This window comes from Pinus tabuliformis, chromosome 8, assembly GCF_031772625.1.
Source record: "Pinus tabuliformis cultivar Carrire ecotype Pingquan chromosome 8, CPIR1, whole genome shotgun sequence".
NCBI classification, from domain to species: Eukaryota; Viridiplantae; Streptophyta; class Pinopsida; order Pinales; family Pinaceae; genus Pinus; species Pinus tabuliformis.
The window spans coordinates 1065904804-1065976892 of record NC_142294.1 but is presented as its reverse complement, the minus strand read 5'-3'; positions in this window follow the sequence as shown (position 1 = coordinate 1065976892).

Sequence of the window (72089 nt, the reverse complement as noted above, 5' to 3'; positions counted from 1 at the left end):
AATTCACTGGTGTCTCACCCACTGCAATACATTCACGCTTCATTCTTTCATGACCGCCACCCTGAACCTTATATCACCAGATCATTTTCACCTCCATTAAAATCATTTGCTTCGTTCTGTGTCATTGATGTGGGATTCCCTAAGGCCCTCCTGTGATGGATCTCTTCTTGTCGACATCAGCTCATTATCTAAGAAGTCGATCTAGGAACAACCCTTTCAGTACTTTGAAGCTTGCATGCCTCAATGGCAAGTTTCTCACTTCCGGCAACAGGTTTACATAAATGGCCTTCGACCGAAAGATTTTGCTTGGTGTTCGACGCCAAGTCCCTTATTCACACCACGTGAATTGTATTGTAGTACCTTGAGGGTCATCATCATTATCAGTGATTCCTCTCGCACCTGTTAATAGCTTACATCATTGGCTGGTAATCAGGTGATGTCTTTCCATGTTCGACTCCAAAACATCTCTCACATGGATCGACTTGTACTTTGAGTAAAGATCGAATGAGATTGAAGACCCCGGATCTAGTTTCATCCATCCACGCTACGATATATATTCAGGAAAATAAATACATCAAATGTATATCATTACTGCACAGATAATCATCCAACCTAAGGGATGATGGCTCTACCAGAATCATCAGTCTACACTCAGATGATTGTTTGTCTTATGTACATTAAAATGAATTTATAAAGCTGAGCATGGGAATTCCCGCCTCAGGTAGATCATGAAAATATTATGAAGATAATGTACTGTATTTTATCTTATTACAGGTCGCCTTCCATCTTGAAAAACTTCAGATCCTCATGATAAAGCATTTCACCCGACATCAACAAATTAACGACCTCATGCTTTAGGGGGAAACTGTTATAGACATTTTTGGGCAATGCAACCCCAATCATAAATGTCCATAAAACAAGGGCTCTTAAGTCCCTAAAATTTTTGTTCCAACCTCTAAAAGAACAAGGTCAACTGATTACATCTTCTCCCAGAAGTTCTCCATGAAAAACTGGTCAAAACTGGTCAAAACTGGACCATCTCACTTTCTCCATGGTCAAAGTGCGTTGCATCCCACCTAAATACTCATGGGAGGTGTGATGCATCTTGAAAAGGCCTTCTATGGGGTACGATGGGCGAGAGTGGACAAATGGCAGGGCCAATTTGCAAGGTGGAGGAGCAAGGAATCTTCTAGAAACTTCTCTTGTGACACTGGCCTCTCTGCATTCGCCCAGGGATGAGTAAGAGATCATCAATCTCCAAGTGGAATCAAGAACTATCAGAGAGGACACTAATCAACTCTCAAAATTTGACCCACCCCCCTTTCAAACATCTATATATGGATCCCTCATCCCAGAGATCCGGAGGCTGGAATTTTGTATCTTGTAAGGAGTTGCTGCTCGTTTCTTGGTGCAATATCATAGTGTTGGGTGATCTAAGCTTTTCATGAGGTGAAGAAGGGTTTTCTTGCTTAGAGGATGATGCTGGGTCATAACAATTGGTTGTAATCCTCTTTGCTTTCTTGATTTTCAATAAAGCTATTCAAGTTTTCCTCCACATTCTTGTATGATTGATGTTATGTGCATTTGTGTGGTCAATATATATCTGGGCCTATATTTTTTATGATAATATATCTATGTTCTTGGATAGTGTTGTGCTGCTTTGATTCTACAGGTGCTCTGTGAAGCTGGGTAGACAAGGAAGTGAGTAGCAAAGATCTATCAGAAGGGAGAGGAACCGAGCAAGGAACCAAGTGCAAGACAGAGGTTGGTCTCCTTATTCCCCTCTTATCTATTTCTCATAAAGGAAAATGAAAGTAGGTTTAGTTTGTTTGTTTCTAAGGTAGCTACCAGCATTAGTGGGACTAGCAGCTCTACATAGACACTAGTTTTCCCGATAACACACCTCCATGAAGTACTTTCAAGTTTGATATCCTACCAAGATCTAGTGGTATCTTACCACTCAATTAGTTATCAAATATAAGTAAATAGACCAAACTAGAGCAATTTCCAAGATTTGGAGGGAGGGTTCCTTCAAGTTCATTAGGGTTGATAATAAGGGTGTGGAAATTCTTGAGATTACCAATATCAAAGGTTATACTTCATGTTAGTCTAGTTCCACATAGATCTAACAACACTAAGTTGTTGTATTGTCTAATCTCTCTTGAAAGTGTACCAGTTAGATTAGCTGCAAACATTAAAAGTGATTGGAGAGATTTAAAAGTTGATAACTATGGAGGAAATTTACCAAAGAGTTCTTTGGAATCTAAAAATATACCAGTAACCAAGTATTGGGAATAACATGAGATCCCACTTTATTGGCAAGGATTTGTGTCTCTGGGATTTAGGATTCCACGTTCTTAGGGGTGATACTTTATTTCCCTTCAATCTCTACATCCATGAAAAGAGTACTTGGCCTTTTAGATTCAACCCCATTGTTGTTCGTTCTGAGAGTAGGATTACACAATTATCCCAACAAACCTCCACCATGAATCATAAGACTACCACATCTGTAGCAACATAATAGATAGACATGCAACTGCTATCCTAACTCTGTTCAGGTCCTAAGATGGAGGATATAAAAAAGCAATGATTAAAGAGATAAAACAATACTCAATGCCCAGTGTACTAAATATTGACAAAATTAGTGATGAATGCAGTAACACACAATATCTACTGCCCAGTGTTCATGTTTAAAACTCAAATGATCGATGAAGAGTTCATCCGTCAACACATTTTCAACCTTGTCTCCTCAATGTAAAGTCTACATTTATGGCCCATGCATATGTGAGTGTATTTCCTACCGAGTTCATTCCCCTATTCCGCAAATTATTCCAAGTTGCAAGCTTTATTATATTCAAGAATTTTACTGAGGGAGTTAGGGCCTGTATGCCAACCAATCATAAACAATCATATTGATTGGTTATGCTTTGTCAATTTTTAGGATCCAATAGATCACGTGGCACTGTCACTTTCCATATGAAAAACACTTCTCTAAATTTTATGTTTAACCCATGGAGATGGGCTACTCATTGCCCAATCTCAAACACAAAATATCTTGGATTTAAATTGGAGAAATCACCTTGGTTATATCATTCAATAATTAATGAATAATGTACATATTCACTTGCATAAGGTGAAGTGGGTGGAGTTGAAGCTACTAGAGAGGAAGGGGCTGAGCTCATATCCATGAATACAGAACCGATGTATGCACTAGTAATAGTAATGTTTTTCGTCATAGTCAAATCACGTTCCTTGGTAAAAACAAGACATTAACAAAAATCACCCACTTACATCATAATAATTTAGACTCTAAATTTCTTAAAAATTCATTATAAATTACTTCCATGAAAATAATGAAGCTTCAAGTTTGAAATAGAGCCTTAAGGCTCTTCCAAATCTTGATGATATGTACAATTTTCCAAAGGAGGGTAAGAAGACAATATTTTAAAATAGTGATACATTTGATAATTCATTTCTAGAGGAAAACCATGAGATTATGAAAGTCAATAGGTCATGATATGTTGGGAAATAAATTATGGAAGAGCATTTTTCAACCTATATTCCGAACCTATAGCAGCTTATGTTTGTTTCTAGCCATAAGATAGAATTCACATTCACTAGAGGTCATGAATGTGAGTGTTTGAATTTTGTTCATCATTGTGATAAAGATGGGGATGACCTTAATGAAAATTTGTTGTTTCCCGATGTAAGAAAAATGTGTGCCTTTGAATTTGCAAGTGATGAAACCCTTAGCCTGTCATTGGAAGATGAGAAGCATAAATATTATTTTGTGAATTCTGACTACCCTTTAGGGTAGAATACTGAAGGATATGATGAATATGGTAATGATAGTGTTGTTGACTTGTGAATTGAAGAGTACAATGTAAGGAATGAGGCTTGTAAAGAACAATAAAAGTAATCTAGAAATGAAACACTCATTTTTGAGCCCAATAAGGATAAATTACAAGTAAATGTTCTAAAGACACATATTAGGAGCTATTGGTATCCTATAGAACTGAAATATTCTTGGTCTACTTGAAGGTAACAAAGGAGAAATAATAATAGAGAATTCTAAAATTACAAACAAAATTTATGGAAAGGAGAATGATGCACCTGAAAGCTAAGGATCCAAGGATAATTAAGTAACAGGCATAGGAGTTCAAACATATTGCATGCATGTAGGAGGACTTGATGAGAAGTATAGCTAAAATTTAGGTCAGAATAATACTAAAGCTGGTCATGATATGAAAATGAAAATAGAATTACTTTCAGTGAAGCTAATGAAATGTTGGAAGCTAGTGTTACACATTATGATCATTGTACCTGGGCTAAAAATATGCAGTAATAAATTCTTGATAGATGTAGAAACAACCTGATGCAACCTGAGAGTATTCTTAACAAACAAGGAAGTCATATTCTACCAATTCTTTATGGACAAAAATTGGGTATAACAGAATTTTAGGTGTTCATGAGTTCCACTATATAGATGATAAAAAGTTTAAAGAAGGTAATGATGCTTGAGGCACAAATTATACCACTGATTCCTCAAGTTAGAAATAGAAACATGAGGCTTCTTAGATTTATACTTAAGATTAAGATAATGGATTTATTTCTTTGGAGGAAAATTAGGCCTAGAATTTGGATTGAGCCATGTTGTTCACTCCATGGATAAATATATCCTCTCCCTTCCTATTGGTAAAAAGAGTTCCAATAACATATCTCCATTCTTGATAACAGGAAAGAAAGGTGATGTGGATAGAGAGGAGGGGCAACAAACAAAGAGACAAATGATGATTTCCCCAAGGGCCTCAAAATTAATACCATTGAGGGAGATTTCTGTGAATTGTGAAGTGAAGAAAAATTGAATAGACATTGATGAAGATCGTTGTTATGATGTGGATGATGAGATTCATGGTGAAAATATTGATAGGAGGGCTAATGATGACTAGGGAAAACATGCATAACTAGAAGCTATGACATCCCCTGTCCTAGATTACACACAATATGCACAAGGAGTTGATTTTTGCATAAGTAAATAGTCTATTGGCCAAGAGGTTATAAATATTGTGACTTGAAATATATTGTTCGGAATCAGAAACATCTAGAGATAGGTGTTTTCTATTTGAAATTTGAGCCCAAAAGTACTATTGCAATGAAAATAGAGACTAGCCTGGTAAATTTCAAAAAAAGATATCAAGAACATAAAGTGGTTGCTATGGGAGGAGAACACCCAAAACATACAAGAAGCAAGGATAAGGAACAAGCCTGCAATTCGAAGGATCTTGGTGATTATTTCAAGACCAAGATAGAAAATGGTTATGTTGAAATTGATGGTGGGTTTGATAACATCTTTGGTTTTCTGGAATATGAATTTGGACAACTTTTAAATGTCCAACGAGAGGTGCCTTCTTTATTTCCCCTAAGATTCAAAATGCTGCAAAAATCAAAATGGGACAACCCTTTCAAGCAGAAAGGAAACAAAAATGAGACAACCCCATGCCAGAAAGGTGATGAAGGTACACAACAAATATGTGTCTCTGAATTCTTTGAGAAGATAGATGTTTTTGTTGAAAATAGTAGGGAGAAAGGTTCCTTGATTTATCGAAGGGACAAAGGGACCTCAATGAGTTCTTCCTTAGCATCATAGAATTCTTATAAGTTAGGAATCAATTGTTATGATTTAGGATCTAATTCATAAAAATTAGGATGTGTTCCTAAAATTTAGCGTGAATTCCTAAAATTTAGGAAGTGTTCATGAAGGAGTTAACTTATGTGTCAAAGTGGAAGGCCGAGTTATCAACATTTTAGTGTGAATTAATTAAGGAAAAGAACTTTTTATTTAGTCTCAAGAGATAGGATGAATTGCATGAGAATTTAACTCATGCTAACTCAATCAAACACAAAAGAAAATTCCTTAATTAGAAACTCACTAAACCTAGAAATTCGAATTTCTTTAAAAGGAGGAACGACGACACAATTCGATCATTGTCTTGTAAGCACGAGTTGGTGAGATAAGGTAGTAGAGAGCATAGGTTGGTGCTTGTGTGTTGAGGCTTGTGTGAGTTTCATAGAGAGAAGATAGGGATTAGAAATCTTGCAAGGGTTTCAAGCCTCTAATTCAAGGCAGGAAAACAAGTTTGTTTTCAGATTGAAACAAGTTGTATTTGTAAGAGATCTATTGCTCAAATTTCTTCAATAAAACTATCAAGCAAGGAGAGGGTTGCCTAGTTTGGTTCCCTAGGAAATTTTGTTCCTTGATTATTGTGATGGTGTGTTTATTTATGTTCCTATTCCACTACAAATTTTAGTGGAGAAATTTTGTGTCTATATGAAAATAATGTGTTTTTTAGATTGTTCATATCAGCAGTTGCAAATTTTTGTGAATTTGCGATAGTTTCATTGTTTAATTATGTGGTGACACCGAGCTTAGAATTCTCCACTAGAACCAAAATCGAAAATGAAAAGGAGAATGAGCATGAAGGGCTAAAGTAGACCCTGTGGTTGTTAACGACATTAAAAAGTTTTTGGATATTGTTGGGTTGTGTTATATTCTTTCCATGACTAACCCACGTAGTGAACCAGGGGGTTAGAGGGGGGGGGCAGAGCCCCCCCTTCGTTGCACTGATTTCGCAGCGAGGGGGTCATGGGGGGGCGACAGACCCCCTGTCCGGGGGGTTTGAGAGGGGCGGGTAGCCCCCCTCTATGGGGTCCGGGGCAGCGCCATGGGAAATTTTTTTTTGGACCCTATATTAGGTTGGGCGAACCTACCTATGGTTTTCGGTCCATGGTTTTGGACGTAATGGTTTTCGATCCATGGTATTGGATGCTTCGGCATGTATAAATATGTATTGTAACATTGAAAGGAATATAATGAAAAATCAAGCTGGTAGTCCCGGTTTTGGGATCCAGGGGAAAATCTCTGTGTATATGTGTTTTATGTGTTATGCTCTCGCATTGTTTATTTTTCTGTGATTTAGAATTCGTATGCAGGTAATTTCTGTATGGGGTTAAAACCTACATTTGGTATCAGAGATGTTTTGGCTTCAAGGGGATGCCTTTATTGCTGAGGGGTTTCGCTCGGGCCTGTGGTAGACCCTGTTCAGTGGGAGATTTGTGAGATCGATTCTGGTGGTGAAAGAAGATGGCGAGCAGCGGAAAGATAGAGATCGAGAAGTTCAATGGTCAGAGTTTTGAGTTGTGGAAACTCAAGATGGAGGATCTGTTGGTGGATAAAGATCAGTGGATCACAGTAGATCCAGGTACTAAACCAATGGGAGTGACCGATGAAGAATGGAAGAAGTTGGATCAGAAGGCAAAGAGCACAATACGATTGTGTGTCTCAGATTTAGTATTGTTGAATGTATCAGGGGAAGCTACGGTGAAGGCTTTGTGGGAAAAGCTGTATAACCTGAGGATGAAAGATGGAGACTCGGTGACAGAGCATTTGAACGCATTTAATACTGTGGTAAGTCAGTTAACGTCTGTTGATATTAAAATTTTAGATGAAGATAAGTGCATCAGTTTGTTGTGTTCTCTACTAGATTCGTGGGATAGTCTGGTTATTGCAATAGGTAGCAATGCAACTACTTTGTAGTTTGATGAAATAGTCTCAGCCTTACTGACGGAGGAGATGAAACGAAAAAATATGGAGAGCCAGAATGGTGATGCCTTGTCTGTACGAGGACGGTCCCAGAATAGAAACAAAAATAAGTCATCGAGTGGGAGATCTAAATCTAGAGGGAGATCTAAATTTCCAGGAAAACCTGTAAAGGTGCTGTGCTAGAAATGCGGAAAGGAAGGGCACTTCAAAAGGGACTGTAAATCTAAAGCTCCTAATAAAGGAAAGGGATCTGATGATGTTCCTTTTGCAGAGGCAAAAACCACCTCAGATGAAGGTGGGGATGTGTACTTGGCTTCTTCAAGTACACATGTAGATCATGAGGCATGGTTGATTGACTCAGGTGCATCCTTTCACTTCACTCCCCATAGAGAGTGGTTCTTCGAGTATGAGAAATACGATGGTGGTGATGTCTTCTTAGGAGATGATAGGAAGGCTATAGTCATTGGTCGTGGAAAAGTAAAGTTGAAGTTGCAAGGTGGAATGGTTAGAACACTTCCGGGTGTTTTGCATATCCCTGCATTGGCCAGAAATCTGATTTCTGTAAGCAAGTTGGATGATGCAGGTGTAAAAACATTGTTCAAGAAGGATACCTGCAAGATGGTTCGGGGAGCACTAGTATTGATGCGGGGAGTTCGGACTGGAACTCTGTACAAGCTGCAAGGTAGCACTATTGTTGATGCGTGCAACAGTTCTAAGGTTCCTGAAAGTGGAGCTGAAAATCTAGTGGTCTCTGGAGAGAAGACCATGCTGTGGCATCAAAGGCTTGGACATATTAGAGAGAAGGGTCTTCGAATACTTCATGGTAAAGGTATGGTAGAAGGTATGAGTAATAGCTCTATGGATTTTGATTTCTGTGAAAATTGTGTATATGGGAAGCAGAATCGAGTGAGTTTCCCCTTTGGTGCTAAGAGGGCGAAACAGATATTAGAGCTTGTGCACAGTGATGTGTTTGGACCTGTGAAATTTCCATCACTGGGTAAGTCTGTGTACTATGTATCATTTATAGATGACTTCTCAAGGAATATATGCATATATTTCCTTAAGAAGAAATCTGAAGTCTTTGACAGGTTTAAAGAATTTAAGGCTTTGGTGGAAAATCAGGCAGAGAAGAAGATAAAGGTGCTGAGGACAGATAATGGTGGAGCGTTTTGCAGCAAGGAATTTGAAGAATTCTGTAAAAAGTGTGGTATAGCACGGCAGAAGACTACTCCATATACACCTTAGAAAAATGGAGTCGCAGAAAGAATGAACAAGACGTTGATGGAAAGGGCAAGAAGCATGCTCAGTGGTTCTGGGTTAGGACAAGAGTTCTGGGCAGAGGTGGTGGATACTACATGTTACTTGGTCAATAGGTCACCTTCATCAGCGTTGGAGGATAAGATTTCACAAGAAGTATGGACTGGTAAGAAACCCTCTCTTTCACATATGAGGGTATTTGGATGTGATGCATATGTACATGTTCCAAAGGAGAAATGAACCAAGTTGGATAGTAAATCTGAAAAGTGCATCTTTATTGGGTATAAGGATGGTTTAAAAGGTTATAAGCTTTGGAACCCAGTCACACGGAAGGTTGTGTGCAACCGAGATGTGGTGTTCAGAGAGGTAAAATATGTTATTAAACATGAAGTCCAACCAAAGGAACCTGAGAAGATAGAGTTTGAGCTAAAGGAGGAAGAATCAGACTCTGCAGCAGAGGAGGAATCAGAAGATGAAGAGCCACAAACTCCAGCTATGAGAAGATCAGTTCGAGAAAGAAGGTAGCCAGAAAGGTATAGTCCTTCTGCTTTCTATTCAAATTTTGCTTTGTCTATTACTGATGCGATCCCAGAACTGTGAAGGAAGCAGTAGACTCAGAGGATGGAAGACTCTGGAAAGAGGCCATGGTTGATGAAATGGAATCTTTGCACAAAAATGAGGTTTGGGATCTGGTGGAGTTGCCGACTGGAAGGAAACCCATTGGCAGCAAATGGGTGTTCAAAAAGAAGACAAATGCAGAAGGGAAGGTGGAGAAATACAAAGCTCAGTTGGTACAAAAGGATATTCCCAAGTGCCGGGAATTGATTTTGGTGATATTTTTTCTCCTGTTGCCAAGGTAACTTCTATTAGATTACTTTTATCTGTTGCTGCTGCTTTTGATTTTGAGGTAGAACAGATGGATGTGAAGACATCATTTATCACGGGGATTTGGAAGAGGAAATCTACATGAAGCAACCTGAAGGCTTTGCGGTGAAGGGTAAGAAAGAACTGGTATGCAAGTTAAAGAAGTCTCTGTATGGGTTAAAACAATCACCAACGATGTGGTATCAGAAATTTGATACATTTATACGGGGACTTGGCTTCACCAGAAGCAAAGCAGATCACTGTGTGTATTTTAAATTGATTGGTGACCGTGTTATTTATCTGGTCTTATATGTGGATGATATGTTGCTGGTTGGAAATGACAAAGAAATTATCCAAGATTTGAAGACCCAATTGTCCTCCAAATTCGACATGAAAGATCTTGGTGCTACAAACTATATTTTGGGCATGGAAATTAAAAGAGATCGGGCAAAGAGGAAGCTCTGGTTAAACCAGAGGAAGTATGTCGAGATAATACTGCAGAGGTTTAATATGCAGGATAGTAAACCAGTGAAGGTTCCTATTCTTGTAGGTGTGAGGTTATCTATTGAACAGTGTCCCAAGACACAAGAAGAGGAAGAGGACATGTCCCGTGTTCCATATGCGAGTCCAGTCAGTATCCTGATGTATGCAATGGTCTGTACTAGACCAGACATTGCACATGCAGTGGGAGTATTGAGTAGGTTTATGTCAAAACCAAGGAAGGAGCACTGGACAACAGTGAAGCGGGTTTTCAGGTATTTGCGTGGCACTAGTAATTATGGTTTGAGTTACCAAGGAAGACCAGGATTGGACAGAGTGTTGGATATTTGTGGCTTTGTTGATGCAGACTGGGTTGGAGATCTGGATCAGAGAAGATCTACAAGTGGGTATGTGTTTAACCTATTTGGAGGTGCAGTCAGTTGGATGAGTAAGAAACAATCTGTAGTGGCACTATCAACTACAGAGGCAGAATACATGGCAGCCACTCATTTAAGCAAGGAAGCAGTTTGGTTACAGAGATTGTGTTGAAGTATGGGGTTAGTACAGGGAGCTATAAGAATAGACTGTGACAGCCAAAGTGTAATTTTCTTCGCAAAGAACCCTGCTTATCATTCAAAGATAAAGCACATTGATGTTCAGTATCACTTTGTGAGGGATATGATAGCAGACAAAAAGGTGTTGCTGGTAAAGGTGGACACTTTGAAGAATACTGCAGATGCATTGACAAAATCTGCGAGCTATGAGAAGTTCTCTTGGTGTAGAGAAACAATTGGCATTTCAGGGCTAGAAAAATGACTAAGCTCTCCTGTGGCCCCGTGTGGAAAGAAAACAACAAGTGGGAGATTGTTGGGTTGTGTTATATTCTTTCCACGACTAACCCACGTAGTGAACCGGGGTGTTAGAGGGGGGGCCAGAGCCCCCCCTTCATTGCACCGATTGCGCAGCGGGGGGGGCGGCAGCCCCCCCTATCCGGGGGGTTTGACGGGGGCGGGTAGCCCCCCTCTACAGGGTCTTGGACAGCGCCCCGGGAAATTTTTTTTTGGACCCTATATTAGGTTGGGTGAACCTACCTATGGTTTTCGGTCCATGGTTTTGGATGCAATGGTTTTCAGTCCATGGTATTGGATGCTTCGGCATGTATAAATATGTATTGTAACATTGAAAGGAATATAATGAAAAATCAAGCTGGTAGTCCCGGTTTTGGGATCCAGGGGAAATCTCTGTGTATATGTGTTTTATGTGTTATGCTCTCGCATTGTTTATTTTTCTGTGATTTAGAATTCATATGCAGGTAATTTCTGTACGGGGTTAAAACCTACGGATACTGTTAGAATACCTTTCTTCTAATTTGCTTTGTGGCCTTATGCCTCACAGTTGTTAGGACAACCAGTTCTTGAAGTATTTTCTCAACATCCTAATCAAACATGCCATCAAGGACATTTAAGGAAGCATATATGGTGTTCCTATTTGCGCAGTCTCAATAATAATTCTACCCCAAAAAAGAGGGATCCTACTCTACATCTATGTTTGAAGTTCATATCAATGAACTTGACATGAAGAAACATAGTTACTACTGTATACATAATTCTTGTATAGTCAACAAAAGATACACTATTTTGTGGGAAGATGTAGGTCTTATTTTATTCAATTCATCAAAATGAGTTAGCCATAAGTATATGTATAATGCAGAATACTTACTATTAGAAGGGTATGTAAGGCTTGCTAGAGAAAAGATATGTGGCAACTTAGGAAAATACAAACTTGAAAATATTTTTGGTGAAAAGGTGCTTTAATTAGTTTTTTAAGACAATATCAAACAATGTTACAGCCTACAAGCATGCAAACTTTGACATTTCCCTATTTTATATGATAATCTAACACAGGAAATGGATATTGCCTCCTTGAGAGCTTGAGGTGGCTACACTGGATCACAAATTTCACTTTAGAAATATTGTGGTAAGGATGAGATTTTGGGGTTCTCAAGTGCTCCCAAGAAGAACACTTGTCTCCAAGTTGGAGGTAGATGTTACCCACAATCTTGTGGGGTAACCTTGGGTGGTCCTAAAACTACTTCTTGAAGACAATTATTCTATTGATGTTTGTGGAGCTATATTTGGATTTGAATCATGTTGAAAGTGTGAGGATACTAAACCAGGTACATGACATACTAAAGTCATAAATGAGAAGTTACAAATAACAAAGGGAGCTTGTGTCTCCCATTATCTGGATGGAAAATGAATAAGAAGGTTGCCTGCCATAGGCCAAAGTACTAGGGTGATTAGGGTATGTTGGATGCAAAATGACCATAAGTTTTCAAGATTTTCTTTTAAGAAAAGGGATGGTGTGAGATAGTTTACTCCAAGTTAATCACATGTCTTTGGGTGAAGTTGTGCATCCAATGCTACTTGAATCAATTGTTTCAATGAAAATGGTATAAGGTAATGTTGAACCATGCCATGATCGGGTCTTAGAATAGTATACCTCTCCTCAATCCCTGAAAATCTCCATATATAGTCAAAATTACGAGGTCTGGCATTATTGATTAGCAATGAGTAGATAATATCCTTTTCCAAGGACTCACATGAGAGCTTCTGGTGTATTTTCATAACAAATACTTGCAATTATGTGCAGTCAATGAATGCAAGAATGCATAATTCACAAAGGACACCAATGATGAACCTCAAACTTGGTAATAATAAGATCCTTAAACATGGACACCATGATTACCCCTTTATAATACCCAATGAAATGGTAGGTAATAGGGCCAAACCTAGACAAATTTGAACTTTTCCTTGAGGTTCATCAACTTTCAACTTCAAGGTTCAATTTCAATGAACCCCATGACTTTGGTCCAACATAAGTGGTCATAGAGAGATTTGGCTTCACATCAAGCTAGATTTAGCATTTTATAATACTAAATAATATGCTTAATTTATTCCATGACACCACAAATAAATTAAGGGTGGGGACACAAAGATAGGATAAACAACTAAGTCCAAACCAATAAACTAGAGATCATGTAAACAATTTTTTTTGAATTTAATGGGGGGCTCCAGAAAACCTTAAGTTTGTAGTGCCAAGTCGAGAGCATAGATTTAAGGCTATAGGCTTTGTGAGCTTGACATCAATCTACAAAGTTCCCATCAACCATTGGTAAGAATTAGCAAGCTTATATTTCTAGAAGGGTTTGGAATGATTCCACTTCTAATCCTTCCATCAAAATAATTTTATCCACATTGCTTGCTTGAATTGGCCTTTAAGTTCTTTCCAAGACACCTCTATCCTATTCTCTTTGTTGCAAGGAGTATATAAGTCCTTGACTATCTTAATCCTCATTTTGATTGGGTTAGAACCGAAGGATGCATGCAAAAAATTTCAACCTTCCCTACAAGAATCAATGACCACAAAAGAGTGTGCTCATTCAAACAAAGCCATGCAATGAATTAATCACCGTTACAGCTTAAGTATGGCTTGAAAACTCCTCAATCTTTCTCAATTTTCTACACTATAAATGATTCCATTGTCCACACTTCAATCGATGTTCATGCAAGCATATCTTCATAAGAACTGAGGATTGTTTGACAACTTTTATCTCTTTATATATGATGATTTATTTATAAAAACGAGCTAAAATAGTCCTCTATAACTCCACCTATCTTCCCTCTATGATCTTTAGGATTGATAAATCCTAGAATCACCTCCATTGAATAGAAAGACCTATTCCAAACAACTCTATGAACAAACTTCTGCCCATCACCCATAAGAATAATGGCAGTAATTTTATAAGATTTTTATGAGCAACCGTTAGTTGAGGGGCAACATTACCAACAATGTGTGTTCACTAGCACTATGGTGCAAGTGTGGTCTTAATGGTGAAAGTCTGGTCTTAATGAACACATCTAGAAATGGTCCTAAAAGCATATAGAGGATAACAAGCCATGGCCTATCAGAAGGGGTTAGCTTAATTGGTTGTTATTGGGGATTTGTATAGTTCCATGACAACAAGTGCCTTGTTTGAATCCCCTTGGGTGAGGCACACATGTGGACTAGACCACAAGTTTTCCGGGGATACCATTAAAGATGGTGGAGAAGCATCACTTAGTGTTTCTAGGGATTCCATTAAAAAATGTGGAGAAGCATCACTTGGTTTTATCCACGATATTTTCCTTCGATAAAAAGGCTAAACCCAAACCCTATAGCATAAAGCATTGCAAATATAAAACACTACTTTGTATGCTCCCTTGCATCCTAGAACAATGATGCCTAGTAGAGTCTTGCATTAGTGCTTAAAAATGGTTGCATCTTACTAACTCGAAAAATAGATGTATACCTTTAAAATGGCATCCCTGTCCCAAACTCTCTCTAAACAATAGCTCGATGAAATTTCTCTTACTTATGTCCTTATTTCTGGCGATGCCTCTATTGCTACTTATGATGCTAATGCTAAAATTACTTTTTCCTAGGTGTATCGATATTTGACTTTCCTCCCTTATTAAATAGGTATAAGTGTGGACCCTTTTTTCCTTGGGGGAAGAAGCCTTAAACTTTTGGCCATGATAAATAGAAGCGTTTTAATTTATGCATGAACCCACATGTGGAATTTTGCTTAGATAGTTGAGATATAAAGTAATATTGCATCAATGTAAAGAACCTACATAAAAAAAATGTAATTATGTCTATCCTTCATAAATGAAAATAAAATTTATAAAGAAGTGAAAAGATGACTTGATAGGTTAATATGATGGTGGCCTTAGTCATTTTTAGTCAAATCAACATGTGTGGCAACTATGTCTAGTTACAATGGCTCTAGTCATGTTCAATCAGCTCATCATGTGGGCAGCTCTGTATAGTGACAATGGCCTTAGTCATGTTCAGTCATCTCACCAAACTACGTTTTTCGTATGATCTAATATATGCACAAATGGTACAGTAGCAGATTAGAAATTTGTTCTAGCATGCATAGAGTTTAGAAATTATACCAACCTTAATGTGATGCCATGAAATCAGGCCATCCTTAATGCAATTCATTGTATAATTACAAAATTCCATGAGAAGGGTCATTTCTCTGCCTAATTTAAAGTGGCCACTCTGCGATATAAAATGTACAAAACACTACATTACTACCAAAAATTTCAAATTCTACTCTAATTCTTCTAAAATAAAAATAAAAGAAAATTATTAATCATGAAAAAGATGAGATCAAATATCATACCCAGAAGCGTAGAGGAAGAAAACCTGTATAGAAGGGAACATGAACAGTACAAAATAGATGAGAAGAAAATGGATCTAAGAAATGGTGTTTCATGCTTTATAACACACATAAATCCAACATGACATTTCAATAAAAATAATAATGCCAAAGTCAAACACATTTTTGAAATTAGGAAAAAACTGTATGCACGGGGTTAGACTATAAAATTAGCACAATTACATAGATGAAGTTCATGAAGGTACAATTCATAACATAGATTCTTTAGGGTGCATGGGCATCTGATGTACACCAATTATTATATAAAAATATGTTAGGGCTTCCAATTAGAGAACACTATGCAAGAAGGGAGATGAACCAACCCCATATTATCTTTCTTCATACTCGAACAAATAGCCAATATTTTTGCTTCATAATTGATCTTCAAATTATCCATTATATTCACAATATTTGTAAGATTCTTCAATGGATTTCTATTTCCCCCAAGAAATGCATTCCTATTATAAATATTAAGAATCTCATTGTTTGACATAGTGGAAAATGCATTACCCTTAGGAGAAACGACCAAAGTTGAACTGCTAACATAACCCTCATCAACCCCCCATGAATGAATTTCCTCATTTGAAGATCTCAATGATATACTTGTACATCTTTCCACAATCTTAACAACTATCTTCCATCATCAACAAAATAAAGTGCACGAATGTTCCATTCATTTTCAAGGTCCCAATCAAATTTTTTGTCTGTCTTGAAAGAAACATTATATAGCCATCATTCCCAAGCAATGAAATCATGCTGGAATTTATTGGTTGTAGCACCCAGGTGGCGCCACAACTCTTCATCATGTTTATTGAATATACCCAGTTGTTATAGACATTTTTGTGCCTTACAGCTTTAAGCATGAAATGTCCATAATCCAAGGGATCCAAAGTCCCTAAAAGTGTTGTTCCTGCCCCTAAAGGAACAAGGTCAACCAATGATAGCTTCTCCCAGAAGTTCTCCACCAAAAACCACTCAGAATTAGTCAATTCAGGATCAATTCAGATGCTCTACTAGTTGCCTGCGTTGCAATGCACCCCAGTACACTAGCTAGGTGCATTGCAACGCACCTAAATGCACTACCAGGGTGCACTGAGCGAGAAATTCCAAATGGCAGTGTCATTCCGCGAGGTGTACAGACACTGGAAGCTTCCAGAATCTTCTCCAATGACACTTGCCTCAATGAATTCGACCAGTGATGAGTAAGAGGCTCTCAGCCTCCAAGTGGAAGCAAGAACTGACAGAGAGAAGCCACAAGTCAAAACATAAGCTGACTCATCCTCTCTGCTTACATCTATATATGGATCCCTCATCCCAGAGATACAGAGGTGGGAATTTTGTACTTTGCAGAGAATTGCTGTTGGTTTGAGATTGAGATTAGTATATTGGGTGATTTATGCTTTGTTGGAGGAGAGGAAGGGATTCCTTTGTTGGGAGGTAGATGCTGGATCGGAACTCACTTGGTTGTATCTCCTCTTGGACTTTCTTATTCTATCAATAAAATTATTTGAGTTTCTCCTACATGCTGTGCATCAATGATGTTTTGCTATATTTGCATGTTTAGCTTAATCTGATCTTAAGCTTTTTATGAATGTATATCTATATCTTCGTGTAGTTTCTCTCTCTTGTGATCTTGCAGGAATTCGGTGAAGCTGGGCCGGTAAGGGAGCAGGGAGCTGGAAGCTATTGAAGAGAGGAGTGATTGGATCAACAAACTAGCGAAAGACACAGGTTAGTTACATCCTTTCTCCTCATTTACATTTCATAAAGAAGAATACTCAAGTAGTTTTCCTTGTTTGTTGCTAAGGCACTATCACACCTTAGAGTGGGATAGGGGCGTTCTGAATAGATACTTTTCCCAACAACAAATTGGCGACTCCGTTGGGGATCGTATCTAGTTAGTTTATTTGTGTTTCTATTGTTATTCTTGTCATAAACTTAGGAGTGACGAATCGAACTGCATTTGCCATTTACAAATGAAAAGTAGAGATCTGCTACTCTAGTCCATTCACTGGGCCTGTTTATGATCTGAACAGCTGATCCACAAATGCTCTAATTGCCCTTTGTGATAGCTCTTAGTCCTCCTTTAAATCATCCTTCTAATTGTACCTTATTGATAGCTTTTATCCGGCCAAAAACCGTAGATTAAACTGCAAACCGTGACCCAGAACCCAGAGACAATTCTCGTTTCTGCTTCAGCACAGGCTCTGTGAAGAGGTTCTGCATTTCAACACAGGTCCCGAGAGGGCTACCTGCGCTGCAATTCAGTTTCTCTGTGAAAGGGGTGCGCTGATCAGCCTTTTGCCTTGTGCAGCTGTGGTTCTCTGCTTCTTTTTGCTCAATTTTATCTCTGTTTTTTGCAGCCTGTTATCAGTGTGTCTACCTATCTAAAAACCCCTTTTCTTTGCCTTAATTCCGCCTCAGTTGTATAAAAGAAACTATATTTGTTTTTGTGTATTTGTTACATGATTTGCAATTTCCCATTACAAAAGTAAACTAGTCATACTGTCGCCCTTAGATCTAGACCTGTCGTAAGTGTTGTTTTGATCTTAGGAGTGAGTTTGTTTCCTGTTGACAGTTGATTGTGCTTTTACTTTTGTCTTTTGGTTTGAATTGGTGAATTTCTAGTGTCGAAACAAGTGTTTACTTCAAAAGTGTCGTAATCGTCTTTTTGGTTTCAAAAAGAAACTTGTTTGTGTTTTCACTTGAAATCGAATTCAAATTTGTACAACAGCTTTCTTTCTAGGCATCAATATTAAGAAAGTGAAAACAAATACATGCATTTGTGCATTTGCATATTGATAGTTTGTATGGTTTGATTTAGGAAAAGTGCATTTACAGTGTGCTCTATGCTCTTTGAGAAAAGATTGTGTCTTTCTTTTCCCCTTATAGCTAGGATTTTCATTGTTGAAAAGAAATAAAAGCTTGCCTATCATCTTTAGACTGCATTTAGGAATTATATCTACATCTGGTGGTGATCCAAAAAGGCAAACTTCTAAGAAAGATCAACCTAAAATAAATTGAATGAACTTAACAACGCTTTGTAATTTAACGCACAACATAGAGGTCCAGGCTAGAGACGTGTTCCGGCGTCGTAAAACCTGGTAACTGTTGCCTCACCGATGGTTGGGTGATTCCTCCTGAGAGACAACAAGTGCCAGTACGGATTGTGCTCCCACGTACCATCGAGTATATATTGGGAGACCCCTATAGGCATAAAACCTTTATCCATAGGAAGTCGTGTCGGCAGCCCTACTGATCGCAATGCACTGAACACAGCATTCAGGAAGATTGACCGCCCGTACCTTAAAAAGTATTCTGTGGTTTTGCGAAAAGTTTGGCACACCCTCTAGCTAGAACTCCAGAGCAGTCCCTTTCGTTCCTTTTCAGACTCCTTAACGGAAAAGGTCCATCTGAGCACTTGTCACTTCAGGCTCATTAAAAATCGAAGGAGACTAGAGTCATCTTTTGCTTTTTCTCGACTCTTTAAAATTGAAAAAACAAGTTGTGTCCAAGCGTCGTTAAAATTTATTTTAAACGGAATATTCATCCCCTTTTCCTGCGTTGATCTTTAAGTTGAGAAAATGGAGCCTACCAACCAAAGGAATTCCCCTTGGTGGAAATCCTAGTCCCTTCTCCTCTTGGGGAGATGTTGGTGTGCCCCATATGGCCACATTGTCGCTTCCAGGACTGAAAATTGGCTTGCCGGTCTGGCTCTTCTCAACCAATGTCGTTCAGAACACCACTATTCCTGAACAGTCGAATCAGCAGTTAGACCAATCCAGAGTTACCCACCAGCCTTCTACTTCCTCTAACTCTTCCTCTCCTCCTTCCTCTTCGCTTGATGGGGCTGGCAAAGCCAAAAGTCAAGTTCCTAAGGAGAAGAAGGAAAAGAAGAAGAAAGAGAAGAAGAAGAAGGAGCCAAAAGCGACTGGGGGCAAACGAGTGTCGTCTAACGAAAATCCACACACTACACTGACCAGGCCTAAATCACCATGTGTCATTTGCAAGGGAGACCACTTTCACAGAGATTGTCCCTGCATCCCTCGGATACTAAGGGACTGGTCTCCCCGTTTGCACAATCCGGTGGCGTCAACCTCCGATAGCCATGTTGAAAGCACACCGTCGACTAGCGAAAGTGAAGTCCCAAGACAAAAAGGGATAGCTAGATCTCCCTGTAGACTGTGCGAAGGCAACCATGCCATCCACTGTTGTCCCTTCTTAGACGAAGCTAACAGAGTTTTGGATGATCGTCCGGTTTCACCGTTACGACTCCCTCCTGGATATAAAAAACTCTTGCCGAGTCCTTCGTTAGTTGAGAATCCAGCTGGCCCACCCAAGTGGTCAGCTGAAGCGTCGGTCATTGAAGATGAACCAGCTGAATCCATACCCGACGAAAGTCAAAAGGTCGAGGCGGCAGTTGACCCGGTCTTGCCTTCAGAGGTTTTATCTTCGAATGATACAGTCACTGAGGAGAATAAGGATGACATCGTCCATATTCCCTTCATCAACACAGACTCCGACGAACACGGGGGCAATCCACCCATTCCTTTATTGCAGGAAGGAAGTTTGTCAGAGCGATACCCGGCCGTCTACTGGAACCAACTAGGCAGACCCCGTTTGCCAGCGAGCATACCATTCCGAATTATCGTTCAAATATACAAAATGGTCATGGCTGGCACCATCATTGATGAGGGGGCGTCTGTGAATATCCTTTCCTCTATTGCTTGGAAAGTGCTTGGTTCACCATCGCTTTTGCCTGAGATGAGAAATCTGACAGGCTTCGATAAAGGAACCAGTCGATCTTTAGGGATCCTCCCCAATGTGCCCATAACATTGAAAGGGAAGACCGTTCAAATGAACGTGACGGTCGTTCAAGGACGCTTGGATTATAACCTACTCCTTGGACGAGACTATATTTATTGCATGGGAGCCATCGTCTCCTCACTCTTTAGAGTAATGTGTTTTCCGCACGAAGGAAGAGTGGTCAAGCTCGTGGACCAGCTTTCATTTCCCAGATCACGCATCGCAAATAGTCATATACCATCCCTAAATGGTCTCTTCATGCAAGAAATGTCTCAACCCACGGTCTGTCCTCCCGATGAGCGCGAGTAATTCGGAGGGATATGACTGGAACCCAGGGGGCATGCGTCCTGGTCTGCTTCGGCAGGAAAACTTTGGGTATAGGGTAGGTTTCCACGGGAGAATATGACTAGTCTGTACCCCGTCCGTGATTGAGATAGGGGTTATTCTAGAATAAGATTCTCTTGTCAAAGTTATGTGAGTTGGCGGGCATCGTCGCTCACCTTTGTTTATCTCGGTAGACATCGCCGAAGAAGTGTTTTGTTTGCTGTGTGAATAGGACAATCTTTGGGTAACCTGAAAGAGGTAGGCCTCTCTCGGTAAAACAAATGTTTTGGCGGAAGTGAAGTAGGGGTAACCTTGAAATCGTACTTTATACCTGGGGGCATGCAAACCTTTTGGAGTGCAAGCAAGGGGCGGCTATTTATTTTTTAAATTTTTAGGTCCTCCCTTTAAACCTGTAGGTCTAACCCTTTAAACTCGTAGGATTAGTCGTTTCCGAACTTGCATAACGAAAGGATCCGGAGCAAAGCTTTGTAAGGCGCAAGCTCCATAAAAAATGGAATCTTAAATGAGACATTCTTATCATATGACTGGAATCGAGCAGTTTTAGCACATAGTTCATGCTCGTTAAAAAATAAACATAAGATCGAGCAAGTGTTTCAACCCGCGTTTAAGCTCATTAAAAAATGAACTATCCTCTGGTAAATAACCACCGTGAATGTAATATTATCAGCCATTAAAGCCTTGGTCGTGTTTGCACCGTCACCTCCACTTTTCCATTGGCCGATCATTCACCTCCATTTGATTGTTTACCCATTTTGAGGAACAGCTGCGAAGAGTGATTTCACTAGCCATCCTTGTGACACTGCCGTGATTGGAAAATTCCAACCCTTACCTGGAATCAGCTGCTACCCGTTATATCACTCGTTGCTCAAAAGACGAGTCTTCTTTAAGCTCATTTCATCTGACTCTTAAAATATGAAAAGATTGCCGAGTTTTGGCCTTCCAGCTCGTTAAAGTGACCGGAAGTGCTATCCCTCCTCTAGATTTTAATCTTTTTGGACCTGAGGGATTATTGCACAAAAAGATCGAGCGCTTGTTTTGTTTGGCTCGTTAAAACTATCGAAAATTCATCCCTTCTGTATTGTTTTATACTTTTTCGGACTTAAGGGATTAGATGACGAAAAAGGAATTTCGGAGTTAACTTTACGTACCTTTTCAGACTCTCTAAAAATTAAAAGGACCGAGTTATCTTTGTCGTTAGACTCGTTAAAAAGATTAATAGTGACAAACTTGTCTTTAGACGAGAACGAGTTTCACTATCGCTAGGCTCGTTAAAACATAGCGATGGGTTTGCCCGAAGGGAAAATTATAGAACAAGCATATGTTATCCTCCTCAAGCTTGACAAAAATAAAGAGGTACTGGTCAGCAATGACTGGGGAAAAATTGGGAAGAAATTCAAAGAACCTTTATTGGTAGCAAGTCGCTCTTGAACATGACACTTCCACTCCGTGCCTGAGTCGGGTTGGGTTGTTTCATTCACCGATCACATCACCATGGTCTCGCCATACCGTCCATCTTCGTGGTAAATGCTACCAATCCATCATATAAGTGTCGCCGATATGTTCAAGAGAAGTCATCCAGAGAAGTCAACCGTGTCCCATCCACTACCATACATTATACTTCATTCTTTCATGACCACCACTCTGAACCATATATCATCAGATAGTTTTCACCTCCATCAAAATCATTTTCTCCGTTCCATGTCACTGATGTGGGATACATCAAGGCCCTCCTTTGACGGATCGCTTCTTGTCGACATCAGCTCATTATCCAAGAAGTTGATCTAGGAACACCCCCTTCAGTACTTTGAAGCTTGCATGCCTCAATGGCAAGTTTCTCACTTCCGGCGACAGGTACACATCAATGACCTTCGACCGAAAGATTTTGCGTGGTGTTCGACGCCAAGTCCTTTATTCACACCACGTGAATTGTACTGCAGTACCTTGAGGGTAATCATCATTATCGGTGATTCCTCTCGTGCTTGTTAACAGTTTACATCATTAACTGGTAATCAAGCGATGTCTTTCCATGTTCGACTTCAAAACATTTCTCACATGGATCGACTTGTACTTAGAGTGAAGATCGGACGAGATTGAAGACCCCGGATCTAGTTTCATCCATCCGGGCTGTGATATATATTCAGGAAAAATAAAGACATTGACATGTACAACATTGCAGCACAGACAATCATCCTACCAAAGGGATGATGATTTCAGCAGGATCATCAGTCTACCATCAGACGATTGTCTGTCCTATGTACATAAAAATGAATTTATAAAGCTGAGCATGGGAATGCCCGCCTCAGCTAGATCATGAAAAAAGTATGAAAAATAATGTATTGTATTGTATCTTATTACAGGTCTCCTCCCAACATTGAATGAACTTCGGATCTTCCTAATAAAGCATTTCACCCGATAAACGGCCTCATACTTTAGGGGGCAACTGTTATAGACATTTTTGTGCCTTACAACTTTAAGCATGAAATGTCCATAATCCAAGGGATCCAAAGTCCCTAAAAGTGTTGTTCCTGCCCCTAAAGGAACAAGGTCAACCAATGACAGCTTCTCCCAGAAGTTCTCCACCAAAAACCACTCAGAATCAGTCAATTCAGGATCAATTCAGATGCTCTACTAGCTGCCTACGTTGCAATGCACCCCAGTACACTAGCTAGGTGCGTTGCAACGCACCTAAATGCACTACCAGGGTGCGCTGAGCGAGAAATGCCAAATGGCAGTGTCATTCCGCGAGGTGTACAGACACTGGAAGCTTCCAGAATCTTCTCCAATGACACTTGCCTCAATGAATTCGACCAGTGATGAGTAAGAGGCTCTCAGCCTCCAAGTGGAAGCAAGAACTGACAGAGAGAAGCCACAAGTCAAAACATAAGCTGACTCATCCTCTCTGCTTACATCTATATATGGATCCCTCATCCCAGAGATCCAGAGGCGGGAATTTTGTACTTTGCAGAGAATTGCTGTTGGTTTGAGATTGAGATTAGTATATTGGGTGATTTATGCTTTGTTGGAGGAGAGGAAGGGATTCCTTTGCTTGGAGGTAGATGCTGGATCGGAACTCACTTGGTTGTATTTCCTCTTGGACTTTCTTATTCTATCAATAAAATTATTTGAGTTTCTCCTACATGCTGTGTATCAATGATGTTTTGCTATATTTGCATGTTTAGCTTAATCTGATCTTAAGCTTTTTATGAATGTATATCTATATCTTCGTGTAGTTTCTCTCTCTTGTGATGTTGCAGGAATTCGGTGAAGCTGGGCCGGTAAGGGAGCAGGGAGCTGGAAGCTATTGAAGAGAGGAGTGATTGGATCAACAAACTAGCGAAAGACACAGGTTAGTTACATCCTTTCTCCTCATTTACATTTCATAAAGAAGAATACTCAAGTAGTTTTCCTTGTTTGTTGCTAAGGCACTATCACACCTTAGAGTGGGATAGGGGCGTTCTGAATAGATACTTTTCCCAACAACACCAGTGTCATTTGTGCCATTTTAGAATGAATACATACAATTTTGTTGTCTAATTTATGACAAAAATGATCTAGAAAATTACTCAGTAACTCCACTAAACAAAAAAATGCATTTACTTCTACATTGACATGAAAAGAAGTAAGTCAGATGAGTGAGAAAATAGAATACAAGCTACTTAGAAATTATATCTTTTAAGAAATTTAATCCGTCGACTTGAAAAAGGTGTGGTTCTGTAGTGGATTTTGTGAAAGTTGCAACATGAAAGTAATATGTTATAACTTCAGAACCCTAAATGGAAAGCATTAACTAGTTGTGGCTAGTTATCATTTGCAAGTAAAAGGTGGAAACATATATTGGAATAATGGTATGAACATGAACATAATACTTGATTTTGCCTTGGGTTGAATGTAAAGAATCCTAACTTGACCTACTTGAGATTAAAAAGTTTTCACAAATGATTAGTGTGTTTTTCATGTGTTTCAAGATGTTCTTTTGATCTTGTTGATTGTTTCATACATGCATTAATAAAAATGAGAAGTCACTAATAACTGAAGATTTAGGTATTTCTAGTTATATAGGCCTTTTACACAAATGCCAACATTTGCACTTAAATAAATTATTCAAGGGAGCATAATTCTATCGTTATGCCCTCTTACAAATAGGGTGCAGGTTGCCTATAAACTACGTACAGAGAAATATGATAGTCATCTACTCACAAAATACAAATTGAAATGGATGTGCTATGATTCATATGTTATTAATTTCCTTCTTTTTATTGTTGGAAACCTAATCTTTATGGATTATGTAAAATTATATTATTAACTCGAAACAAAGAACATATTATTTGTATAATTGAGACAAATATTTTTTTCTATGTTTTGTTACAGTGTGAAGAGCCTTGAAACCTTTGTCGTTGCACACAAAAAACATGATTATGTCATATTTTTGTAAATTAGATGCAAAACATTGAACAAATAATTCTACCTCCAGAAGTGTTGATTTCTTTTTTGGGCTTAATATGGCTCAAATGTAGTCTTAGGAATTTTTATTGACAAAAAAAATATCAGTGTCAATTATACAAATCATTTGTTCTTTATTTCAAGTAAATAATATCCTTTGTTTTGTTACAGTGTGAAGAGCCTTGCAACCTTTGTCACTACACACAAAAAACATGATTGTGCCATATTTTTGTATATTAGATGCAAAATGTTGAATAAATAAACTTTCCTCCAGAAGTGATGATTTCTTTTTTGGGCTTAATATGGCTCAAATGTAATCTTAGGAAATTTTATTTACAAACATAATATAGTTGCACAAATGATTCTAATTTATCAATGTGTACCCAACATCTCACCATTACCTAGTTTATGAGATTAATTTTCAACTAAAACATTAGGAATACTTCTCTCAAAAGCTCACAAATGCTTTTGATAGAACGTATACCCTTCACCTATGGCTACTCTATTAACCAACACTTATTGGTTTTCTAACTTGTATCACGTTCACCAAAAGTAAAGACATTTCTCTACTCTAACATTTTAAAGTATGTAGGTGCAATTTTCTATTGACATGATTTGACCCAAAAATTGGCATAGTGAGTAGTGAACAATAAAAATTCAAGCTTTTGTGGTTATTATTCTCTCTATTTCTTGTTATCAAATGCATTCACTGGTGTCTGTGCATGCAAGATGTGTAATGCAGTGGGTCTAAATTCATAATATCACAGATAACTTATTAATGTTCCATCCATCAACCATGCTTTGGTTCATTGGGATTCAAAATACAAAAGGCCATATCATTAAATGAAGGTAACCAGTGACAATCTCCATTGCACTCAAGAATATGAAAATGATAGATTTGACCCATGGGTCTTTCTAAGGTGGATACTCACAACACTTGGGAGGACATTCAAAAATATGAAAGAAAATTATCTTTCAAAAAATGAATAATAACTAAAAAAAAATACTTTTCGGGATTTACTGCAACATGGCTTCTATGTTCTAAACTACATCATAGATTCCATGGAATCAAAGTTATAAAGATAATTTTGGGTGGGTAGGTTTAGCTGTGGTTCAAGTGAAATTATCTCTACAAGGATAAATACATGCTTGAAATTAGGAAAACAAACCCTAAATCAAGAAAATATTTGCAAGAAAGTAGTTTTCCTTTCAAAAATAGATCAATGGTGGACCCTTTATTAAAAGCAATCAAGTGAAGATGTTGTCAACACTGCATTGTCAAAGTATTTGAGATAACAATAAAGAATATACTTTTATAGTTTTTGAAACCCTTATGAATCATCATTGCTTATTTGTGAATTTTCCTTTTGAAATACTTTCCATAAGTTCTAACCAGACTATTTCCCAAAAACTAACAAGTGGAGTTTTAAGTGACACGAAGTTACCTAACCACCCTTGCTATAAACTGTGAAAGGATGTCCAAAAGTTGCTTCCACATAAAAATGGTTCAATGCAATCCCAAATACACTATCATAGTCCAACCTATTAATGAGTTCTTTATGTTCTGCAGTTTCTGGAGCTATGACTCCATAAACCACCCCTTGATTGTGGTTTGTAGCCCTTAGTCCCTGAGCCTTGCAAATAAAATATATGTTGTGAGATTCATGCACTTTTCTAAGATGATAAAAGGAATTTGCTTACTTTGGGTATGGAAGCATGTTGACCCTACCATTTTGAGTAATGGTAATTTACCTATGTTATGGGATTCGTTAGGCCGAAAGGCTGGATCCGCAGATCCCTGGATCGAAGACGGATACAGAGATGGATCCGCAGAGATACGCCCAACTTCTCTATGAGGCTAAAAAACTGTCAACTTCAATGCATAAATCTATAGTAAATGCTAGCAAAAAATTCCAAAACAGTGAATTCAACGGTTCAGTCGCAAGTCAATGAAAGAATTAGCATCCATGAAAATAATGAATCATCATACATGAATTAATGAATTAACGTCCACCAAAATAATCTAGGGAGTTGGCCGGGACAATTTATTATTTTTATTTTAGTTGACCACATTATAAGCTTTAATACAAGACAATATAAATTTTATAAACTTTAATGCAGTGATGTGATGATTATAATCTAGCCATTTTTATTTAGATATTTTGAAGTTTAAAAAGTAAGTTTTTATTTATACATTTTAAAGTTTAGAAAGTTTTCTTAAATAACTTTAATAAATTTTTTAATATAAATATTATAACTAATAATTAATGTTTAAATATTTATAAATGATACATTAATCCTATTATAATTAAATTAATAATTATTTTTAAAGTATTATATTGAATTTATATATTTAAAAGCTCATATATGTTTTTCATTTTTACATAATTTTAATTAATATTTAAAATTGATATATTAAGTTTGGAAATATTTATATGATAATTATTTATTGTATGTAAAAATGATATATTAAAAAATTAGCATATGTTATTATTTTTATATTTATATAAATTTAGTTTTTATTTTTAATTTATATAAATTTAAATTTTAAAAATTATAAAAGATATTATATTTGTGTGTACTTGCCATTTCCTTTCTATTTCTGGATCCTAGTTTTTCAAAAAACTGGTGGATCCATATCCAAATATAGCATATGACAAAGATAAAAAATATAACAACAACTTCAAGGGGTCTTAAAAAAAGTAACTACAAGGAACACATTTGGGATTAGTTACAACAAATTTCATATGCTTGGGAGGGAGATTGCCCTCCGATTCGTTGTTGAAAATCAAATATATTAATTAGATTGTTCATTTAGGGTGGAGATTTTGGCTAAACCCCATCTCACTCGTGAAGATGACATCTCTCAATGTTGGCAGCATCAGTATGGTAGTGTTCAATAGGCATCAAAGCATTAGCCATTGACTGTGTGGTTTTACCAAGAATAGGCAATGATACTCTAAGTTAATCTTTGTCAATCGATCAATAATATCAACCCTTTTCTTGGAGCATTCCTACTATGTCTTAGTAAAAGGTTTGATATTGTGTAAAGTGCCCTTGGGACAACTCTGAGTGAGATTAGATTGGAGTAAGTTATCACTGATTTCCTCAATGATATCGCTTGAAATGTACCAAGCCTTATAAACTATTTCTTTTTCTTTCTTTATGAAAATCTCCCATTCTCTGAAAATGATTTCTTTATGGGCCTCTCCAATTTTAGGAAGATTGGTTGATCTTCCTCCCTCACTTTCCTACCAGGTTAGGAAACCAGAAATTTTCTCCTTAATTTGTTGGGTCCCTATAATACTAGTGATTACCCCATTACTATTGTAGTTATACCCCTTATTTATATTGTTGTGCCCCTATTATCCCCATATTGTTATTTCTGTGCCCCATAGAATCCCTCTATTGTTATTTGTGTGGCTTTATATTATTATTGTTAGGTCGACTAGATTATATTGTGACTCCTTAGACTCCTATATATAGAAAGGAGGTTTTGTCATTTGTATCATCCAATAATTGTTCATTTATGTAATGTAAAGGAGGTTTCCCCCTCGAATAGGCTGAATTCTAAGGCGTTGATCTATCTTTTCTATCTTTTCTTGAGCTGGTTTCATAACATTTGGTATCAGAGCTTTGGATTCTAGGGTTTCGTTGCTCCAAACAGGTCATCGTGGAATTTTCGCTATAACTTTTTTCTGTGACGTTTCAGAAGTCTAAAAAAAAACCCGTTTGAGAAGAAATCGCGTTGAACCTTGGGTCCGAATTTCAGAGCTGTTCGCGCGATATTTGCGGAGATATGATCTGAGGAAGTTGGTATTTTTGCAGACTCATGAATTACATTCAAAACAGGTGACCTAGGGAAAATCATCATAACTTTCTCTCTGGGAATTAGATTGAAATTTCGTAAGAAGGTATAGAAGGAGGACGGACTTTAGTTTCTTGTATATCTTTTTCAGAACCAGAGATTGAAAATTGTACATGCGGAACTTCATACAAGTTCGCTCTTCGGGAAAGGTCTATAATCAGGTCATCTTGGGAGATTGTACATAACTCTTCCTTGGAGAATCCAATTTGGATTAGACTGGTGGCATTCGAAAGAGGACACAGAGAGATACTACAGATCACAAATTCAGAACTAGATGATTGGAAAGTACAAAGATACATCAGAGGCAATATCAAGCTCCTACAAAGTGAAAAAAGTTGTGTAGATTTTTTAAAATTTGTTCTTAAGCTTGGTTTGAAAATTTATTTTGAAGGAATTCAAAGGGCACAGTAGAGCATTATTATCGGTAACTGATGCCCCGAGGAAAGAAAATACAAACACCTAGTAAGGAACCTGAAACCTCTAGCATGACTCATGAAGAAGAGGAATAAATGCTACATGATATATCAAAATTACAAGAACAAGTGCAACAAATGTCACGCTCACAAAAGTTAACAGAAGCTAAGATAAATGGCGTGGAAGCTAAGATGAATGGCATGGAAGCTAAGATGGACAATTTGAAGATAGATTTGAACACAAATTTGAAGACATGCATGGCAGATTTGAAGACAGATTTGACAAATTTTCTACAAGAAATACTTACTAATGGTGAAAAGGTAGTAAAGGAAACTCATGATGAGAATAAAAGAAATGTTAATCATGATTCCATAAATGCTAATGTTGGATCAAAGAATCACCATATTCCAAAAATCGATATGAGGAAGTTTGATGGCAAGGATCCGCCACATGGATATTACAAATGGAGCAATTCTTCGATCTCAATAATGTGCAAAACGCACAAAAGGTACGTATGGCAACTGTATATTTGGAACCAAATCAGTTTGTATGGTATCAATGGCTTTGTTCTCGTAAAAAAATTATCACTTGGGAAATTTTTACGGAAGAATTGATAGCACATTATGAGGATACAAAAAGCAACACTTTTTTTAGCCAATTGATAAGTCTCAAACAAAAGGGTTCAATAATGGAGCACATTGAGGAGTTCCAAAAATTGAACATAAGGGTAAAAGATATTCCAGAGGAGCATAGGATTGATGTGTTCATAGGGTCTTTAAAGGATAATATCCAACATGATGTTCGCCTTTGGGAACCTGATTCATTAGAGAAGGCATTCAGGTTAGCAAGAAAAATGGAAAGCAAAATTATGGCAACTAGGAAGCATACCACTCACAACTATAAAGACGGAAGTGTTGTTGCCCCTAGTCTTCCACAACCTACAAGGTTGACACCACAACAATTGGAAGAAAAAGAGCAAAAGGGCTTTGTTACAGTTGTGATAGAAAATACACAAAAGGTCATAAGTGTGCTGAGAAGAAATTATTCTACATAGATTGTGAAGAGGAAGAAGAAAAGGAGCAAGAAAGGTCAAAAGAAGAGGATATACTCCAGGAACAAAGCCTAGATGAAGAACAAATAAATCTGACCATATATTGTAATGCATTGGTGGGAATTACCACTCCTGAAACCATCAAGATAGAAGGACAAATCAAGAAGAAAAAGGTAATAGTGTTGATTGATTCAGGAAGCACCCACAATTTTATTCATTGTAGGGTAGCAAAAGAATTGAATTGCTTCCTATATCCAGCACCAGAGTGTCAAGTGATGATTGCAAATGGAGGAACAATAAATTGCTCTGGAAAGTGCCATAATATCAAGCTATCCATGGGAGAATATGTATTGACTAGCCCAATGCTTTCCATTCCAATGGGAGGTGCTGATGTTGTACTAGGAGTCTAATGGATACAATCCTTGGGTACAATAGCTTTTAATTTTCAAGAACTTTTTATCAAATTTTCTATGGAAGGAAAGGAAGTTGAATTAAGGGGTATTGCAGGGAAACCAGGAAAGATAATCAACTCTATTGGCATGACAAAGCTTCTAAAAAAGGAGCAAAGAGGTGTAATTGCACAATTATGTTCGCTAGATGTTTCCACATTGGAATCATCTATTTCTCCAGATCTCCAAAAATTCCTGGAAAATAATTCCAATGTATTTGAGACTCCCAAAGGTCTCCCACCTATGCGTGATCATGATCATGCTATTCATCTGATTCCAGGAAGTGTTCCTCCAAACATCAGGCCGTACAGATATCCCTATGTCCAAAAAAGTGAAATTGAACATATGGTTGCAGAAATGCTAGAGGTTGGTATAATTCAACCGAGTCAAAGTTCTTTCTCTGCTCCAGTAGTATTGGTGCACAAGAAGGATGGATCATGGCGCATGTGTCCGGATTATAGGGAGCTCAACAAGCTCACTATTAAAGATAAGTTCCCCATTCCTGTCATTGATGAATTACTGGATGAATTGCATGGATCAATTTACTTCACCAAGTTGGATCTTCATTCGGGATATCATCAAATCAGAATGAAGATTGAAGACATTCCGAAAACGGCATTTAGAACTCATGAGGGTCATTATGAATTTTTGGTCATGCCTTTTGGCCTTACCAATGCACCTTCAACATTTCAAGGTTTGATGAATTCAATTTTCAAACCATTCCTTCGAAAATTTGTGTTAGTATTTTTTGATGATATACTAATCTACAACAAGTCTTGGAAGGATCATGTTGAACATGTTGACAGGGTGCTACAAATATTGGAGGAGAAACAATTATATGCAAAAAGATCCAAATGTTTCTTTGGAGTCCAGGTGGTGGAATATTTGGGTCATATTGTATCTCATGAAGGAGTTAAGGTAGACCCTAGCAAAATTAAAGCCATCAAGGAATGGAAAATCCCCACATCCATAAAGCATCTGCGAGGATTTCTTGGGTTGACAGGGTATTATCGCAAGTTTGTTAAGAATTATGGGAGAATAGCAACACCTCTAACAACATTATTGAAGAAAGATTCATTTTCATGGACTCCAGAAGCAACAAAGGCCTTTGAACATCTTAAAGAGGCAATGTGCCAAGCACCGGTCTTAGCTACACCGGACTTCACAAAAACCTTTATTATGGAATGTGATGCTTCAGGAAATGGAATTGGTGCTGTTCTAATGCAAGATGAAAGACCCATTGCTTTTGAAAGTCGTCCAATCAAGGGAAAGTTTTTAAGTAAAGCTATTTATGAGAAGGAAATGTTGGCAATACTCCATGCACTTAAGAAATGGCGACCCTACCTAATGGAAAGACACTTCAAGGTAAAAACAGATCATGATAGCCTTAAATACTTTTTAGAACAAAGATTATCCTCTGAAGAGCAACAAAAGTGGGTCACAAAGATGTTGGTTTATGACTTTGAAATAATCTACAAAAAAGGGAAGCAAAATGTGGTGGCAGATGCACTCTCAAGAAAGGATGAGGATGTGGAAGCATTGTTGTGTGCCATTTCTATTATCCAGCTAGATTGGATAAACGAAGCAAGGCAGGAATGGAAGAATGACGAAGAAGTGTGGGCACTTATTCGAAAGCTACAACAAGATTCCAGTACTTCTGATACATTTAGCTGGCAAAATGATTCGTTATGGTACAAACATCACTTATACCTTTGTAAGAATTCCCAACTAAAACAAAAGATTCTTATGGAATTGCACACTTCTCCCTTAGGAGGGCACTCAGGATTTTTAAAAACTTACCACAGGGTTAAGAAGGAATTTTTTTGGGATGGCCTTAAATCAGATATTCAAACTTTTGTGGCGGAATGTTTGATTTGCCAACAAAATAAAGTTGAAACAATTAAGACACCGGGTCTATTACAACCTTTATCCATTCCAAGCCAACGTTGGGAGGAGGTTTCAATGGATTTTATCACAGGTTTACCCAAGTCTGAGGGAAATAGTGTCATCATGGTGGTAGTTGACAGACTTACCAAGTATGCACACTTTTTTGCATTATCACATCCATTTAAAGCCAGTACAGTTTCTACTACATTTATGGAAACAATTCAAAAGCTACATGGAAACCCAAAGATTATTGTAAGTGACAGAGATCTCATTTTCACTGGAAATTTTTGGACATAATTATTTTCTTGTCTTGGTACTCAGTTAGCTCATAGCTCATCTTATCATCCTCAATCTGATGGGCAAACTGAGATAGTAAACAAATGTTTGGAAGGATATCTTCATTGCTTTGTATCTGATAAACAGACACAATGGGTCAAATGGTTGTCTCTGGCTGAATGGTGGTATAACACTTCCTTCCATACAGCAACAAAAATGACCCCATTTATGGCACTTTATGGGTATCAACCACCATCCATCACATCATATTTAAGAGAAAATTCTAAGGTTCAGGCAATGGAACATCAACAACAAGTCCTCCAACCCTTAAAGGATAACCTTGTGTTGGCAAAAAATAGAATGAAACAACAAGCAGATCAACATCGCAGTGAAAGAAGTTTTGATGTAGGTGATTGGGTATTCCTACGGCTACAAACATATAAGAAAATGTCCCTAAAGCAAGCTAAGAAGGATAATAAATTATCACCAAAGTATTATGGTCCGTACAAGGTGTTGAAAAAGATTGGTACTATGGCATAGAAATTGGAGCTTCCTGCAGCTTCTCAATTGCACCTAGTTTTCCATGTTTCATGCTTAAAGAAGGTTATAGGCGACAAGCTCCCAATTCAAAAAATATTGCCAGAACATGACGAGGAAGGAAAAATTATATTGGAACCAGAAGAAGTCACAGAAACAAGAACTCGACAGCTACGAAATCGATCAATTTCAGAGTATCTTATCAAGTGGAAGAACTTATCCACTGAAGATTCCACATGGGAGGATGAGAATTTTATGCAGAAGTATCCAGAACTACTCAAGCATGGAGGACAACACTTTTTTGGAGAGGGGCATGTTGGGTCCCTATAATACTAGTGATTACCCCATTACTATTGTAGTTATACCCCTTATTTATATTGTTGTGCCCCTATTACCCCCATATTGTTATTTCTGTGCCCCATAGAATCCCTCTATTGTTATTTTTGTGGCTTTATATTATTATTGTTAGGTCGGCTGGATTATATTGTGACTCCTTAGACTCCTATATATAGAAAAGAGGTTTTGTCATTTGTATCATCCAATAATTTTTCATTTATGTAATGTAAAGGAGGTTGCCCCCTCGAAGAGGTTGAATTCTAAGGCGTTGATCTATCTTTTCTATCTTTTCTTGAGCTGGTTTCATAACATAATTTCTTCAAAGTAGTTTTCATATATGATAGGTGATCTATCAGAGAGTTTTTCATCTTACAATGATCATGAATAATTTCCAATTTTTGGAAAAAGGCTACCTGTTGCTCTGCAAGAAGAGTGTTTAACTCTTTAGCCAGGTTCCTTAATTCTAGTAATTCTGGACTGATATTCATATGTTCAATTATTTTCTAGAGCTGCTAAATCTATGCATCTTTGGCCCATGTATCTATATCATACTAAATTTTGAGAGAATCAATTTTTTGTTGAAGCTCTCTCACCTATGGCTACCAGTTCTTTGTTATATTCTATTTTTCTGCTTCAATACTTTGTTCCAACAGTGAAATTTTTTCCTCTTTCTACTTAAGGAGCAGTTGTACCTCTGTAGCTTTATCAATGATGGCTAAGGCATAAGCACTTGTAAATTGAGTAAGTTTGCCCAATTCCTTTGTTGGAGTTGTTATGGAGCCTTTCCATAATACTTCAAAAGATGCATTACCAGGGACTAATGTCTGGGACTGATTGAGATTTCTCTTCTTTCTCTCCCTCCTTACTACAACTTTGTGCTGAGGGCTATAGAAAATGTCTAATGGAGGAATCTCCTCAATATTTAAAACAACTTCAAAAGAAGGAAATGCTGGTATAATTTTTATATCCTTGTCATCCAAAAGCTTCTTAGGAACCTTCATTGTTTTAGGAGTTTGTTCAAGATTATTTAGGGTGTCCTGAACCTTCATTTGTTGAGCAATCTTAACAGCTTGAGACTCATCAGTCTTGGAATTTAGAGCTTGATTATATTATTTCCAAATATCTTCTAACCTAGAATTAGGAACAAATCCTTCTACCTGAGAAAAATAAGAAGAATTTGCTCCTTTTGTTTGAGAAGAATCATCTCAATGTGTAGAACCAATAACTTTAGCATCATCATTAACAATTTTTTCTTGAGGAACCTACAATGAATCCATGGGAAGTTTCGCTAGCATGGAGGCTTTGTATTGCATAAACTAATTCATTTCTTCAAGGGTCAATTGTTCCTCTGCTCTTTGTGCCACCAATGAATAAGAAGAAGCCTTTTCAAATAAATCATCAAATTTATCAGGCTCATGAACAAACTATTTAATACTTTGTGCATTTGTGATCTTTTTAACCACAAGATGGGGATCATTCCACCTATTATGTATAGTAGGAAAACTAAGAGATTGAATAGCTTGTATTTCAATTTGTGCATGCTTATAATTGTCTAAAGAAAATATACCAAATTGATTCGGGAAAGAAGGCGACATCTTTTTGCTGGATTCTTTCAGGAATTTGGAAATACTATTACCAACCATTTGATAAGCTATCTCCCTACTCAAAAGTTAATCTGGGATGAAAAATGGTAAAACATGAAGATTTTATAAACTTCCATATACCTTGATATAGGTAAATGATTCTTCACCAAACCAATTCCCCACTCACAAATGATCAGATTCATCTTCTGGAGACATTTGAGGTGCCTTTGTACCAAACATAACCTAATACGTTGGTAATATGACCCTGTAGAATATTTGATAGAAATGATGATGATATTTTTAGTCCCATAAAATATCATGATAAACAGGAATGGGAGTCAAGTATTGCAAAGCCTATTTCCAACCCATAGATTAAAATTCCGTAGAAAAACATAAAGCATCCATAATATAGGCACTAATATATAAAGGAGAGATTATATTTTCAAAAACTCTGTGTTTACTTCTAAATGATAAAATATGTTTAGCTAAATTTTATAAAAGTATAGTGGTTGAATCAAATATAAACCCTTCTGAAGCTCCATCTATTAGAGGTACCCATTGATGAGGAAAGTTTTGTACATTTGGTAGTGCATGCAACCTACACATCATAGTAGCAATTTGAGAATAAGTACCAGTGAGAGAGTCTACAAAATACTTACCACTCTCTTCATTTTTTTGCTTGTTTAAATCCTTTCTCTAGCCTCTAATTTGTTTTGATGCATGCTCATTCTCTCTAAGAAATGCTTGAACATATTCCTTGTCATGTTTGCATTGTCGTTTAGGCAGATGATACATTTTCCACAAATCCTCACTAGTAAAATACCCAATGATTGTGTGCTTTCTTGTAATAATATGCCTATTAGCAATACCTAGATTATATACTACCCAAGAAAGAATATTGGTATAGGTAAGAAGTCTCAGTTTGACTGCAAATTGTGTAGAACAAAATTTGCCACATCGCTGAAAGTTGTATTTGAAATTGGTGTGGTATCATCAACGTCATTGTTCTGTAAGTAACCCTAGTTTCTTCATTTTCAAAGAACTTGTACATGTATTCCCATGAAGGATGCCCATAATATTGCTCGGTGTAGCAATATTTTCATTAGTATCTTCTGTTAAAGGACTAGTGGATTGTTTCTATGCTGTAACTTTACTCTTACCATTTCCTACATTCGAAATATCTTCGTTATTCCCGGAATTAGAGCTTTCCTGTATAGAAAACACAAAGATAATTGGAATACTCTCTTTAGCTGAGAGATATCACAAACAATGTAATTTGCAATAGTAATCTTTTCCTTTTAAGCAAATCTTCACAATATCGAGGCGAAATGAATGAAGTAATTTAGAATTTAGAGAACCATAAATCCACATTATTAATTATTAGGTGCACAAGTGGTAAGTCACGTGGGCTTACTATGTCATATCATCGGAGAAATTATGTTGGAGGATTATGCTAAAGAGTTACAATAAATTAAAACTTCAATGTGAAAAAGGTTATGATGGAGCAACAATCATGAGGCATTCTTGGATGAAAAACCTTTAATGAAAAATGCTTGAGGTCTACAGGGAGAATTATATCGGGAGGTTTATTAAAATACTTCCGATGGAATAGTCCAATAAAAGAATCCCAATGGAAATATTAAAGGCTTTAAAAGGATATCGGAGGAAGAGGCTATAGGAGATGCAATTAAAATATAACTCCAATATGGGATGTGCCAATATAATAAATAATAAGTTGTGGGGTTGACGGGAGGTTTATAATATTACTTTATGGAAAATCATTTTATATATGTTAACAAAATATTTTATATTAGTCTTTCAATAAAGAAAGCATTGGGGATTTATGTGTCAAGCAGGAGCTTTATTGTAGCAAACTTTAAAAAAATGTTACAATATAATAGAACCTGATATGAAATATTCTGATATAACTTTAACGTTCAGAGTAGGGCCCATCAAATTTTTGGACTATCATAATATGTTTTAAATTGCAGATCGGATATGAGAAGTTTTGATAAGGAAAAAGCCTCAAGTTTCTTAAACTTTGTAACTAATTCGAATATGCTCCAAATTTATTAAAACCAAAAACTTTATTAAAAGAAAATAAAATATAAAAATTAAAGGGTCCCCATTATTTATTGACAACTAAGTATAAAAAATGGGAGGGTTGTTGAATTTTATAATAATTGGCGACATACTGGGTGAAACAATTATCTCTGTTATAACAAATGAAATTTTAATAACTAAAGGAATAAGACTTAGAAAGATCAGAATGTTGAAATTTAGATTGTTTGAAATAAATCTGAATAAAACATAACTCATTACTTTTCAAACTTCATAACTTGTTATTTATAAGAACCTACATTATCTTTGTCAGTCATTTTATCAGTTGAAATGATGAAATAAAGAATTATTGAAGCTTTGCATTAAGATTAACTTACTTGCCACTGGTAGAGCCACTTCTGCGAGCAGGCATCCATAGACTTGACAGGGTTACCATTTAACTAAGTAATACCAGTATCCCATCCACTATAATAGATCATAGAGCTATTAATATTTTTCTAAAACTTGTATTTTAATTTCTCAAAAGCCATTGTTTTGGTTTGGTAGTGAGAAGTTGAAAATTCCATTCACAAGGTATAATGATATTGAAAAAGCCAGCTCATGATGAGACCTCTTGTCTTATAATATTTCAACCATAATCCATTATCTTGGCTTGGTGACCAGTTGTGATAATTTCAATATCATTTTTTCCCCATGATCATGGTAAGATGGATTATAATGGGACCCCTTATCCTTAAAGTTTAAATATTTTTGAATTACACTCTAAAAATGTAAAATTAGTGGATGGGAAGGTAAAACTACTCCTTAGAGTTATGGATGAAAATTGAAGTCATAAGGTGCTAAAAATTTGAAATAGTCTTTATATTTTTAAAGAAACTATAAATTCCAGATTAATGGATAACATGATATTTGAATGTTTCAAGGTATGAAATATTCACAAGCTAATGGAGATAAAGATATCAAACATTAGAATAGGTATTATACTAAACCTCAATGTGATAATATATTTCTAAATAATTCTCCTTTAATTCATAAATTCCATATTAATGATGAGAGAACCAAATACAAAGTCAAAAGAGTGTTATTCAACACAACTAATGTAAGGACACCGATATCTGGATATGATTATTTACATATTTACAATAGAATATGAACTCTCAAAAAAAAATATTTCTTTAAGATTAGCCCGTTTATGGGAAGAGAATCTCTCTTTTCCTATAAATATTGGAGGATAAAAGGTGATGGGCCAAGATTTTCAATGATTTGAAATGGTCCAAGCCAAATGTTCTAGAACTTTGTATGTTTTCCCTTTGGTTCATAGGCTTTATCCCATTTTAGGACCAAGTCACCAATTTCAAAAAATTTATTGCCTACTAAGCTTGCATCAAACCAACACTTGACTATATGTTGATGTTGGTTATGAGTCTGTTCCTCTTTATCTCTTCCTTCTTCCAGTTTTAGAATTTGAGATAATCTTAATTGTAAAGAAGAGCAAAGTTGTTCCTCAACAGATTGCACTAGGGATAGTGAAGGTAAAGCTAAATTAGGAGGCAACACAACTTCTCTTCCATATAGTAGGTAATAGGGAGAAGTTCTTAAAGAAGCTTTGTGAGTAATCTTGTCATCTCATAGAGAAAAAAATTAAAGCTTTATGCCAGTTCTTTTGGTTTTCATCAATATTTCTCTTAATAATTCTTAAGAGGTTTTTGTTGGTGGATTCAGCCAATCCATTCCCCTAAGGGTAGTAATTTATAGAGTATTTAACTTTAAAACCTTGTTTTAGTGAAAATTCGATAATGGAATTACCATAAAAGTATGAATCATTATCAAACATGAGAGCACTAGGAAGGCAAAACCTCGTAATTATGTGTTGATCAATAAAATCAATAACAATTTCAGAATTGACCACCTTTAAGTGTATTGTTTCCACCCACTTGGTGAAATAATATGTAGCAGTTAAAATATATTTGTGTTATTTATAAGAATGTGGAACAATAGCACCTATGATATCTAGTCCCCATTGTTCAATATTGATTGGCTAAAAAGGCAACGCTAGCTTCTTCTCTTTTCCTGAAGTTGTTTGGCAGATTTTTGCATTTTCCTACATAAGCATGTGTATATTTGAACAAAGTCAGCCAATAATAACCAACATGAAGGATTTTGTGAGCAGTGGTATCTCAAGTATAGTTTCCACCAACTAGTCCATCATGTAATTACACAACACTTTTTCTGCTTGAGGCTTTTCTAAACATCTAAGTAAGACAGAGTCATAATTTTTTCTAAACAAAACATTATTAGCAAGTTGATATTGGTTGGATTTAAGCCTTATGGATCTTTTTATCTTGTAATCGGTTTCAACTGGTGCATAAACATATTTCAGGTATAAAATTAAACGAACATACTGATATTCAATATCAATAGGACATACCTCTGAAACTTGAACATTGTTGCTTGAATCTTCTTCAACTGAATTATCAAAAGCTCTAGTTATCAACTTGAGAAAACCATGACCTCTAACTATTTTAGTTGGTTTAATTTCTGGGTTATATTATTGTAAGGATGTAACCCAATTATCTATCATTTCTCATAATTATCTTTGAATAAGCAATTTCCTAACTACTCGGAAAGGTACAATTACTTTTGTATGTGATTCAAAGAGAAAATTTCTAAAGTGTTTTACTGACTTAATGACTACAAAAGCATTCTTTTCTACTTCTCAATAATTCAACTTTGCTCCTTGTAGGTTATAACTAAAGAAAGTAATGGGAGATTCAACTTGTTCTTCATTTCGATGAGTTAAAAATTCCGCATAAGACTATTCAAAAGCAAACGTATATAGGACAAATTCCTTAGAAAAATTGGGTGATTATAATGAAGGAGGAGCTATTATTGATTGCTTTATTGATTCAAAAGATGTTCTCTTAGTTTGTCCCCATTTGTATATTGTCTTTTTTTTTATCATATTCTGTAAAGGCATGATGATCTGTGAAAAATAAGGGACAAAGTGTGTAACAACATTGTATTGGCTAAGAAAGGATTGCATAGAATTTTGGTTATGAGGTAAGGAAATTTATGAAATAACCTTAACCCTTTCTGGATCTATACTAATTTCTTCTTGTGAAACAATAAAGCCTAAAATATTTCCCTCACTAAGAGCAAAGAATGAGTTTTTAGGATTCATAGAAATCCCAAACTTTTTACATATTTCAAAAAATTGTTTTAAATCATTAAGATGGCTATTCCATTCCTTTGAGTAGATTGTAATATCATCCAAATAAGCAACAACTAACTTGTTAATCAAACCTTTGAAAGTGATGTCCATAGCTCTTTGGAATGTAGCTCCAACATTTATCAATCCAAAAGGCATCTTTTGATAGGCGTATGTTCCCCATTTGGTCCTGAATGTGGTTTTTAATCTGTCTTCAAGATGTACAAGAATCTAGTTATATCCTTAAAAACCATCTAAAAATGACATAAGTTCAAAACCTACAATAGATTGTAAGATTTGTTCCATTGGTGGTAAAGGAAAATTCTCCTTTTCACATGCTTTATTCAGATTTCTAAAATCAATACAAATTTGAATGTCTCCATTCTTCTTTCTAACTGGAACAAGATTTGAAACCCACTTTGAGTGTCTGACTGGGAAAATAATTTTGGATTTAAGTAATTTATTCAACTCAGTCTTGATTTGAGCTTCAAGATTAGGATTGATTTTCTTAAGTTTTTGTTGGACAGGTTTTACATAAGGCAACATGGGTATAGTATGTTGAATGATAGATTTATCATATGTTTTTAAATCATCGTAGATCCAGGAAAACATATCCTTGTATCTTCTTAACAAATGTATGAAAGAGAATATCTCATTAGGTGAAAGTCCAAGGACTAAATTGATATTTTGGGGTTTTTCATCAGACCCTATATTAACTAGTTCAATTACTAGTTGAATCTATCCTTCAAATAATATAAGTCTTCTAATTTTACTACAGGTTTTGGCAATGAATTTTCTTCGGAGGACTTATTAAGTTTCTTATCATGTTCATCCTCATTGATCATCTGATCTGAATAAGAACCTTCAGAAGTTAAAAAAATTAGAATATCATTATCATCATTGAATACTCGCCAATTAGTAATGTTATCAAGAATGAAGGGGAAAAAAATCAACTCTATTGAAAATCTATCAGGACTGAAATCTTCTGGAGGAATGAGCTTTGAAGCAACGTTAGCTAAGAGATCAACACTAACATTCTGTAATCTGGGAATTGGAGTTATATTGAATGTTGTGAAATGGGTAGTTAAATCTTGAATCAAGGATTGATAATGTTTTAGATGATTGGAAACACAATGAATATTATTCCTTGTTTGATAACAATTTTTGAATCACCATAAACTTTAAGATACTTGACATCAAGACTGATAACCTTTTGCAAACCCTGAACCAATTTTTCATACTCAATGACGCTATTAGTACAATCAAATCCTAACCTGCATGCAAGCATGATTTTCTCTCTATTTGGATTACTTGAAATGCGTACGACTTCTGCACCATCACTAGCCTTAGATCCATCAAAATAAAGAATCCAAAACAATTCATCACATATGTTTACAATATTATATACAATATTAATGCATCTTGATGAATATATTTGTGAGAAATTTTCTATTTGTGACAAAATAGAATCAATAAGAAAAGGGGAATTCAAAGAAGGGAAACTACCAAAGAAGGATGCTGAAGAATAATTTCCCAAAATATTGTTTTTGAAAACCATTGGTTCATTCTCTTCATCTAAATCGGTCACAAGGAATTTCATGTGATTTTCCCAATGAAAACAAATTTGATTAGGTTTTCCATTGTAAGGGAGCCAAAGATGTGACCAATCTGTTGAGAATAACCATGTAGTTTCTCATACCAATCCCTACTTAGGATGAGGAAATAAAATTAGGGGATGTTAGAAACAATATATCAATTATTTGATAAAATTTTGAGTTTGAAGATAGTCTGGATAAAACAACATTCATTTCTCCTAACATTTTAACTTTTGTGCTGTCTAATTGGACAATTTTCATGATAAACTTTTGAGGTGTAACATTCAATTTAAGAAATACCAAATATGGTATGATATTAGAGGAGGCACTTGAATCTACTAAAAAAATTTGAACGTTTTGATTGAATATTTCAAAAGTCAATAGAAATGGAGGAGTGTGAGAGTTAGATTTATCTCTAATCAGGATATCATCAGAAGGATTGATTTTATCTATAGGAACATTTGGGGCTTATGTTTTCCTTTTGAGGATTTTTTAGTGAACATAATTGAAGGTAATGGGGATGCATGAACACCATTCAACTTATTAAGTAAAATTTATGCTTCTATTTCAGTTTACTGACCTCATATAAAGAAATATTAGCTTTAGTCTTTTTCATGTTCTCTGCAATATTATATTCGATTTTATCTAAAACTATCAAAGTTTTAGATGATGAAGGTGAAGGAAAAGGAGACTTAGAAGTACTCTAAGAAGAATCAAAAGACTGAGTAGGAGTATTTTAGTCATACCTTTCTCTTTAGTTGAAGGGGTAGACTTTTATTTTTATTTTTTCTTGTTGAAGTGGTATCAACTTGTCCTTTGCTTCTAGTACTTACTTGCAAAGCTTCTTCTTCTCCTTCATTCTCCGAAGTGGTCAAGATAATGTCCCATGAGCCATGAGATTTAACTATGTATTCTTCTTTTGCTTTATCAATAGATGTAGATGCGTGTTCCTCTTCTTCATCATCATCATACTTTGTGTTTGATATTTCATTAGGTGGTTTATATTGTGAAGGTTGATTCCTTTTAAAAGGTCTATAGGATTCCCTCGAGGATTCAACAACTTGTTTTTTAATTTCAACTATTTCATTTAACATTGTTTTCAACACTTAATGTAATCCTTCCAAATCAAAAATATCTTTAGAAACCCTTTTCTGAGATTCATCTTTGAACGTTAATTTCTTCATATGTTTTCTTTCTTTGATGACACACTTCTTTTCAAGAGATAGAACTATTTTCTCAACAAATAAAGCTTCTTTCATGTTATCTACAAGTACTATTTTTTGAGCTCTATCGACAAACATCACAAGATTTGAAGGGAACTGATATACAATTCAATTTGTACATCAATGCCAGGTTTAAAGGAAGGGCACTGATATATCAATCAATTTGTACATCAACGACTGTTTTGAAGGAAGTTTAGATTTTATCTAATAATTTGTTGAATCTTGAATTAAAGTATTTGATTTTCTCATTTGGGTTAGATTTAAGATTTGATAAATCATTGATCATGGTATCTATTATTCAATAATCCCCAATTATTTTCAAGAACTATTCTTCAAATGTATCGAGTGTGTGATTGATCCATCTGGGAAAGAGAAATACTAGGACCCTATAGGTCCTTCAAATTTATAAGGCAATAGTCTACAAACTACATCTTCTTCTGAAACGCCATTTAGATTGATTGTGAGCATAAAATTATGAAGACATTCCTCTCCAACTAAACCATCATCTGGATTATATTTAGGTAACCATCTTTCTGGGTTCTTAGGAAGAGGATGTAAAGGTGGTGTCATTTCAACTACTCATGGGTTATTCCATGGTATGTTAGGTTGATTTTCCATTCTTGGAGTATTAGGAATAGAAGAAGTTGTACTTTATGAAGAGGTTGTGGTAGATTTGAAAGTTGAAGTGGTTGACCCTATAGTACTACTAATTACAATAGCACTAGTTGACTGTGGAAGAGGATTCACATGAATGGGAGAATGGGGTAAAGGATGATAGGAAGAAGGCAAAGGGGAATGAGAAGAAATGGGATTGACAGAAGGAGTATGAGATGGAGAAGATGATATAATACCACTAGCTGAAGATTCAATACCCGGATTCTGTTTCTTTTTCGTATGAGTGGGAAACGAAAATTCAAAAGGCTTAATTGTGAGCTTCTCACTCCGAGATCTAGTCAAAACTACAAAAGATTGAAGAGATTAAGTGACACTTCGTTCAGATAGATTGGTCGAAGCAACTTGTTCTCCAGAAATTGAAATTCCTCCCAATGTCTAAATTAAATTATGCACTTTAGGAGATTCTGCAGGTGGTTCTGTATGAGTAAAATTTTGATCGATTGGTTTTGGAAGTGAGCCAGGAGATTTACTAGTTGGTTTAGAAACTTCAGATCTAGAACTAGGAGATTTAGAATGGGATCTTAAAGTTTATGGAGACTTTAAAGGGGAATGAATCTTAAAATGAATTTTAGTTTTAGGATGAAACTTTTTTTCCATTTATAGTCTGATGCCCCTCCTTCTAGTGCCAAAAATGTTGGTGTGTTATGAAACCAACTCAAAAAAAGATAGAATGGATAGATCAACGCCTTAGAGTTTAGCCTCTTCGAGGGGGCAACCTCCTTTACATTACATAAATGAACAATTCTTGGATGATTCAAATGACAAAACCTCCTTTCTATACATAGGAGTCTAAGGAGTCACAATACAACCCAGCTGACCTAACAATAATAATATAAAGCCACAAAAATAACAATAGAGGGATTCTATGGAGCACAGTAATAACAATATGGGGACAATAGGGGCACAAAAATATTAATAAGGGATACAACTACAATAGTAATGGGGTAATCACTAGTATTATAGGGACCTAACATGCCCCTTTCCTTCAAAAAAGTGTTGTCCTCAACGCTTGAGTAGTTCAGGATGCTTCTGTATAAAATTTTCATCCTCCCATGTGGAATCTCCATCGGATAAGTTCTTCCATTTGATAAAATACTCCGAAATTGATCGATTTCGTAGCTATCGAGTTCTTGTTTCTGTGACTGCTTCCGGTTCCAATATAATTTTTCCTTCATCATCAAGTTCTGGCAATATTGTTTGAACTGGGAGCTTGTCTCCTATAACCTTTTTTAAACATGAAACATGGAAAACTAAGTGCAATCAAGAAGTTGTAGGAAGCTCCAATTTGTAAGCCATAGTACTAATCTTTTGCAACACCTTGTACGGACCATAATACTTTGGTGATATTTTATTATCCTTCTTAGCTTGCTTGAGGGACATTTTCTTATATGGTTGTAGCCGTAGGAATACCCAATCACCTACATCAAAACTTCTTTTGTTGCGATGTTGATCTTCCTGTTGTTTCATTCTATTATGTGCCAACACGAGGTTATCCTTTAACAGTTGGAGGACTTGTTGTTGTTGTTTGATGTGATGTTCCACTACTTGAACCTTAGAATTTTCTCTTAAATATGATGTGATGGATGGTGGCTGATATCCATAAAGTGCCATAAATGGGGTCATTTTTGTTGTTGTATGGAAGGAAGTGTTATACCATTATTCAACCAGAGGCAACCATTTGACCCATTATGTTTGTTTATCAAATACAAAGCAATGAAGATATCCTTCCAAACATTTGTTTACTATCTCAGTTTTTCCATCAGATTGAGGCTGATAAGATGAGCTATGAGCTAACTGAGTACCAAGACAAGAAAATAATTCTGTCCAAAAATTTCCACTGAAAATGGGATCTCTGTCACTTACAATAATCTTTGGATTTCCATGTAGATTTTGAATCGTTTCCATAAATGCAATAGAAACTATACTTGCTTTAAATGGATGTGATATTGCACAAAAGTGTGCATACTTGGTAAGTCTATCAACTACCACCATGGTGACACTCTTTCTCTCAGACTTGGGTAAACTTGTGATAAAATCCATTGAAACCTCCTCCCAACGTTAGATTGGAATGGATAAATGTTGTAATAGACCTAGTGTCTTAATTGTTTCAACTTTATTTTGTTGGCAAACCAAACATTCTGCCACAAAATTTTGAATATCCGATTTAAGGCCATCCAAAAAAATTCCTTCTTAACCCTGTGGTAAGTTTTTAAAAATCCTGAGTGCCCTCCTAAGGGAGAAGTGTGCAATTCCTTAAGAATATTTTGTTTTAGTTGGGAATTCTTACAGAGGTATAAGCAATCTTTGTACCATAACGAATCATTTTGCCAGCTAAATGTATCAGATGTACTGGAATCTTGTTGTAACTTTCGAATAAGTGGCCACACTTCTTCATCATTCTTCCATTCCTCCCTTGCTTCATTTTTCCAATCTAGTTTATAATAGAAATGGCGCACAACAATGCTTCCACATCCTCATCCTTTCTTGAGAGTGCATCTGCCTCCACATTTTGCTTCCCTTTTTTGTAGATGATTTCAAAGTCATAACCCAACATATTTGTGACCCACTTTTGTTGCTCTTCAGAGGATAATCTTTGTTCTAAAAAGTTTTTAAGGCTATGATGATCTATTTTTACCTTGAAGTGTCTTCCCATTAGGTAGGGTCACCATTTCTTAAGTGCATGGAGTATTGCCAACATTTCCTACTCATAAATAGCCTTGTGTAAAAACTTTCCCTTGATTGGACGACTTTCAAAAGCAATGGGTCTTTCATCTTGCATTAAAACAACACCAATTTTATTTCCTGAATCATCACATTCCACAATAAAGGTTTTTGTGATGTCCAGTGTAGCTAAGACTGGTGCTTGGCACATTGCCTCTTTAAGATGTTCGAAGGCCTTTGTTGCTTTTGGAGTCCATGAAAATGCATCTTTCTTTAATAATGTTGTTAGAGGTGTTGGTATTCTCCCATAATTCTTAACAAACTTCCAATAATACCCTGTCAACTCGAGAAGTCCTCGCAAATGTGTTACAATAAAATTTGTCACCATGACTATTTGCAGTTAGTATGGCTCCATCAACTATCATACTATCCTCCTTGGCAAGTCTTATACCTCTGCTCCTCATGTCAAACTCCAAGAAAGAGAGAAAGTCTTTAAAAATCTATATAACTCTGGGTACGCAATTTCTCTTAGCCTTACCTGTGTGTACGCACCTCAATTTCATAATACCTGCGTACTTGTACACTCTGTCTGTAAAGGGGTGGGTGCGTACTCCTTTAAAGGTCAAAAGGCGCGAGTTTTACTTCAAAAAAGTTACTTGTGGTCGATTCTAGAGCTTTCTAGAAGATGGTTTGACGTGTATTGAGCGCCTCCAGATGGTTCATGTATCCCTATGAAAGAGGAACTTATCCCATCAAGAGGGGAGCTATCCCATTCAAAGAGGGGCTTATCCCATTGATGGTGGACCTGATTAACTTCCTCCAAAGCATTATAAATACAGGCACTGGGCCAGAGGGAGGGGAGGTTGAAAGCTGAACATTCCTAAGGGTAGATGCTACTGAAATTAGGACTCCCTTATAGAGCTTGAGAGGAGAGATTCCCATCCTTTCTTAGCTTCATTTGGAAGTGGGTGAACTGATCAAAGTAAAGGAGAACTCTTGCTGGACCCTGGGAGGGACCTGCACAACACCAAGGCACTGGTTGTAATGGTTTCTTTTGTTTCCACTTAATACAATTAAGTTCATTTTTCTCAACAAATTGCTATATATAATTTGTTTCATATACTCCTTGGTCTTTATGATGAATATGTTTTATTTTATGAGTTATTCAGGTGCTATGTAATCGTTTGCTTGTTAGTGAATGCAGGTTTCAAAGAGAAGGAGGAGCTCATCTGGATTGGAGAGGCTGGACTGCTACAAACAGCGTTGGACTAAAGGTATGCTTTAAACACCTGGTTTCTTGTATTTTAAATGCATTTTTAGGGAAATATAGTGCTTAATTGTCTTGTTTGTCACTAGAGAGCCTTAGCTCCTAGGGAGGTCGGTTTTGTCCGCAAAATTGACTCTTTTCGCATGACAAAATGGCGACTCCGCTGGGGAATCCATGGATTTGATTGATTTCTCTTTTGATTGATACTTTGATTTGAGAAAAGTCGTTTTCTTTTTGGTTTTTGGCTGATTGACTGTGAATTTGGGTGGAATAGCTTAGGGTTAAGTTAGATTTTATTTTTCTTGGTTTTGCTAGCAGTACGCACCCTCTGCGTTAAGCACAGTGCGTACTTGTATGCACTGCATCTTTGTACACAGAGTGTACACGCACCTGTGCAAACAGGTTGCCTGCGTACCCTGTCAAAAGTTGAGAAAATTTCAATTTTTTCCTTTTTGCCTCTTAGATTTTGTTTATAATTTGTTTTTTCTGCCCAGATCCACTGGTCACCTATCAGAAGTCTTCATCTAAGCTTGTTTCATTAGTATCAAGGGCTTTAGTGAAATTCATCGAAGTTCTAGCCCTAGGGTTTGATTTTTGCATTGGTCCTGTAGTGACTTTGGCTTTAGAAGTTGTAAAACCTTGGATCTCCCTGGTCTTTTCAGTCTTCTTAGGAGTCGGACCTTTCATAAAATCCACCTTTGTGAGAAACCTACCTTTGTGTTGTCTCTTTGCGGAATTTCGAGAAAGCTTGTTGGTTAAGCTGTGAATTTCATTCTTAAGAAAAAGAACAAAAGATTTTGATTTTTGTTTTTGACTGGTTTATGATTCTGCATGAACTAGTCCTTGGTTGAATTGTAACTAAGTAAAACATCCTGGAATTATACTTTGTAGGCTTTTGCCTCATTAGATTTTCTTTTAGGTGGATTTCTCTTAGATTTTCTTTTAGGTAAAATTGATTTGATTGTCATAGATTTTTTAAATTGATTTTTGTGAAGTAGTTTTACATGCTTTGTTACTATAGGAAAAAATACAAAAATCTCTTTTGCAGAAAAGTTTGTTTTAGTAGCATTTGAAGTCTTTGAAAAGAGAAAGGAGTTTTCGTGAAATAATTAGTGGTCATGTGTTGTATGCTTTGGAAAAGATAAAGAGATTGTTTCTTTGATTTTCATTGCCAAGAAAGTTGTCTTTATATCAATTTTGCATTCTCCAACTCTCTTAGCTAGAGAATTCATTGAAAAAAGAAAAATAGTTTAAATCATCCTAGGTGCATCTTTTTAGTGGATTTGAGTCGAGTCTACACACCATCAATTTCATCTCCACTACCTTTTGTCCTAAAGAAAAGCCGTAAAAATTAACGCTTAAAGTAAAATTAACTTAGTAACTTTTTATTTACTAGGGCTCTGAAACACCAATATAGATCAGGCTAGTGTCTTGGAGTAGGAGAGTAATTAACTCTCCAAGACAGCAAAACCAAACAAGTAGCTCATCTTGTGGTAGGATAAATCCAGCTGTTACATTTATGCTCTGGGAAAGCTCCTCTTAAAGGAGAAGCACGAGATCGTGTCCGAACCAGTGAGGGGATCAATCCTCCTTCATTGGGAATGACGCCAGATACGCACGTACTACAAACGGTAAACCTCGGATTATTGTCGAGGAGCCTGGGGTCACTTGTCGGTAAACCTTGGATTATTGTCAAGGAGCCGGCAAGGGGATTGAGCTTGATACTCTGCCCTTGCGTGCTATCGGATCGTAGACTGTTCCCCCAGGTGTATTTGTTGCTGTTGGTGACCTTAGTGACCATTATCTTTAGGGTTCTACCCAAGGTGACGGTGGAGGGAAGATCCCACTGTACCTGGAGCAGACGTCGACTAGACTCACTTGGATTTTCTGGGGGGTTCACTTCACTCGAGACGGTTAAAGTGGAGGAACTTGTGCCGGTCTATTCATTAAGCAGGTTGCCGGGGTAACTGTTCCACCCGCCACTTCTGTACTGCATTCGGCGATGTTGGGCTTCATCACCAACTAGTGTTTTCGGTCCAGAAGGCTACTGTTTGTGTATGGTTTGACGCCCTCTATTCTTTAGGCGTGTGATTCGAATTTGTTTGGTTCTTTAGAGACTTTAGGCGGTTTTATTTGAGATTTTGCTTTGTTTGCGTGTGCAGTAGTTAAAAGTTTTTAACTGTGGCTGAATTACCGAGACAGTCCCGTAGACTTCGGGGCCAGTCTCCTGAGATTGTAACTGTGGCTGATTTGTTGAGGAAGTCCCGTAGACTTCGGGGCCAACCTCTTGAAGACGTCCCGGGTCATTACGAAGGTTTGAAAGTCCTTGTAACTCCTAGTGGCAGTAAAGTAGGTTCACCTGAAGAAGGAGAGTCGTCGTTGGTAGTCCATCCAGATTACCAAAGTCTAGAAACAGGTTATAATCCCGAAGCTATTGCAGTGTCTGAGCTTGCTAGTAGTTTTTCATCTACTAGTGATATAGGCGAAGAACCTGAGATATCTGAACCTGTTACTCCAACTTCTAGTGCTCCTGATTCACCTAGGGTAGAAACAGTCATCATCGAAAATCTTCCTTCTGGTTTGATAGCTATTGAAGAACTTGCTCCAGAAGAAGAAATAGGCATCCCTATCCCTGAAGATCAACCTACTATTGATCTAAGGGAGCGTGAATCCATTTTTTACAGTCCTCCTAGAAGTACTACTTGGTATCTTTCGTTAACTAATTATTTGGACAACTCAGGGTCAAGTTTTTCTCCACCTCGTACTCCTTATCCACCCGGAGGTATTTATACTCTTGTAAATATGTCTGGTCAGTCGTCTATGTTTACTCAATCTCCTGAATCTTTCTTGTACGGCGGTCCTTCTGTTCCCTCTGGGTATCAGTCACTTTCTGGTACTTTTGCGGGAGCATCTCCTCAACCCATTGAACATGGGTTATTAACTGGAAACAATGGTAATAAACTGTTGGGCGTAGGAGACATTTACATGATGTTAGGTTCAATTCCTAGTTCTCAACCTCAAGGTGGCCAGTTACCGCCTGGGGGGCAGCCTCAATTAACACCTAGGGGGCAACCTCAAGGTACACAAATTGCATCTGGGGGGCAACCTCAAGGACAGTATGTACCTGTGGTGCAGTACATTCCTCAAGGTCAACCCCAGCCTCAATATGTACCCCAAGGTCAACCTCAGTATCAATTTATACCTCAAGGTAAACCCCAGTATCAGTACTTACATCAAGGGTATCTACCCCAAGGTCAGTACTCGAGTCAAGGTTATCAACCACCCCAAGGTCAATCTTATGTTAAAGGTACGGGAAATGTACCTTTCAATTATCAATCCTACCCTCAATCTGGTTATGGATCTCAATATCCTCAGCCTGTTATGGGTCAATACCCCGGAATGAACATAGTGTGGGATCCATCGCAAGTTCAACAGGTATTGCAGCCAAGTGTACAGTTTTCATCTCAAGCTGGACAACCCTTAGTTTCTGGTTCACCCCAGCAACCAGTCCAGTCTAATGTTCAAACTTATGTACCTTCGGTAGTTTCTCAGTCTGGGCTTATTGCACCTAGTACTCCATCTCAAACGACTGCTGCAACTACCGCAACATCTGTTCAATCTACCCCACTTGCTTCTGGAGTATCGACAGCTCTGGTTTCTACTGTCTCTGTAACTACTCCTCAGACATCTTTACCATTGTCTGGATCCACAATTCAAACTACAGTTCAGATGCCTGTAGGACAACCTGGTTTAAGTACGGTTGTCACTAGTCAACCACAATTCGCTTATCAACCGTACCAGGGACAGTACCAATACGGGCCTGCTGTCCAGCAGCCAGTTTACCAGTATCAACCGTATCCTGGGTACACTTATCAACAACCACAACAACCCCAGTACGGTCCGGTTAATCCTGGTTTTCCAGGAGGATACAATATCCCGAACGCGATTCCTATTCCTAGTTATCCTGGATATCCTCCTCCTGGGACTGGTCTTGTGACCCAGAGTTTTAGGGATCCTAATCGGCAATTACCGTTTATCGCAACTTTGGATTTACCAGACTTGTCGCGCCTAACGAATGATCCAATAAATTATCTTCTGTTTTGGCCGCCAATGCCAAATAAGTTGCCCAGTGACATACCCAAGTTCGAAGGTAAGTCTGGAGAGGACCCGTCGAATCATGTGATGACTTACCACCTCTGGTGTGCCTCTAATTCCATCTCGGATGATTCGGTCCGCTTACGTCTTTTCCAGCGTACTCTCATTGGTCTCGCGGCCAAGTGGTACATTGAGTTACCACGGGCCTCTTTTTATAATTTTAGCCAGTTAGCTACCTCTTTCTTAACTCATTTTCAGTTGCCGGTCAGATATGATAATGGCACGGAGTTACTAACTTCATTAAAACAATCGATGTCCACTTATATTTCCGATCATATTCATGAATGGAGACGTCGAAGACGATTAGTGAAAGTTTTTATCCCGGACCAAATCTTAGCTGAATGGTTTGTTAAATCATTGTTACCGAAGATTACTAAAGACGTAGCTAAGGCCGGAGTAGTTACTGAGGAGCAAGTGATTGCTCAAGCGCAGTACCTTGACTTAGTTTACACTCAGTCAGGTACGTTACACGAAAAGATCCCAGATCTTCCTAAGTCAAATCAAATCGCTGCTGCTCCTTCGGGGTCTCATGCCGCTGATGGTATGATTGGTACGGTGAACACTAAAAGCAAGAAGAAATCCTCAAATAATTCTTCTCCTATTATAACCTTACCGGACTCCCCGACAGGAGAATCTTCTGCTGAAGTTTCCGCTGATATTCACGATATAGAGTCATCTACGGCTAAATCAAAATCCGGTGGGAAAAAGAAAGGCAAGAAGAAGAATAAAGCAGACAAAACTCCAAAGGAGAAAACAGAAAAGCCAGAAACCAATGACGAAAAGCGCAAACCTCGATATCCTTGTCTTATTTGTTAAGAGGATCATTTTACAAGAGATTGCCCTCATCGGGCTGAGGTTGTGAAAATCGTCAAGGGTTCCCCAACTCCTGCTATTTTGAAAGATCCATTTCCAAAGCAGGAGAGTAAGATGATAGGTTCTTCCTCGAGTGCCAGTGAAGAACCCATATTGATGATGTCTCATGTAAGGATTGCGACTCGATCGCAAGATTATGGTAGTAAAAGTCCTGTTGATGGCAAAGAAGCAGAATCTTCTCATTCTAATCCATCAGCCTCAGCTCCCGGTTCCGATCCACTACAGATCAAGAAGCCTAACCCGGACTTAGTAATCAAACCGCCCGCCAAGGGTGTACTTCGAAGGTCTGCTTTCAATCCACATGCAAGAGCGGCCCAGAATTACAACATTTTTGAGGATTTAGTTGTTTCACCCTCAGCAATGTCGGCTTTGGAAGTGTTGCAATCATGCCCAGCACAACGCAAGTTACTTTTGTTGGCTATAGGAGCTGTTGATGTTCAGGACCCGAACCTAATAATCTTTGATCTAGAAAATAGTACACCGCGTTTACCTCATCAAATGGCTTTCCAGATCCCAGTGATAGTCAAAAACAGACCTATTCATCGGACTGTAATTGATGAGGGAGCTTCCACGTGTATTATGTCGATACAGTGTTGGAGATCTCTTGGTTCTCCTTCACTAAATCAATCCTCGACAATTCTTAAGGCCTTCGATGGCCGTGGGTTCCATCCTTTTGGCATTCTACAGGATTTGCCTATAGGGGTTGAAGGAAAAACCGTTAGTCTAGATGTGGAGGTCGTTGATGCCCCTCTAGACTACAACCTTCTCTTGGGTCGAAGTTGGTCTTATGCTATGACAGCGGTCGTTTCATCGGTCTTCGGAGTAATAAAGTTTCCACATAATGGCAAGATCATAACCATAGACCAGCTGGCTTACTTTTCATCCGACCCAACCTCTTCAGAGAGTATCCAGCATGTTGGTAAAACGACTATCCCTTATAAGGATGTTGGAGTAGGATTAGTTAAAGATGCCGGTTTACTGGGAACTTTTCCTTTTCCTCCAATCAACGCCTTGTCTTTGTTTGCATCCATTCATATGATTACATCAGATACCATCGTTTATGACGATCCTTGGATCGTTCCTTTTGAATCTGAGATAGACTCATTTGGTGATGCTATGCCTTTGAGTCCATATGAAATTGCTTATGAAGCCGTGCAGTCTTTTACCGACCCGAGTTCAACCAAAGTCGACCAAATGAATGTGGTCCGTGAGGAATCACTTTTCGCATCAACCTCGAAGTTAATAGCATTTCCCGAAGTTGTGTCATCTGACGATCAACTTCGTGAAGTCCTGTGTGTAGATGATTTACCATGGGAAGATCTCCATCACAGATCTTCGTTTTTACCTGAGGATGATTGATTTGAAAACGATTTCTCATCAATCTTTACAGCTGAATATGTCAAAGAAGCTCAGAGTCCAATGAAACATCCTGATTCAGAGCTGAATTTGGGAAACATTTCTCGCACTATTCCCATTGACATTTCAGTCAAGCCCGGAATTGTTGAGCACATTCATATAGGTGCCTCGTGTTCAGATGACGAAATTCAGACATACAAGGCCCTATTTCAAGAATTCTGCGATGTGTTTGCCTGGTCCTATGAGGAAATGCCAGGAATTGATCCCGCGATTGTTGTCCATGAAATCAAGACTTACCTGGACACTAAACCCGTCCAGCAATGTTTGCGTCAGATTCACCCACGAAAAGCGGCTGCAATTAAAGCAGAAGTTGAGAAGCTGTTGAAAGCAGGTTTCATTTATCCGATCCCGTTAACGGATTGGGTATCGAATATTGTTCCGGTTAACATAAAACAAGGAACAATAAGAATATGCATCGATTATATGGATATCAATTGAGCTTGTCCCAAGGACAACTACCCAACACCCTATATCAATCAAATAATTGATGATTGTGCCGGCAGTGAAATATTTTCCTTTATGGACGGTTTTTCCGGTTACAACCAAATCAATATTCTACCTGCTGACCAACCAAAAACGGATTTCATTTGTCCATGGGGGACCTTTGCTTATTGCAAATTACCTTTTGGACTTAAGAATGACGGAGCCACTTTTCAAAGGGCGATGTCTTATGTGTTTCATGACATCAAATACATTGTGCAACCGTATCTCGATGACTTGCCCGCTCACTCATTACATTGAGCTGATCACCTTGTCCATTTACGAGCAATCTTCATGAGGTGTAGGCATTATCGTATTCGGTTGAACCCAAACAAATGTGTCTTCTGTATAGAAGTGGGTCGATTGCTGGGACTTGTAGTTTCGAAATCTGGCATTCGCGTCGATCCCTCGAAGGTAGAAGCTATCATCAAATTGCCTCCTCCTTCGAGTCTTCGCCAACTCCAAAGTTTGCAGGGGAAAGCAAACTTTTTACGCCGATTGATTCCTAACTACGCCGAGATTACAAAGGGTTTTACCCGGTTGTTGAAACAGAATGCTCAATTCTCTTGGGATGAGATAGCTCAGAAATCTTTTGATGCACTCAAGCACGCGTTGACCCATGCACCGTTGCTGCATCCTCCCAACTACAACCAGGATTACTTTTTGTACCTCGCCCCCACTCATTCCACCATTGGAATGGTCTTAGTACAGGAAGACGAATTCAGAACTGAACATGTGATATATTACCTTAGTTGGACGTTAAATCCAACTGAGCTCAAATATTCACTTGTGGAGAAATTGGCATTGGTAGTCGTTCAAGCTGCCCAACGTTTTCGTCACTACATTCTGCTCCGTAAAACTACAGTCATTTCGGATTGCAACCCTATGATCTACATTTTGACTAAACAATTGCTAGGGTGCAAGTACTCTAAATGGATTGTTATCCTGCAGGAGTTCGACTTGGAGTTTGAAAAATCTAAGTCTAAGAAATCTTTAGTCTTTGCAGAGTTAATGTGTGACTTCCCGCGTGCTGACACAGAAACTGTGGCAGAGGAGCCCATTGTGAGCGAATATTTGTTTCTCATCAGCACTTTAGATCCGTGGTATGGAGATATCATCGTCTATCTCCAGACCCAATCCTTTCGGCCCGAAGTTTCTAAGTCGGAACGTCGAAAAATTCGATTCCAGTCCCAACAGTACAAAATTATTGGAGATACTCTTTATCGCCGTGGGGAGGACTTGGTTTTTCGACGTTGTTTAACTCACGAAGAAGCTGAAAGGGTTCTGAATGACTGTCACTCTGGAGCATGTGGTGGTCATATGTCTGGGTATGCCACAGCCCAAAAGATATTGCGCGCTGGCTACTTCTGGCCGTCCTTGTTTAAAGACTGTATTACTGCGGTCCGGAAATGCCACAACTGTCAAGTGTTTGATCGCAAGATGCGCGCTCCACCTGCTCCTCTCCACCCTATAATTGTCGTTGGTCCTTTTGCCAAATGGGGTATTTTATTACATGTAACCCTCACTCGGCCGGGGGGCATGCGTATATCATCCTTGCGGTAGATTATTTTACTAAGTGGGCCGAGGGGATGCCTACATTCGAGGCAGATGGCAAGACAACTGCAATTTTTGTGTTCAATCACATTATTGCTAGGTTTGGTTTCCCACAAGCGATAATCACTGACCATGGGCACCATTTTCGAAACGTGATGATGACAGAACTTACAGGCCAGCTTGGTTTGCGTCACGATAGCTCAACTCCTTATTATCCACAAGCGAATGGTCTGGTTGAGTCCATCAACAAAGTTTTAGTTATCATGATTCAACGAATCATTGGTATTCATCGGTCGAATTGGCACAACATGTTATTTTTAGCACTTTGGGCGTACCGAACCTCAGTGAAAACATCAACAGGGTTCATTCCTTTCCAGCTAGTTTATGGTCTGGAAGCTGTGCTGCCCATTTAATGCGAAATCCCGTCACTTCAAATGGCCGTCGAATTACTTCCAGCTACTTCCGAAGAGGAGAAGCGTTTATTATACTTAGCTCAATTAGATGAGACTCGACGTGATGCTGCATTGGCGATCGAGACTCACGCAAAACGTATGAAAGATCAGTATGATCGAAATGTGACCCCTCGAAATTTTTCGGAAGGAGACCTAGTGCTATTATATGATCAAGCTAACGATAAATTAGGTGCTGGAAAATTTGTTCCTATGTGGCATGGGCCCTACATTGTCAAGCGAAAGCTAGCAAAAGGGGCCTATGAGCTGGTAGACTTTGACGGGGACTCTTTGGGTAAACCCAGAAATGGACTTTACCTAAAGAGGTATTATGCTTAAATGATGGGTATGGAGATTTTAGTTAGGTTAGGTTTTTCTTTCTAGCTGGTGTGTTTGTTAGTTTAGACAGTGTGCTTAGCTTAGAAAGTGTGTTTTTCGTCGTTATTCTGCTTATCTTGGTTTTACGCTTGATGTTTGCAGATGTCGATGCCTCTCCAAACATACATTGGATTTGCTGATGGTGCTTGTCGTAGTACACGGAATATCTCTTCCGCAGCTTGGGTTATCTATTCGCCCTCTGATGAGTTAGTTTCTATGCATGGGGTAAGCCTCGGTCAAACAACAAACAACATTGCAGAGTACAGTGCAGTGATTGAGTTATTGTCTGAATCTATTTCATTTTGGATTCAGAGTTTGATAGTGAGGTTAGATTCTGAACTCATTGTATTACAGCTTAATAGAGTGTATGCCATTAGAAATCCAATGTTATTAAGGTTATTTTTGAGAGTGCATCTCTTGGAACGTGAATTTGATTACGTTGAATATCAACATATTCCAAGGTCTTTAAATACATTAGCAGATGCAATTGCTTCTCGAATGTTAGACAGACATTTGCAATAATCATACATGTAAATTTAAAAACATTTCATCACACATGTTTAACAAGATAAGCCGGTAATAATGATATATATAGATAGGAGTGTGTCAAAAAATACATCGTCTTCGATCATAGGTTGAAAAACACCTTATGATCGGCAAAAATGATAAGTACAGAAAACCAAAATGTCACATGTGTCTACAAAAACGACCATCCAATCACTGGTGATGCTCTCTATACGACACCACTGCACGCGCCACCCTACACAAGAACCTCCTAAAAGGTCCTGGGACTGCGACTACATAGCGCTGAAGTCTGATAGGAATATCATCTATAGTAGTCTCTGGTATGTCTGCCATAAGACGCTCTAGGTCTTGTTCCAACTCAGCTAGGGTCTCTGTGGCCTTGTCCCGTGGGGCCGGTGCCGCTGCAACTGGTAGCCTCATCTCGAAAGGCCGGAGATTGGCTGGACGACGTGGGCCTACATCTGCATTTTGAAAAATTATTACTGTCAGTTTTGAGACGATATATAAAAAACAAAAAAATAAATAATTTAAAAACTTGTGAAAAATGAAGTACCTGTTGGTGGGCTCCAGTATTGTAGCAATAATGCTACAACTCCTGGAGCTCCCTATCTCTAATTTTATCAACCCGGTAGTTCGTAACAAACTTGGAAGCGACGGTGTTGTATGCACAAGTACTAGCTCTTGTCGCAGCTATCACTTGGTCAGCTGGCACAAGTCCGCTAGGGCTCAAGCAAACTTCTATATGCTCTCAGAAGAAGCTTTCTAAATTATGGACGAAGGCTATCTCAGAGGAAATCAATCTACTTTGCAAAAATGAACTGAAAGCCAACCAAAACATGAAACCCTAGTAAACCCTAATCTGACTAGTTTGACCTCTATGATGCAATAGTGAAAGTGCAAATGTCTAAAAACGATGCCATTACTGCTAGTGATATGAAATGCATGAACTTAAACTACTTCCATTGAAAAGAACATTGTTTTTGTATTTTTGCTTAAGTGGTTGGAGTGATTATGACTTTGTTTCTTATTAGGGTTTGGCTGTGCAGAGGTGGTGCAAAGGGAGAGAAAGCTTGGGAAAGGTCAGGATGGTTGGGAGAGGTTCCAGGGGATCCAAAATATCATTCCACAGAAGTCCACAACGTTCAGGTGCTCGGCAACCGAGTGTGCAGGCTTCTACAGGATGTCTGCAGGGGTTTCTACAGGATGTTCTGGGATTTCTATAGGATGTTCTGTAATGCAATTTCAGAGCATGGGTGAATGAGGTAAGGTGCATGAATGGATAGGGAGGTAGGGTAGGGGCCTGAAATGACCCAAGGACTGATGGATAGAGTTGATGAGAGGGTGTGGAGGTCTAGCTTGCATCAAAGAAGGTTTAGGCAATGGAAAAGCAAGAAGGTGGGGTTACGTGGCAAAAGAGCAGATGGGAGATGAGGAAACAGACTTGGTGATGGAGGAACTGATCTAGACGAGGCCCAGATGAACGAGGAGGTGATGAAGGTGATAAAGATGCCCTGCACAATGCTCATTCAAACGAATCAATGAATCCTTGCAAACAAACCAAGTCCTTTGTCTTCCTGTAGAACAGTCTGCTAACTGTTCTCTGTCTTCCTGTAGAAACAGTCTCTGTCTTCCTATAGAAACAGACAGCACCACTGTATCCTGCTTGGTTGTGGGCGATTCTCCTTTCAGCTGGGCGGCGGCAGCCTTCATCTTCTCCTCCTTCCTACTCTTCTTTCTCACTGCCTGCTGCTTGTAACTCTGAGCTAGTGTGATTTGATGATTTGATTCCATTAATTAGGATCATAGCACAACATAAAATTGGAGCAATATGCCTGGTTGACCTCCATGGCCAAGCTAGGAATGTTTCCAAAGCAGAAGATCAACAAAATGCTATATGAATCACCTGCCATAATGTGGCAGCTTTCATGTATGCCTAAAGGACCCATGGGAATATGGAGCTAGGGAAACATGCAACAGAATGCATTTTTATTTGGACTCGTTGTATCCAGCAACTTATGTGCTGCTATAAAACATTTATGCTGCAACTGGCAAGTAGACTTATGTAACAAAGGTAAGAAATATGAGGAATTACAATGGGTGAACAAGGAAGCTGGATGGACTTGGATTGTGCTAAAGATCAAGAGGCGTGCATTTATCATAGCAGATATATAACACCGAGAACCCAATATAATCTATGCAGCGTTGGGGAGGTTAACTGGACAGGTGAAGGTGACCAGCTATAATCATGAGTCCTCACACAAATTTTCTTCTGCATGATGTGGACGAACAGAATAACCATCATGCCATATCAATTGGAAGCTAATTATTGCTGCTGAATTGACCACATTTCAAATAGATTCATTACAACCCTTCATCTATGTGAGACTGGAGATTTTCTTATTTGTAAACAGAAAGGTATCTTGGCCTTAAAGACCTAATTGCAGTGAGGATTTGATGAAGCCAAAACTTGTAACAATTTTGCTTTTGCTGCAGAGGATGACATAAATTGCACAAGTTAACAACCACTCCATGAAATCAAGCCTTCACAGTCTTGGAAGTCACAAATGCAAATCCCTGTTTGGTGAAAAATACGTACAATATTAACCAAGACAAATACAGCCAAACAATCTAGGCCTCGGAAAAACATGCATAAATCTCTAAGAATAGAGGCATTTTAAACTACCCATCCTAAAGAAATATGATGTATATTAGATTTGTAACCTAGATTCGTTGGTATTCTCATCATATGCAACTGGACCTTCTACCTCTTTACTCATTTTCATTTGACTCGGAAGCTTTCAACTTCACACAAGAGTTTCTAGTCAAGCTACTTGGTGAATATATTGACCTATCTTTGCACATAATTTCAAGGTCTGAGCCTTCACTCACATATGATTGATCAATTTCTTGATCAGATCCACTTTCAGGGCCCTGCAACTTCCTTCACTAAAGGAACAATCAGAAGACAAAGATGTATCATCATTTATATCAGCGGAACTTTGAATCTGACACAGACTACCTGGTTTCGGTAAATATTCTATAACCTGGAGCTGTGTGTTGGACAATGTGAGAAAGGGAACCAAGCAAGAAACCCCGAACATTGCTTCCTTGATGCAACAACGTAGCCAGCTTGGGTGAAAAGAACATGCTTTGCAAGTGCAAGTTGAACAACCGTCTTTGAATTTCAGTTGAGCGCTCAGACTTCTGCGTGATTTTTGGTTGAGTGAGGTGGCCAAGACGTGTGCTGGCCCATGCAACTGTTGTCTCCACTGCAGTGTAATTATGAACTGTAGTCCCCTTCTATTTGTTAATCAACTGATGCCCTGTTCACTGGAGTTCAACACATCTACCATTGCCGGTATTTTTCAACTTCCACGTGAATCTCATCCACGCATGCTACGTGATTTTTCAGGAGTGCTAGAGAACTGGATGTCGGGTTAAACTTATTCCATTCGTGGCTTAATTCCACCATCCCATCAATTCATGCAGTTTTCAAATTAAATCTATGCAATAGAAGAATGAGATCAGTCACATACCTCGAAGTTGAATGGCTGCCGTGAGCTGTTGTGGGCTGTCATTGCTACATGCATTTGATTTTATGGTTGCATGATGGCTTGGTTGCTGATTCATTGCTGGTTTTCTTGTGCAGGTGTCCTTTGGCCAGATGCATGCAACAAGGGTTCATTTCCACGTTCAGATCTGCACCCTCAAACTGCTGCCATTGAATTTTCACAGGACTAGAACTTGTTTTCGCCATTTCTCCCAAACGGTGAAGCGGATTGATCTGAAACTCAGTGAGCATGTTCCTATCATCATTATGCATCTCCCATAGCAAAATCGTGATCAATGGATGCACGGATTTTGAGAAAAATGGAAAATGGCGGAAGATTTCAGAGGTCGATTTCTCAGAAACCGTGCATCGGAATCGGCTGAAACTGCTTGGGTAGGCTACTATCACCCATGTACATCTCCCCATGAAACAGGTTTTAAAACGGATGCACGGATATGGAGAAAATGCAAAAATGGTTGATGGTGATGGAGGTTGATTTCTTGGAAACCGTGCACCGGAATTGCATGAAACTGCTCAGGCATGTTTTCATCAACCTTGTACAATTCCCCATAAAACGGTTTGTCAAATGGATGCATGGTTTTCAAGTTATGGCAAAAACGAATTCTGCTCTATGTGTTTTTGCTTCAAGGCACTTTGCATTTTGGTTGCATGGGATGACAAAATGAATTTTGGCTGTGATGCAGGTATGGAGATGATGGAGGAGGAGTTGGAAGATTGCATGAGGGCTTCTGAACCCTTGATGAAGCTATCATGCTTTCCAAACCACTTTTTGAAATGCATGCCTAGTTTCCCACAATATCTACAGGAAGTTCCTGTAGAAGCACAAGGAGGTGAAAAAAATGATGGAGAAAGGCAAGGGATGGACACACAAGTGCTTGTAGGCCTAATCAACAGATTCCCACCATCAGATTCACTTTTGAAATTGGATTTGGCTCGTCCAAAGGTTCTACAGGATGTTTCCTGTAGAAATTCAGAGCTTCCTGTAGAAGGCAGAAGAACAATTACTTTGACCTTGATTTGAGTGCTCCTCCTGTCATGAAACGTCCTTCTTGCAACCTGCAATGTCACTGCTGCAACATGAAATTATTCAATGGAGATTAGCTTTATTTTTCTTTTCCTTTTTTCTCTTTTTTTTTTTGAAAAACAACTAGGGCGCCTCATGGAGGTTTTCACCCTAATTTCCTGCCTTGGGCGCCTCCAAGGGAGGTTTTCACCCAAAGATCTTATTCCCTTTTATTTTCTCTTTTTTCCAACCCATTGACCGCCTCATGGAGGTTTTCAATCAATGAGCCAATCTAAGGCGCCTCCGAGGAGGTTTTCACCTTAGATTTCTATTTTCCTCTTTTTTCATTTTTTTCTTTTTCTTTTTTTCTTTTTTTTTCTTTTTTTTTCTACCCTACCCTACTTGAAAAAAACAAAATCATTTTCAAGTATAAGAATACTTCCAATGGAGCCATGTGCACATCAAGATTAGAGACAAAATGATGTGAAGGCTCAGAATGCATGCTTTGACAACTATCCAAATTTCAGAGACAAAATGATCTGACTTTGAAAGTACAAAACATAGCTGAGGAAGAGAGTACTGCTGCAACTTAGTGACTGTCTGGAACCATGTCTCAATATAGCTTTGATATCCTTGGTCCTTTTTCTGATCTGAATCATGTTTCATGTCACCTTCGAACATGACTTCCTCTTCTTCCTCTTTTTGTTGATCTTTCTCTTGACTACATGGAGGGTTTGATGGTAACCATGAGGAAGCTTTCTTGATCTCTGATTCTGATCTCTTCACTTGATCAAGTGCAGCCCATGGTTCTTTGATTTCCTCTTCTGAATCTTCTTTTTCCTTTGGTCCTTCAATGTTGTCAATATAATCTTTGTTTTGCAACACTCTTCCTGAGCTTTGGTGAACATCATTGAGCTCAAGAGGAGTCATTTGCACCATGTTGTGCCTCAGATTTGCAATTTGGTTGAGCTGCTCCATTGCATGGTTTTGGAAATGGTGCTACGGGTAGCTGAGTGGAGGTGTGAAATTGAGATGGAGATGGATGGCATTGTGGTTGGGTAGGCATTTGGGATTGTCTTGGTGGAGGAGGAGGCGATGGTTGTGGATGAGCAGGTGGTGGAGGAAAATGAGCGGGATGAGAGTTGTACTGGGGCCTCCACCCTTGATGAGGTGCATTCCACTGAGGCTGTGGCTGAGCATAAGAGTAAAATGAATGAGTAACTAGTTGGGCATAATATGGATCTGTGAAGGAACAAGGAGGATATGACCAAGGAGGAGGTGTAGACCAGTAAGGATGAGCAGGGGGGCCCCAAGGAGGCATGAAAGTGGCTTGGTAGGGGTCATAATAGGTCTCGGATGTCCCTTGCAGTTCCTGCTGGTAAGATCTAGGTCCATGTGGCCTCCTTTGGTTCATATAATAGAGTGATTCAGTGGCTCCTTTGGCTCTCTGGTATGCAGCTTTGATTCTGGGCAAGGAAGGGCACTGATCTGTAGGATGGTATTCTTCACAGATGGAACACACTTCTAGAGAGTGCATTGGACATTCGTTCCTAGGATGCTTTCTAGTGCACCTAGGACAAAAAATGGCCAAAGCCCTCTTGGCTTCTTCTTGCTTCTTTTGGATCCGCAAGGTATCCAGTTGCATGGCAAGAAACTGCCTCATATCACTCTTGAAATCTTCGATCTGATTTGCAAATTCATCTTTGGACAAGATGTTGCTCCCAACATCTCTGCTTGTAGCCATTTGCTCCAGAGGAATGTTTCTTTCTTCTTCTCCCCTAGAGGTTCTTTAAATATGTCTTGATGTCCACACAGGGGTTCTTCAATCACAGCCATCGAAGAAGAGAGAGGGCTGTGTGAAGCAGTGGGGGTATTTTGCAATCATGTTTCTAACTTATCTCTACTCCTACAAGACATGAAATGAAATCTTTTTGGTTGATTTTTTTCTTTTTTCTACTTCTACATGCAAAACTGAAATAGATTGAACTGCAACTAACTATCTTGCTAAAATGAAAATGCGGAATTGAAATGAAAGCAGGAAAGGACTAATCTATTTTGCTCAAATGAAATTGCAGGAATGAAATGCTAGGCTACGCTTGCGGAATTGAAATGCTAATCTACGCTTGCAGAAATGAAATTGCAGAATTGAAATGCTAATCTATGAAAGCAAGAAGTTCTAATCTATGAAAGCGGGAAATGCTAATCTACTTTTGCATCAACGAAATTGCATAATGGAAATGAAATAAACTACTTAGCAGAAGATTGTAGTGGAAAATAGAAGAAAAGCGACAATCACCAATACTCTGACGCTTCCCCGGAAACGACGCCAAAAAGATGGTGGGCTCCAGTATTGTAGCAATAATGCTACAACTCCTGGAGCTCCCTATCTCTAATTTTATCAACCCGGTAGTTCGTAACAAACTTGGAAGCGACGGTGCTGTATGCACAAGTACTAGCTCTTGTCGCAGCTGTCACTTGGTCAGCTGGCACAAGTCCGCTAGGGCTCAAGCCAACTTCTATATGCTCTCAGAAGAAGCTTTCTAAATGATGGACGAAGGCTATCTCAGAGGAAATCAATCTACTTTGCAAAAATGAACTGAAAGCCAACCAAAACATGAAACCCTAGTAAACCCTAATCTGACTAGTTTGACCTCTATGATGCAATAGTGAAAGTGCAAATGTCTAAAAACGATGCCATTACTGCTAGTGATATGAAATGCATGAACTTAAACTACTTCCATTGAAAAGAACATTGTTTTTGTATTTTTGCTTAAGTGGTTGGAGTGATTATGACTTTTTTTCTTATTAGGGTTTGGCTGTGCAGAGGTGGTGCGAAGGGAGAGAAAGCTTGGGAAAAGTCAGGATGGTTGGGAGAGGTTCCAGGGGATCCAAAATATCATTCCACAGAATTCCACAACGTTCAGGTGCTCGGCAACCGAGTGTGCAGGCTTCTATAGGATGTCTGCAGGGGTTTCTACAGGATGGTCTGGGATTTCTACAAGATGTTCTGTAATGCAATTTCGGAGCATGGGTGAGTGAGGTAAGGTGCATGAATGGATAGGGAGGTAGGGTAGGGGCCTGAAATGACCCAAGGACTGATGGATAGAGTTGATGAGAGGGTGTGGAGGTCTAGCTTGCATCAAAGAAGGTTTAGGCAATGGAAAAGCAAGAAGGTGGGGTTACGTGGCAAAAGAGCAGATGGGAGATGAGGAAACAGACTTGGTGATGGAGGAACTGATCTGGACGAGGCTCAGATGAACGAGGAGGTGATGAAGGTGATAGAGATGCCCTGCACAATGCTCATTCAAACGAATCAATGAACCCTTGCAAACAAACCAAGTCCTAGCTAACTTAATCCAATTGTTCAATGAAATGAATAAACAGCAGCTTTGTTTGGAAAGAGAACCATGTGCATCACGTGAGTAAGAACATTCAAAAAGATCTAAATGCATGACAAACTCCTATCAATCGATTCTAACCATAAAAAACTACTTTAACCATCACAAACAACCAAAATAACAAAGCAATATCTAAGAGCAGATTTCATTTTGAGAACGCAGCAAACACATAAAGATAAACAAGGGAGGTACTGAGCGCTTGAGATGGGCCCAACCCCAAGAGCTACAGCCTCCCAAGAGAGATTTAGAGCTGGTGCAAAGCTGGATTCATCTTTATTAAACAAGAATGAAGAGTTACATCAAAACTGTCCACAAGGAGAACTTGAACATGAACTGAAAGCAAAGCTAATCTATTGCATGAAAATCGAACTACAAACTAGCTAACTAATGGCTAAAACAAAATGACTAACTGGCTACAAAATGACTACCCACTAGCTAACCAAATTGACTAACTAGCTAATCCCGAAAATGACTAACTGAAATGAGGTCTTAAGCCCTCTTATTTATACAATTTGAGGACCCAACAATCCTCCTAAAATTTAGGGACTTGGCTGCCCAAGACTTGTAGTTAATAGCAGTCCAACTTGACTTGCTTGGCTGTCCTTGTGCTCATTGATTTGGTGGCCTTTGAACTCCGAGCTGATGGTGGAGAATTCGAGGTAAGGGCCCATAAATGAGGGGGACACCTTCCTACAAATCCTCTAGCTTGTTCTCCCACGAATTTGGCTGCCAAGTGCTCATTAAGACCTTCAATTTTGTCTCCAAGTTGACCAAAAAGGCTACACAAAGCACCCATTAGACTTGTTGGAATAATGACTAACCAAATTCACTCTATTAACATAAATATAATAAAAAACATGCAATAAACTAATGAGAATGGTGGACTAAGCCAAATTAGGAGGTTGAATGAGCCCAAATAATTGTACATTTTTGGGGCTCATCACCTGTGTCATCCCACTGTTCTCCCGGTGGAAGAATCATGTCCGGATCTCCACGAAAATCAACTCCGGCATAAGGAAGATCCTGTATCGAAAAGACCTAGTCCTCTAACCAGTGGAAGTACTCCAGAGTAAATCGAACAACCTCTGTACCCTCATTAGGATGACGGGCCATAACCGCAACCCATCGCATCAATTTAGGCTCTCGAGGAAGCCCAGCCTCAACAGTGAGCTGCTGTGGGATCAACATCGGAACCCTCTCTAAGCCAAAACTGAAAACTAAAGGCCCATAACCAAAAGTCTTCAGCTGCCCGTTTTTGGCTCAAGTCAGTTGGCCTTTTAAATTGGCCAACATAGCATCACACCAGTTGAAAATGGTGCCTCGATAGCAATCAATCGCCATCCGGATTTGGGACCCGGTGGCAATGTGCAAAGCGGCAGCCCCGCAAAGCTTGGTAACTGTAAAGGCAATTACCATAAGTTCAGGTCGGGATATAGTTTTAATCTCTATCCCCTTCTCCTGGTTCTGAATATTACACCACTCTAGACGGAGACTAGTGATGGACTGGCCACCCGGCCTAGTCCCGAATAGAGTCAAGTGTTTGCCTCTCTTGGGCAAACCAATGAGAAAGTAAATATCTGAGGGCTCTATCTCGAGCTGGTGCCCTCCAATGTAAAAGCACTGATCCTGAACATTCCACCTTTCTACCAGCCACTCTAGAAATCTCACCTGGGCCCTCATGCTAGGTATGGCCCAGTATTTGTAAAGGTCGTATGCCTTCAAAGCATCAATGGACGGTTGATGATTAATGGAGGCCAAATCAACATCTTCGTGCTCTCTCTCGCGCCAATCAAGCATGGTGGGCAATCTACACAACAGAAAACATCCATTAGAATTCATAAAATCAAAATTTATTGGTCCAATTTGGAGAATTTGGGGTTTGTAAACCCTTTGCGCGGAGTACGCACCCCGCCTTTAGGAACAGAGCGTGGGTACGCGGGTTCCTTTAAGGCAAGTTGCGTACACCCGCCATTTTCCCAACTGAGAAAATTTCGGGGTACGCAGGTCACCAGTGGAGCACCTGCGTACCCCGAAAGGTGGACCTTGAAACCCCAAAGCCTCCAAAAAAATGAAACTAGGGCCTAAAAACAAATTCTAAACGGATGAAAATGCAAAGGAGGATGTTGTAGAATACCTGATGAGACGGCGTTCGTTTTCGACGGTCGGATTCTCCGCAATGTCCACGGGAAGTTTCTTGCCAAAAGCCCTTTTTCTCTCCTCAACAGTAAAATGGTAAAAATGAAATGGTAAAAGCCCTTTTTATAGGTTTTTTGGGTAAATAAATGGTAAATTTGTTTATTTTTCACCATGAAAAGGTATTTTTCAAAGTATTTTTATCTATCTTTAAACAGGTATGAGTAATGTGTTGGTTTTTGTGCAGGATAAAGGATTTTCAGGGAAAATTGTCATTTTTCACAAACAAAAACATCAGAGTCATCTTTAAGCCCTTTTCTGACTCCTAAAACATGAAAAGATTGCCGAGCGTTTCTTTTACACTCGTTAACACGGAATTAAAAGACGGTCCCCTTATAGCCCTTTTCTGATCGTAAAAACAGGAAAAGATTGCCGGATTTTTGTCGTTTCAAATTCGATATTGGAAATAAAACGACGTGTCCTTGATCGCTTTTTACTTTTCAGGTCAAAGACACTAATTATGAAAGTACTCCTTGGTCGTAAAAGATCAAGCAGTTCTCTAAAGTATTATTTTATACTTTTTCGGGCTTGGGAGACACAAATTTACAAAAAAGTCCAAACCTAGAGTCTTCTTAAGTTTTCCAGACTCTCTAAAATTGAAAAATGCCGAGTTTCTCCTATACTGGACTCGTTAAAATTTCACAGTAAAGGACCTGTTCGATTACAAACAGGAACATACCACTCCTTCTTAGGGTTCGAATCTAAACTAAGTTGGACTCATCCAAAGGATGAGCTTATAATCAAGCATATGTTATCCTCCTCAAGCTTGTAAAAAATAAAGAGGTACTTGCCAGAAATGGTGGGGGAAAAGAGAGAAAAATGAGCCTATTTGTTATCCTTTGTCCCAGAAGAAACCTTATCACCACTCTTGAACACGATACTTTTCATTCACCTGGGTTGGGAAATCCTTTGCCTAACAGTTGATCAAACCACATTGAAAATCTTCAACCAGTTCCGGGTATTAACTTTGGGTCAATTGTCACCAAGTCATCTGTCGTGTCGTTATGTGTTCAAGAGGTCACTGCAAATAAACCATTCATCTGCAAAATACCTGTCATCCATCTCGACCATCCCTGAGTCAGTCCTTACAGCTACATTTCTTCAACTTGATTTATGATTTCGTGTAGTGGGCTTGCCTGCAACGGGTCGCTTTCTATCGACATCAGCACATTATCTAGAAAGATGACCTAGAAATCGTCAGTACCTTGAAATCTGCATGCATCAATGGTAGGTTTCTCGCCTTTGACGACAGTTCACATCATTGACTTTCGATCGATGGATTCCGTGACATGTTCGACATCAACGCATTCATTCGCATCTCATGGATTGTACTGGGTACTTTGAGAACCATTGACATAACTGGTGGTCTCTCTCACAGTTGTTAACAGTTTACATCATCGACTGGTAATCAAGTGGTTTCTACCATGTTCGACATCAACTCATTTATTCGCATGGATAGAATCGTACCATTTCGGGAAGTAGAAATGACCCTAGATCTAGTTTCCACCATCCAGGCTGCGAGGAGTTTTGTATTCATTATACAGTAGACTAATCATAAATAGATGGCTGCATCCATACTGTGTCTACAAGAGTATGGTTATGATGTACTGCGAAATCATTCCTATATCAGAGCAGTAGTTAGTTTGTTAGTTAAAGTTTTCAATCTGAGTATGTGAATGCCTACCTCAGCGATGATATGATCTTACATATGTATTTTGTGTTGAATATTTGCAGGTTCCGACTGGGCTCTCCACAAGATAATCCTTGAAATGATAAAGTACTTCACACTTCCTAGATGATATGAAACCCTAATCTACTACAGGCTTTGCACTTTAGGGGGCAATCTGTTACACTAAAATTTGTCACCATGACTATTTGCAGTTAGTATGGCTCCATCAACTGTCATACTATCCTCCTTGGCAAGTCTTATACCTCTGCTCCTCATGCCAAACTCCAAGAAAGAGAGAAAGTCTTTAAAAATCTATATAACTCTGGGTACGCAGTTTCTCTTAGCCTTACTTGCGTGTACGCACCTCAAGTTCACAATACCTGCGTACTTGTACGCTCTGTCTGTAAAGGGGTGGGTGCGTATTCCTGTAAAGGTCAAAAGGTGCAAGTTTTACTTCAAAAACGTTACTTGTGGTCGATTCTAAAGCTTTCTAGAAGATGGTTTGACGTGTATTGAGCGCCTCCAGATGGTTCATGTATCCCTATGAAAGAGGAACTTATCCCATCAAGAGGGGAGCTATCCCATTCAAAGAGGGGCTTATCCCATTGATGGTGGACCTGATTAACTTCCTCCAAAGCATTATAAATACAGGCACTGGGCCAGAGGGAGGGGAGGTTGAAAGCTGAACATTCCTAAGGGTAGATGCTACTGAAATTAGGACTCCCTTATAGAGCTTGAGAGGAGAGATTCCCATCCTTTCTTAGCTTCATTTGGAAGTGGGTGAACTGATCAAAGTAAAGGAGAACTCTTGCTGGACCCTGGGAGGGACCTGCACAACACCAAGGCACTGGTTGTAATGGTTTCTTTTGTTTCCACTTAATACAATTAAGTTCATTTTTCTCAACAAATTGTTATATATAATTTGTTTCATATACTCCTTGGTCTTTATGATGAATATGTTTTATTTTATGAGTTATTCAGGTGCTGTGTAATTGTTTGCTTGTTAGTGAATGCAGGTTTCAAAGAGAAGGAGGAGCTCATCTGGATCGGAGAGGCTGGACTGCTACAAACAGCGTTGGACTAAAGGTATGCTTTAAACACCTGGTTTCTTGTATTTTAAATGCATGTTTAGGGAAAGATAGTGCTTAATTGTCTTGTTTGTCACTAGAGAGCCTTAGCTCCTAGGGAGGTCGGTTTTGTCCGCCAAATTGACTCTTTCCGCATGACAAAATGCTTTATGGATGTGGGGATTTTCAATTCCTTAATGGCTTTAATTTTGCTACGGTCTACCTTAACTCCTTCAAGAGATACAATATGACCTAGATATTCCACCTCTTGTACTCCAAAGAAGAATTTGGATCTTTTTGCATATAATTGTTTCTCCTCCAATAGTTGTAGCACTCTGTTAGCATGTTCAACATGATCCTTCCAAGACTTGTTGTAGATTAGTATATCATCAAAAAATACTAACACAAATTTTCTAAGGAAGGGTTTAAAAATGGAATTCATCAAACCTTGAAATGTAGAAGGTGCATTGGTAAGGCCAAAAGGCATGACCAAAAATTCATAATGAACCTGATGAGTTCTAAATGTGGTTTTCGGAATGTCTTCAGTCTTCATTCTGATTTGATGATATCCTGAATGAAGATCCAACATGGTGAATTAAATTGATCCATGCAATTCATCTAGTAATTCATCAATGACATGAATGGGAAACTTATCTTTAATAGTGAGCTTGTTGAGCTCCCTATAATTTGGACACATGCACCATGATCCATCCTTCTTGTGCACCAATACTACTGGAGCAGTGAAATAACTTTGACTAGGTTGAATTATACCTGCCTCTAGCATTTCTGCAATCATACGTTCAATTTCACTCTTTTGGGCATAGGGATATCTATACGGCCTGATGTTTGGAGGAACACTTCCTGGAATCAGATGAATAGCATGATCATGATCACGACTAGGTGGGAGATCTTTGGAAGTCTCAAATACCTTCGAATGATTGTCCAAGACTTTTTGGAGATCTGGAGAAATAGATGATTCAAATGTGGAAACATCTAGTGAACATAATTGTGCAATTACACCTATTTGTTCCTTTTTTAGAAGCTTTGTCATACCGTTAGAGCTGATTATATTTCCTGGTTTCCCTGCAATACCCCTTAATTCAACTTCCTTTCCTTCCACAGAAAATTTCAGGAAAAATTCTTGAAAATTAAAAGCTATTGTACCCAAGGATTGTAGCCATTGGAATCCTAGTACAACATCAACAC